At 39.8% G+C, this 68869-nt stretch overlaps 6 protein-coding genes across 7 annotated transcripts; 1 reads left to right on the forward strand and 5 right to left on the reverse strand.

Annotated features, from left to right (window-relative positions):
- Positions 1 to 5428: 5428 nt before the first annotated feature.
- Positions 5429 to 9167, reverse strand: tusc2a (tumor suppressor 2, mitochondrial calcium regulator a). Its single transcript, XM_084062605.1, has 4 exons — positions 9012 to 9167; positions 7405 to 7640; positions 6835 to 6955; positions 5429 to 6569 (listed from the first exon to the last, which is right to left on the reverse strand). The coding sequence occupies exons 2-4, from the start codon at positions 7551 to 7553 to the stop codon at positions 6504 to 6506; spliced, it is 336 nt and encodes a 111-aa protein (XP_083918731.1). The 5' UTR covers positions 7554 to 7640; positions 9012 to 9167; the 3' UTR covers positions 5429 to 6503.
- Positions 9168 to 9431: 264 nt separating this feature from the next.
- LOC311049635 (ras association domain-containing protein 1-like) lies at positions 9432 to 25174 on the reverse strand. The gene is made up of 8 exons (XM_084063368.1): positions 24843 to 25174; positions 24180 to 24307; positions 23285 to 23528; positions 19950 to 20074; positions 11928 to 12032; positions 11521 to 11812; positions 11003 to 11118; positions 9432 to 10852 (listed from the first exon to the last, which is right to left on the reverse strand). The coding sequence occupies exons 2-8, from the start codon at positions 24255 to 24257 to the stop codon at positions 10706 to 10708; spliced, it is 1107 nt and encodes a 368-aa protein (XP_083919494.1). The 5' UTR covers positions 24258 to 24307; positions 24843 to 25174; the 3' UTR covers positions 9432 to 10705.
- Positions 25175 to 27541: 2367 nt separating this feature from the next.
- zmynd10 (zinc finger, MYND-type containing 10) lies at positions 27542 to 36360 on the reverse strand (the record flags this gene model as incomplete). Its single annotated transcript, XM_084062254.1, has 12 exons — positions 27542 to 27715; positions 28335 to 28460; positions 28559 to 28680; positions 29149 to 29274; positions 31631 to 31803; positions 31926 to 32020; positions 32186 to 32274; positions 32413 to 32565; positions 33574 to 33627; positions 33729 to 33845; positions 35504 to 35612; positions 36272 to 36360. The coding sequence occupies 12 exons, from the start codon at positions 36358 to 36360 to the stop codon at positions 27616 to 27618; spliced, it is 1353 nt and encodes a 450-aa protein (XP_083918380.1). The 3' UTR covers positions 27542 to 27615.
- Positions 36361 to 36439: 79 nt separating this feature from the next.
- On the reverse strand, positions 36440 to 40866 carry nprl2 (NPR2 like, GATOR1 complex subunit). The gene is made up of 11 exons (XM_084063612.1): positions 40362 to 40866; positions 40015 to 40106; positions 39728 to 39896; positions 39321 to 39429; positions 39097 to 39233; positions 38782 to 38879; positions 38635 to 38671; positions 38412 to 38505; positions 37760 to 37877; positions 37518 to 37660; positions 36440 to 37217 (listed from the first exon to the last, which is right to left on the reverse strand). Exons 1-11 carry the CDS (start codon positions 40437 to 40439, stop codon positions 37150 to 37152), a joined length of 1143 nt encoding a protein of 380 aa, XP_083919738.1. The 5' UTR covers positions 40440 to 40866; the 3' UTR covers positions 36440 to 37149.
- A 681-nt stretch (positions 40867 to 41547) lies between these two features.
- On the forward strand, positions 41548 to 46628 carry hemk1 (HemK methyltransferase family member 1). Of its 2 annotated transcripts, XM_084062547.1 has the most exons (11): positions 41548 to 41847; positions 42956 to 43123; positions 43474 to 43565; positions 43664 to 43757; positions 44282 to 44419; positions 44869 to 44933; positions 45017 to 45066; positions 45293 to 45398; positions 45680 to 45775; positions 46010 to 46120; positions 46493 to 46628. In XM_084062547.1, exons 1-11 carry the CDS (start codon positions 41752 to 41754, stop codon positions 46524 to 46526), a joined length of 1050 nt encoding a protein of 349 aa, XP_083918673.1. In that variant the 5' UTR covers positions 41548 to 41751; the 3' UTR covers positions 46527 to 46628. The 2 variants fall into 2 exon arrangements, with proteins under 2 accessions (XP_083918673.1, XP_083918674.1); XM_084062548.1 differs by lacking the exon at positions 44282 to 44419.
- Positions 46629 to 47551: 923 nt separating this feature from the next.
- On the reverse strand, positions 47552 to 49808 carry cisha (cytokine inducible SH2-containing protein a; the record flags this gene model as incomplete). The annotated part of the gene is made up of 3 exons (XM_084062550.1): positions 49390 to 49808; positions 48439 to 48593; positions 47552 to 48045 (listed from the first exon to the last, which is right to left on the reverse strand). The coding sequence occupies exons 1-3, from the start codon at positions 49407 to 49409 to the stop codon at positions 47552 to 47554; spliced, it is 669 nt and encodes a 222-aa protein (XP_083918676.1). The 5' UTR covers positions 49410 to 49808.
- Positions 49809 to 68869: the final 19061 nt, after the last annotated feature.

Consider the following 68869-nt stretch of genomic DNA (forward strand, 5'->3'; position numbering starts at 1 on the left):
GATAAGATTAGATAAACCTTTACTGATCCCCGTGGGGAAATTCAGGGAAATTCAGCAGCAGTAGCAAGAGTGAAACACAGTATGGGTCAATATGTCCAATAAGTCAAATAATAATAAGCCACCTCACAACAGCTATCCTTGAAAGGAATCTGTCATGGTTCCACAGTAATCCAGTGGTTCTCTAAATGGGCTCCAAATGGATTCTTGCAGGTCTGTAAGTAACTATGAGAGCGTACAAATGTATTTGTATACTCTCAGAGTTATGGAAATTAAATATGTTTGAGAACCACTGCAGTCCATGTGCAAGTGTGCCAGAGTCAAGAACAAAGAACAGAAAAGAACATATGGGGGGTCAGGCTTAGTTGTGGAGCGGGAAGCCTGATTGCTACTGGCACAAAGGACTGTCCAAGTCACTTTGTGTTGTGCCAGAGGGGGGATGAGTCTGTGGCTGAATGTGCTCCTCATCCCAAATAGCACATCAAATAAAGAGGTAATGAGAGTCATGACATGAGCGTGACATGAGTCAAGAAGGTAATCAGGTAATCGCCATGCACTAGGGAGTTTCTCACAACGTTGTAAGAAAGTCTGCTCATACTTTGTAAATACACTCAAGTACGAGGATCAAACAAAACCCCATCTTTTGAATTATATTCCAAAGTGATGTGTTGTATTGGTCTATCACAGGTAAGGAAGCCTGGACTTGCATTTCTATCTAGATCATGGGTGAGTTTCGTAAATTTAAAAAAGTTGACCGGGGTCACGCAGGGCCCAAAACTCATAAGAAATTATCCAATCTACAAGCTCACAACACGTTACAAATTTTCTCTGAATGTTTGACCCAGAATAGAGACACTATAGGGTTCATGTGGTTTAGCAGTTTTTCTAAAACCTTAGAGGAACTTTTCCTTTTAATGAACGGATGTCAAGAGCATGCTGGGTGGTCAAGTCGAGGTCTGGAAGTGAACTGTCTTCCTGTGTCAATGGCTGTTCCCCTGTTTGTTCACCAAACTCTGCTGACTCACCTGCCAGTGTCATCAGTTTGCTGCCTCTGTGCGTTGCAGGAAAATATAATGTGTGTATGTGCTTGTGTGAATGAGATGGCGGCATGCAAACAAAGAAATGGACAGTTTCCTGTCGATTTTGCTTCCCTTTGACCTCCGATTCCAGAACATTACATCAGCAGCGGTCGGACGGTGGATGCCATCAGGAAGCGAAAACAATGGGAGGGAAACTGGAAACACGCCCTGTCACCTTCATTTTGCGAACAGCTTCTTCGAGGATATGTGGCACATTTTGGCTACCTGTAAATTGGCACCCTATGAATTTTCTATTTACTCTACCACAGTATAACCTATGGAAGTTTCAATACGAAATTAGCTAGAGTTATAGGATCCTATATATCCTAAAAAGAGAATGCAAGCACAACTCAAGTCTCAACAAGTAGCCTTTTTACCGGGTGCATGGCTCAGAAAAGTTCATATAAGCATGTCCTAAATAGGTACGTTTAATATAGATACAGTAGGTGGCCAGTGACTTTGACCAGTTTCACTTTCAAAACCTTTGCATCATGCTTGTCACACAAACAAAATGCGGCACACAACACCAATGGTTTTTGGGATAATGTGGATAGTAGAAGTTAAAGGGTCTACACCATGAATTTTAACTTTTTCTTAATTTTTGTGTGTTTTTGGTCTCCCCCACCTCTCTTCTGTTCCAAAAAATACCCGACTTCGAGCATGCAGGCTTTCATAGGCTATCTGTGTCAGATTTGTTCCCCCTGCCTACGTCACATCAGGGAACAATTCCTCCCGTTTTTCAGTTCCAACCAAAAAAAAATATATATATATAAAAAAGCTTTTTTCTTTCTTATTTTTTTTTTTTACTTTTTCCACACAGAACCAGGAGATAACATGCATACAAACTGGATCAATAGCGCCCTGTGCCAAACAGGACAATGTGGTATTGCAGGTGAAAGTGCTTTATAAGCCAGAGAGAAGTTAGTTGGTATGAGTATATCTGAGGCTTGATTTAGGCTCAAACCTTTTGAAAAACGTTTGAGGGACATAAACAATATGATATTAAATATTTTTTATTTTTTTTAAATTCATGGTGTAGACCCTTTAAATGGTGGATTTGTGGATAGGACTCTATATGAAAACAGCTTGTTATATCAACAAAATGCATCACATTCTGTTTGTGTGACATGGGCATTTAGGGTTTTACACTTTATTACTTTTTTACTTATTACTACTAGTACTACGTATAAGCCATGGGAAGTTGGGAACCAACGGTTCCAGAGCCATGAGGCCCATAGGTCAGAAGCCTATCTCCTGTTTCCATAGCGTGAGGCAGCTTGATGAACAAGTACACCAGCTGGACATGATGCTGTATGTCACAGGAACTTAACCTCAAGCCAACCCTTGACGCTGAGTGTCAGCAAGGGAGGCATTGGGTTCAATTTTTAGTCTTTGGTATGACTCCGCCGGGGATTGAACCCAAACCTCCCAGTCTCAGGGCGGACAATCTAACTAAGTCTCTGATGAAGTCTTTGGATCTTGAATCATTAGGCTACAGGCAGTTGTCAGAATAAGCAGTTTCTGCTGTCACCTTGAAGAATCAGATAGCATATTATTACATGTCTGATGTCTTAATGCTTAAACCTGGTTTCTCTGTACTCAATGTACAATATGTTGCTGACTATGCTAGTGCAATCTGAGAACCCATTATGTTAAAAAATAAATCATCTTGTCTTGAGAGATTAGTGCTAGTGCAACCATTGTACAAGGAAGAGAGCACAACACTCTGCTGTTCTGATGCAATGACGTTAACACACTGCTACTGTACAGTACAGTACGTAGAGTGATCTCAGTACTACTGAGTCAGTAGCGACTTCTGCTTACAGAGACATTGTAACATCATACTGCAATCACGTGATTATGTTCTCAGTCTCACTTATGATTGGTTATATCATGCACACTTGACGTGTGACAATTGTTACCTCAGATGGAAGCTCTGGTCAGTTTGATGTGGATTTCGTTTCCTCTGCAGAGGCTGAGTGACGTTTTAGTGCCTGGCCCCTGAGGCGACTGAAAACAGGTCTATAATCCAGTCGCAAAGTAAAGACTCAACAATGCTACTGTCTGCCCTGTGCACAAAGACTATTGATCAGTTAGACAGAACCGTAATCTGCCAGGAATTTGTGGCTTTTAATGACCATCATAAAATAGTATGATGGTCTATTATCTGATCTGACTCTAAAAAAGAGATATTTGTGCAGACTGCAGAGATAATAAAATGTTATTCATGTTTTTTACGTGTTAAAATGCAAGGTGTGATTAGAATCTGATGTTTGCTTAGCTCAGATAAGTATAATTAGTCATTTATTATTGAAGATGGTGCCTTGTAGGCTGTAGGACAATGCCATAATACATGTCTGATTTTAAATCAAATCAAGCAATACATGCATACTTTTTTTTTGCTGCAAGTTACAATTATTTGTTACAGTCAGACCATTATGTTCTATTAAGGTTTCTCAGATTAAAAAAATGTATTTATCTTTGGTTGTTGAACGTACATTAACGTATATCTAATTTCCCCCCAACTTTTTCTAAACCAAACAAGCATCCCCCCAAGAAAGATCCTCATGTTTACTATATAGTTGGTTCACATGATAATTCATCAAATGTACAAGGGACATTTTAATGTGATTCTACTGTACTGATAAACGCAGATAATGTATCTTGAAAGGTAAATACCCCTTTAACTGCAGCTTCTTGCATGTAAATCTCTCTCTCTCTCGTCTCAGGTATGGATCAGGTTCTGTGATTAAGCTGAAGTATGTTCTTCTCTGACACCATTAATTATTAGGCATATTTAAAGAATGGTGAGCTCTGGCAATTTTGCTTTTTACTTGTTAGTTAGCAGCTATTAGCTATTTTTCAATTCACAGCATTGTATCTGCATACCAGAGTATTAAAATAGCAGGGTCTCAATGAAGGGTATCGTGAACTGTGCCAACAGATTAACATAAATTGGTAATAAATTAGTAACTCATTACATCAAAAAGCTAAAGTTGGAATAGTTGCACAGGATATGTAACATTGTTAATCTACTGAAATTGTGAGGCCTTATAGCAAGAAGGAAAATTATTCGGAAGTTCACTCCTCCTGGAACCACCTTGACGTCATGCATACATTGTGTAGTTATTTGAGTAAATATTACACACTGCTAAAGGTATGAAGCAGAAGCTCATACATTTGTGTAACTAATGGCTCCCCATCTTTTTTTTTAAAACAGACATGGTCCTGCACTTAACATCAAAGAGCAATAGGGAGTAAATACATCAAAGTGACTGACCTCTGGACCCCAAACCTACCCAACCACATTCCACACCATACAGAGACCAGACAACGTCTGCAAACGAAAACCCAAAACCCATTCCTTATGTTGACTGATGTCAGCAACACATTGAAACACACTAATGTGGTCTAAACCATTATGCCTGTTTTATGCTCCGTCGTGCAACAGTGTTGTGTGCCTAATATAGCAGACCTACAAGCTTAAAGCGCATGGCGGGTGGCGGTGCAACGTGTTGTGAGGTTGTAGATCGGCTATTTCTGCCACACCACACCGTCGCACGATGTTGACAAAGTATAAATCAGACTTTTAGACCACCACAAACCACCACCCAAGAGACAATCACATTTATCACAACAAATGCCGCCTTTTCTTACAATTATCTTTGTCTTCTGGGATAATTTTCATTGTGTACTATTAATCATTATCATATACTGTATATTGTATGTTATGTTATATTGTATGTTTTCCTGACAATCCTGTACAGTGTTCAGGGTTGTCACACAGGAAAACACAACAGGCTCAAAAACGTGTATATAAGATGTCCAACCTTTAAGGGCTGTTCACACCAAGCACTATATCTATAACTATATATTGTTCACCATTGTCATTGTTGTAGACTGTACCATCCACTTGAGTTTTAGAACGATTTTTAAAACTATCTCAATGGTCCTTTGCTCCTGTCCACAATGTATTTAACAGAGCACTGCTGCCACCTAGTGGACAGGTGTTCAAACAGTGGGAGACATTGTCATTTGGATTCACTCAAAATAAAGCCTTATTCCTATAAAGACACCAAGAAATGTATGGGAAAATATTGCTCAAGTTGCTAATCCTCATATTAATCTCATAAGCATAACCCACAGGCTTTTATAAGTAATTTCATATCAATATTTGAGATTTCTTTTCATAATAGTTTGTCCAAATATCTTTAGAATCTTTACATGATGGCAACTTTAAATGTTGCTATTGTGTAAAGAGAAGTCTTTAAGCATTGTTCTTTAACCATTTCTTTAAAAGCAAAACAACGTTTTATAAATAAAAACAATATGTGTGCTGGGATGGTGAAGCGGACACCTTACCAAATTTAGCACAGTAAAGCATTTATTCAAGTATTTCCAACTCAGAGATCTGAAATTATGTACATCATATGTTCACTAGTGCAGGTCTGAGCTCCGAGGACAGAGACAGACTTAGACACGATAATATATTACAAGAAGGACTGTATATACAAGGAATTTCACAACCCTTCATAACTCTACCACTACATTCTCCATCTTTCTTACACACCTTTCAAACTTACATGCACGCATGTATACACAGACACAAATGCAAACACTCTTCTCTACATTTCACAGAAGGCAGAACTGTTAAAGCCTTTTCACATCAAGGATTTTTTTTCATGCGAAAAACTCGCACAATGAGGAAAAGACAATTAGCTTGAAGTATGCTCTAAGACTTCCTGTGAAAAACAAATCTTTCTCAATCTCTGTAAAATTCTAATTGCAGACTTTAGTCAACAGGACATCTTCTAATCTTAGTTTATATTCAAATATGTTCACATTTTTGCAAAATCACATTTCTTTAGCATCAAACGTTTTTTTTTACTCTTTAATCCTAATTGTCTCTCTCTGTCATTGGCATGAACTCCAGTCTTTAGCAGAACAGCACACCAAAGAATTTTAGCAAGTATTTTCGTGCCCCACACATATTTTGATGGTCAAAAGGAAAACGAGCCGTTCAATGCCAGACGGTCAGATCCAGTAGAACTCTTGCGAGAACATCTGATTGGTCTTTCAGTATTGGCTTCGGTAGTGTGCGCTACACACAATATAAGTTCAATGACTGAGAACTGTTGAAAGGATCCCAAAAACGTGCGATTCCTGTGATTACCCACCCTTGCTAAATCGTATAGTGTGTGCACTACTAGGATGGAAAATAAGCTGTTTTTGGACAATTTTCGCCTATAATAACATGGCCAAAATAGGGACACTAGGGTTAAAGTGAATAAATGTGTGATGCTACTTTGGTGTACGGCACTAGACTGGAGCATGTCTCCTTCTTCTCAGGCGTTCAGAGTGGAACCAAGATGACTCGCCGTACAGACCTGTATCTGTATTCATGGTCGTCGACCAAAGACCAATGTTTCACATCTCACAGAGGACAACAGGGAAATCTACATGGATACAAGGATGGTCCAGCCTCACGATTCCCTGAAAAGAACAATAGTCATATTAGTTGTAATTTTTCCTACATAACCGCCACACTGATTGGTGTCAGAACTGTTAAGCTGAATTCATACTCCACTAGCGAGGGTGTCGCTTGCCAAAAGGTACAGATCTACAAGCCAACAAACAACAGCTTAGCTTAGCTTGTAGATCTGTTATTTTTGGCAAGTGACACCGTCGCAGTACAGAGTATGAATTTGGATTTATCCTAATTAACTACATGATTAATGTTTTTTCTAAATAAGCTCACCTGAGGAATTAAATTCTTCTGAATCCTCTTAAGCTTGGACTTTTTCTTGCCATTTTTTGTCACCATGGTCTCTTCGTAGAATTCATGGGCAAGATCACCATCCTCATCATAGTACAAAGAGCTATGGAGAGAAAGTACACTATGGCAGGTTAGGCATAGTCTAGTCTCACAAGAGAGTCCGCCTACGTATATGTCTGGTGACATTTAAATTCAATGTAACAGCTAGAACGGCGGCGAGAGAACGCCCACTTACAAACCTACAGCCACTGCTTTTAAAACAAATCATATACTGTCCCAATATGAAGAACCACTCTAAAGTCTTTGCATTGATTCTGCAATGCAGGGTTTTTTTTTTAAATCTCTGAATTGTGTCCACACAGTTTTAGCCTGTGGTTTTACCCCCTACATTCACAATTTAGATGTCACCAGTCGTATCAGTAGGTGGAGATCTCTGATCGTCTGGCTACGTGAGACTATAAGCATAGGCAGAAATTTGATCAAAATGGGGGTTAACGCTGGATGAATTTGAAAGTGAAATTGGTCATTGATCATTCCATGTCCATTAGTCACCTTCTTCTAGTGAAAACAAATGGCGTTGCATTTCGGCAGCCTTTGGGTCGAGTCAAAGACTGCTCGTTCCCATCACCGGATGATTCGCCAGCAGCTCCAGAGCCTGAGAAAGGCCAGACACCTTTGGCTTTAGACCCACTTCCTCCCATCTTTACAGATGGGTCATAGTCACTGTTTACTCAAAGGTTTGGATGTGAAGTAGCCAGGCGGTCCTGCTGCTTCACAAATGTTTGGATCTGAAAAAATGAAATTGTACAAAATAAAGTTTTGTTGGTGGTTAGATTAGATTGTCACAAGGAGGTTAGCCAATGAAAAGTAACTGATGTTTAGATCACCACAGCCCAGGGCAGCACTCAATGCAAAGTAAGTAATGTTTAGATCTGTGGTTCTCAATGTGGGGTCCGGGAAACCCCAAGGGTCCTTGGGGTGGTTCCAGGGGGTCCCCAGCAAAATATATTTTTGAAACATTTTAACAACACAAATCTTGTATTGGGGTCCCTGGCACAAATTATCTTTAGATAGGGGTCCGCAGCCAAATGCATATTTATTTGGACGTCCTACATGAAAAGGTTGGAGAACCACTGGTTTAGATCACCATAGCACAGGGCAACAGTCAATGTAACCGGTGCAAAGGTACTGTTATGTTGCCATTGCTAATGCAAAGAAACTGTCATGTTTATATCACCACAGGGGAGTAGCCAAACTAAAGTAAATGTACTGCTCTGATCACCACAGGGAAGTAGCCACATTAGCAAAGCAAAAGGTAAAGTTGCATTGCATGCACCCTGCTGGACCCAATGAATGTCAATGTATCCTCACACTTCTCCAGACAGCAGACAGTAAACACAACAGCTCTAAATGAATATGTATTCACTGTTGCCGTCAACAATGCATTTGACTTAGCCTTGGATCTATAGCCCTAGAATGTCTGTGATCTTACATAAATGAAATACATGAAATGTATGTATAAGATCACAGACATTAATTTCTAGGGCTACCTTGGATCAAGACTATCATAGATGTATTTTATCGATTTTGACAGCATATCTATGAAAGTAAAGTCAGACTCGATAAAATACACCTATGATAGCATTTGACTTGTTATTACAACTGACAACTACAGACTAAAAACAATCAGCTAACCCAATGGGACACCATTATACGAGCTACTACTAACATTATTACTCATCAATGCTTTTATGTCAGAGAGATCCACACCGTTTGCTCAACACAATGTTCATATGAATAATACACAAATCTCGCAACAACAAAAAAAAGAAGAGTAAACGAAATCACCGTTTTTGAGCTAGTTGATGAGGTTGCCTACTGGGCTATTGATGACATTAGCATAAGTTGCGCTAGCTAAACGGTAAACAAGGCTGGACAGCTAAACGTCTGCTGGGGCTAAAGTGTAACTTTCGCTTGATTAAATAGAAATGATGCATTTCCATTTTAAAGTGTTTTGTTGTGTGTATCGTCGCACGTCACGACTAACGTCAGAGCACAAAATAGATGTTATGGAGGCATCATGCACTGACGTGTAGCTAACGTGGCTAACGCTAGAAGGAGAGAGAGAGTCAAGTTGTGTCAACAAAACAAAAACATACATGATCATGTCGGTCCTCCATCTATGGAAACATCGCTGTTTAATGAAGATTATTATTATAATCTGTTGTTATAACGTTACAACGCGTCCTTGATCATCAGCCTGACAGCTAAACATAACGGTACAAAACCATAAAAGCTGAATATATACACCGAGGTACGACGGTGTCGCCTACCAAAAAAAGAGCAGATCTATAAGCAAACGACGCGTCGCGATGCGACGCGTTGTTAGCTTGTAGATCTGTTCTTTTTTTCGGCGGATAACGTCACCAACGGATATTATGGCTTAAAGACACAGTGACACGATATATCTAAATGAAATATGCATATAATGTGGTATAATAAATAACTTCACATATTTTAAGTATGCCATAGCATAATTTATTATATACATTACACATATAAAATAAAACCAAATGCAATTATTTCATTTAGGCACTCTTTATTGAACACAGTGCACAACATACAACATTCTTCGTTTTTCAGAAAGAAATCAGAAAACTTGCACCCACATTTATATCAAAGAAGACAGTGAAATGAGACTCAATGATGAATCTCATGAAGAACAGAAAGACAAGGAGACAATACAACAAAACATAGAAAAAGGAATGACTAACAGCTTAAAGTTGTACATAGTATGTCATTCATAAAATATTCCAGTCAACCAAAGTGACTTTGAAATTGCTCTCTCGCTCTCCGACATTCATAATTCCATACAAATGTCCATACATCAGTCGTACTCACAAAGGGACAGTACAAGAAATTACTGGAGAACTTGGGCCTGGGTCAAACGAAAATCCTGGCAGCTAGAAATGGTTTCAACTTTCTCAAAGGATATCAGCGTGCTGCTGTGTGAAGCATCCATGCACAAGTTAAAAGTGCCAAATAGATTTATATCGTTTGCTTTAAGAGCTGGTTGCCTATCATGGCTACCTCCTGCATTTAATCTGATAACATAAAAACAACAATAGGACTGCAGGTGCCATAAACACGTTATAATTCTTTATCAATAAGTATTTGCAAATAATTTTTACACACCGGAATGGTAATTAAATAAAAAAGCTGTGCTGTGCACTCAATGCTGTGTGTGGTGCAAAAATCTAACTTTTTATTGCAAGCTGCGCGTGATAAGGATAAAAGGCATCAGCCTTAATAAGGTCTTATGACCAAAATCTTGCAATAAAAATTTAGATTTTTGCACAGCGTTGAGTGTTTCTTTCATTTGATACCCTTCGGCTAACGCACTTCACCTAATCTTTATTAACGGATGATCGGTGGTTTTCTTCAATGGAATGGTGAAAGCAATAACTGATATACTCTTTAAAGTTAAAGTGACCAAAGCTGGGGTATTCAAGATAGTCAAATGGGACCCAATAATGAAAGACACTCATGGACAAAGCCAGTGTCTATTCAGGCTCATATAGTCTCACATGGTTTCATCTCACATTCTCTCATCAGGCACATCAGGCTCTTCTAGGTGTAAGGCACTTCTCATGTCTCTCATTCTCTCACACGCACGTTCGCGCTAGCGCTCTCTCTCAGTCGTGCGCCTTTTCATTCTCTCGCTCACTCTCCTCCATATGGAGGGAGGTGTTTGAATTGTGTTCTCTGGGATCTTTGAATGCAAGACGACCAGTCCTCTTCAGATGAGTTTCCAGTCAAGTGTTGCATGTCATTCTCCGGGCGGAAAGTCCTCTCAGCCAGGGGTAGAACCAGCAAGAGCCTCCTGCATCTTGGTGCGGGCAAGAGCGTAGCGCTGCACTATCTGCCTGACATGCTCCTCCTCTTCACGCTGCAGGATACGATTGAAGTTCTTCAACTCAGGCATAGAGAAGGCGTGCCACTGCATAGGGTAAAAAAGGACATGTTGTGTATAAGTGCAAGTGTAGCGAATAAATTAAACATCCGAGTATAATCCAAAGCTGTGTTTTGGATCTTATGCAAAGAAAAAAGAGATAGATGAAACACATTGGTTCTCGGAAGTCATACTCACATTGACTTCTCCAGTTTCATTCTCCTTCAGAACCAGGCTGAGGACCTTCTCATTTGGGCCAGCACAAAGACGTCGGTAGAGTGGAAAGTCATCAGCAGATAGCTTACGGAGGTAAACTATGGGGAAATGGAGAGGAAAAAAAGCTCTGTAAACAAATTATGAATACTAAGGAGGTAAGGCTGGGAAATATATATTATAAATTGTGAGATGACTAGTTATCGGCTAGGATTTGAGATCAAAATATTGTTATATGGCATAAAGTGTTGTAATTTTCTGAACTTACCCGATTGTATTAACTGCTCTATTATTTGCCTTTACCCACTTAGTTATTATATTGGCATTACTGATCATAATTTCTCAAAAATCTCATTGAGCAAATATTTTGTGATAGCAACAATTGTGATCTCCACAATATCAATGTATTGGTCAAAGATATTTTGCTATTTGATTTTGAACAAGAATTCAAAATCTTTTACTCTTTTACTTACTTACTTCATAAATAAGTAAATTAGGCTTACCTTGGTCATGACGCTCGCTGCGCTCAAACAGAGCAAACTTGCCAGGATTGTCCACCACAGTAAACTTCTTCAGCAGTGCCTCAATGACCTCGCGGGCGGACGTTCGGGAGCTTATGTGTAGGTGTTTGGATGCGTCTTTAGGCAGGTAGAATGATGTGCGACGTTTCACTAAACCGGCCTTCTTGCCTCCAGCATCGTGCCCTGCAGCCCCTTTCTTAGGCGGCGGAACTGAGACAGGGCGTACCAGCTTGAACTGGACTTTTATGAATCCATGGTAGGAGCCATCTTTGTTCTGTCAAAGAAAATACGATCATTGTGGTAAATGCATATGCATGGCAATGCATTCTTATAATGTGATTATGTTTCATTCGAGGTAGGTAAGTATGGTCAGAGGGCAGGGGACTCACCATGTTCATGAACAGATTGCTGTTGACTTGAGCATTGTACTCCTTCACCTTCTGCTGAATCTCTGCAGTTGTCAGCTCCTTCTTTCCCGATTCAACATGTTCATCCTACAAAAATGAAAGAACAAACGTCTGAAGTTTAACAGTCATTCCCTCTGGAGAAAAGCGTCTGCTAAAAACGTGGTATTATTTTACCAGCAGGTGTCAGCATTGAGCTATCTTTGAACCATCTGCAGACCTTTTGCTAAACATACAGGCTACTTATGTCTTCATAGAAAACACTGTCATGCTGACTACATGTGGAAAATAATTTACTAGTATTTAGAGAGCCTAGTATTGATCCAATCACCAAAACTATTGATAGAAATGTAGCTGAGATGTCCATTGCAGAAAAGTGAGGTCAAGGTTACAGGGACAAGATGACATTAATGGTGTGTGGTGGAGTTCACAGGGGCCAACTTCCATATGAGAAATGAAGCCGTTTAATAGCATACTGCTGCTGGCAAATTAAAACCACAACATTTCTACGAGTTCACATAAATCCTGAGAGTAGATGTCAGCGCCTTAATTGAAACAGTATGTTGAGATAGTCACAACATACGTTCCAGCATTTGGTAGAAATAGATTATTTTAGAATGACTGAAATCTAAAAGAAGTGCTGAAGAAGGAGCTGAGACGATTGTCCTGAAACTGCAACAGCAAATCAAAACTTGTTTTTTGTTTCTTTTTATATATGCACACACACACACACAATTCTAACAGTTATATACCGGTATAACTTGTTTAGCAAAATAAATATCGATATATTACATTAGTATTGTAGTTGTTTTGTGTGTTTATGTTTATGTTTATGGCTCCATTCTCTCTTTCTCAAAGTTAGCACCAGTTGCATCAGACTCCTGACTTCCTGTCAACGTAGCAAAGAGGGACTGACACCATGATGTCAGCCCTCTGCCCACTGATTGGATCCAAATCCGGTTCCTCAACTCCTCCTATCTCTTCATGGGGGAGGGGGGGATCGGGTGGCCATGAGGAACTTGCAGGCAGCTGTTTGCCATGACTGTGTGCAGAGCCTCTACTCTGCATTCCTAAACACTGTATTCATGTAAAAATAGCACCCCACCCCCAGGCTTGCTCCCCTCCTTGCCGAGTGGGACAAAGCTTTCCTCTGTTAACACAGCATATCCTGTGGTCAGCTCAGCTGCCTCATCGGCCATACACTCCCAGTCATCTTTTTCTCATCGTGCACATTTGCCCTCTGGCATCTGCAGGCCGGTCAGACTTTAAGGCCTTTCGACACACAGAAACCACAGCTATGCTCTTCCTGTGTCTATTGGTGGGATTTCACTTCCTCTATGAAAATAACATTCTATGTTCTGCAAAACCTGTGCCTCGGGTTTTGCAGTAGTGTGGAGAACACACTACTGTGTGTTTTCCACAAGTTAAATAGCCCTAGTTTTATTTCTGAGTACCAGCAGAGCCAGCCTTTCCTGATGAGTATAGCCCATGGATCAATATCCATAAACCCCTCTTGATCGATGCTGCTAACATCAGCACTACCACTCACTGATACACATCTCATTATGTGGGAAAGAGTTAGTCTCATTTGAAATAATACATTTTTACATAAATATTACTCAATTCAAGCACTGTCCAGACCCATGACCACTTCAAATTATGATGTGGTTTATTGAATATTGGAGTCTCATTGGAAGCCCAACTGGTCACATCTGTTGAGACTTAATGGTGGACTGACACTGACAGCAGGCCATTGATCATTGTCAAGCTATAGTATACAGGATCAATAACAGGAATCCTCGGGCAGATTGAAGGGAAGGCTGAGTTTATGTCCAGTACGCAATCATGGGCCAGCTGTCTCTACTATGGCAGTCAAGAACACATGCATAATACATGCTACATGTTATCTGCCTTCCACAAAATAAGTTTGATGTCAAAATGAGAATGTTATTAAGTGTGTCTGTTCAGAAAGCAAACGTTTCAGTATGAGAAATAGCATGTTGTGTGTTCTTTTTACAGGAAGTACCATCCCATTGTGAAACTGTACTGGACTGGATTGAACAAAGATGAGTGCAAAATGATCCCCTCTGGAAAGACCGAACCCAAAACATTCCGTGAGTCATTTTGCTCAACCTGAAATGTGGAAGAATATGCTTGATGACTACGTTTAATCAGCTATACAATACTAAATGAACCATCATGACTGTTAAGAAACTTGAGTAGGTAGAGTACGTCACTAAAACAGTTGTGGTGGGTTGTGTTCAGCAAAGTTGTGTTCTGTGAGAGTGAGTGTATGTGTGTTACACTGTAATAACTGTAAGAGATTTGTTCCGTTTACATTAATCAAGAATAAACAATGCAAACGGATTTTCATACACGACAGTTTTCGTTAAGTTAAAGCAATAATATCACAACGCTGGGACAGAAAGACATCCGTCCATTAGTCAATCCCGGTAGTACATAAACAAACTGACTGAACAAAGTCTAGGCCACTGTTTCCCAAACAGTGGGTCGGGACCCAATTGTGGGTCACGGACCACTTTTTAATGGGTCGCGAGTATATACCCCTTAATTTCTTGTTTCCTACATTTAGTTTTTTATTATCATTATTTCAAAAGATTTTCGAAAAAAATCTCTTTTATATCCATTACTTACTTAGAAGAGTGAAAAAATACTTTTAAGAAATAGTGAAAATAGCAGACTATAGTGGCTATTTTCACTAGTTTGGGTCCCGGGGAGACGTCAACTTTCTCTTTTGGGTCTCGAGCTAAAAAAAAGTTTGGGAACCACTGGTCTAGGTAGGTTACTATAACTCTAGAGCACTTCTTCACTAAAACTGCTAAGTTACAAAAGTATGATCACAATCTGATAAGCTAGCCATATACAACCACATTGGGTCATCATGTGAAGATCGTAAAACAGAAAAAAAACAAAACAAACAAACGTCTATCTCACCTGTTGTTTCTCTTTAACGGGTTTACGAATGAATGATGTTCTGGCAGTAAAGTACTGTTCGAACTCTGAGGAGTCCGAGTCAGACTCACTGCAGTAGCCGCTGCTAGTGGAGCTTCCCCACGTCATCTCAAAGGACGGGGTCTTAGCTGAGCCGCTGTCCGCCTCTTTAGTGCTCATGGTCAGATTTATGGAACAATGTAATACTACGGAGTAAATTACTGATGTATAAGCGTATTCAGCTACAAATATACTCTTTTTTTCTTCAGCCTACAAAACACGACCACGAGTACGTTCTTCAAACTGTGTGTGTGAACAGGATGCGGTCCGGTCCCCGCCCTAGACCGTTTCCCTCCGCTGCGTGGCCCCCACCGCCCTGGCCCGCTGTGTGGCAGTGTTGCCAGAGTTTGAGAGAAATAAGCAGCCATGTGACATGTCTAGGAAAACAAGCCCAAAAGAAGCAACTATGAAAGAAGTTCATAGCTCAAGAACTATGTAAAGAAGCAAGGCACTACTAGGCCATTATGAGCACTTTAAACTTATACTGTATACAATGACAATAGCAGATCTACAAGCTCACAACGTTGTGAGCTTGTAGATCTGCTATTATCCAAAAAGAATCTTGAAGAAAATGTAAAACATTTCGAATAGTTTTGAAACATTTTAACAACATGAATCTTGTATGGGGGAGGCCCCTGTCATGAAATATTTTCAGATGGGGGTCTGCAGACAAATACATATTGGGGGGTCCTTGACATGAAAAGGTTTGAGAACCACTGGTTTAAACAAATTAGGAAACAAGCCTAAAATAAGCATCTACACTTTAGAAACAAGCCCAAAATAAGCAACTACACTTTAGAAACAAGACCAAAATAAGCAACTACACTTTAGAAACAAGCCAAAAAAAAAACGCAACCCGCAACTAACCAATATTTACACGCTAAGTCCCAAAGTCACTTATAATAAGCGGACATGGCAACACTGTGTGTGGCCCCACCCAGCAGCACCCAGCGGGACCCAAAAGGCCGTTGAGTTTGAGTTTAGAAAATACACAAACCGGCGCAACCGGCTTTGATTGGACGCCGATGGGAAACACGGAAATACCAACTCCCCGATGACATCACCCCTCTGACTTCCTGTCGGCCAACAATACACTGCCAACGTGAGAGTTAGCGGATCATGTGAGGCAACATGTGAACAGTTTTTTTTCTACTTCTGTTTCCTATGTACTTGTTTTTATGATTAAAACCATTTGATTAAAAAGAAATGGAAATCTGTCTGGAAATGCACATTTTGTTATTTTTATTGTTCCACTTCAGAAAGTCATTCCTCCTTTACTTCAAAGTCTGAAAGGCGTGGTTAGTGGTATCTGCTTGGTATTCAGCCAGTATCTGTGTTGACCGTGGCCCCCTACTTCCCTTGCTCTACCACACCCATCTTTGAACTAATTTGCCTTTGTTATGATCTGAACTACACACATGTAACATTTAGTGGCTGCATCTTGCACGGTTAGCAAGACACACAGACAGACTCACAAGGTGAAAACACCCTGTTGTGGCAGGTAACAATGAATAATATACCTTTTCCACAGTAGCCATTCAACATCTCACATCTCAAACTCTGTTGGTTACACAATTCTTAAATTATTTTAGTTTCTTTCTTAACTAATTTATTTCTTATGTATTTACCAGCCAGCAAGCCAACTGGAGACAAAATCGTATGCAAAACTGTCCTGATATGTAGCAATTGGCTGGTTGTGCACTGTGTCAAGCACCCAGAACAGATGGCGACCCAAGGCTCAGCTAGGAGGGGAAGAGGGCGCACCACCCAAGTAGACACACTGCAACAGCAGAGCTAGCAACACAGAAGAGTTCCAGTCCCGTCCCTGATGCTGGATAGGAGGGAGTGGAGGGCGGCAATGCAGGCGTCCCGAGTTGGAATCAGGCCGGCTAGTCCACAACTCCACACCCTTGCATTGCATCCCGTTATAATGAAACTAGCCTGAACCAATCAAATGAACTACAGCAAAGGGATTTCAATGTCCTAGGCAGGTGGCCTCCCTTGAGCCAATGGGTCAGACAGACACATTTTCACATGCAAGCCTTACAGATGAATGTCCACCAGAGCGCATGAATAGAAACCCAAAGTAAGTTTCACTATTTGTAAGCTAGATTTAGGCCAACTAATATAGAAAACGAAAGTAAGAAGTGCCCCGCATTCCACTATTTGTATGCTGGATCTAGGCAAACTAATAGGCTACAGATAATGCCAAATGCACAACCTTTGTTGTGAGTGAATCTTTGGGCATAACCACAGAGGGGTCAGTCAGCTTAGGCCCTATATGTTCCCTCAGCCCCTTTGGTGTCATGGTCTGCAAAAGGCTGCCCCCGGCATCATTTCAGTATGATGCTGGGGGCAGCCTTTTGCATACCATGACACCTACGGAATTCTGGATGAAAAAGAGAATGTGAGCACTCGTCAGTTGAATAGCTCACAGTTCACATTTATCGGGTGCACGGTTCTGGCAGAAACAGTATCTTTGAAAAGATCACCAGCACTCACTTGGTCCTTTTAGGAGCTCTCATTTATTGGAAAACCCAAGCAGCAGATCAAAGTCAAACACAACGGACGTTTCGGCCCCGGGCCTTCCTCAGCGTAAAACCTTCATATTCACATTCACACTGAGGAAGGCCATGGGCCAAAACGTCTGTCGTGTTTGACTTTGATCTGCTGCTGGGTTTTACCAATAAAAACACTCACTTGGTCCTAAAAGGTCTTGCTGCCCTCCCCACTTGGTGCTTTTAAGGACCAAGTGAGTGCTGGTGAACCTACAGAATTCTGATCAGAATCTGAGTCAACTTCGTTGTCACCACACGATTATACTGTAGGTGTAAAAGTGTGGGTAAAAAAATATTTTGTGAAAGTTCTCAAATTGCAGTTACAGGAAGAGTTTGAATATTGAAAGAAGAAAGGAACACCAAGCATAGAACAAGTCAAATAACAGGAAGGCACAGTCAAATCAAATAAGCAAAGACTCAATACCTTTTTCGTACCATGTCGATGTCGAAGGAATCTGGCCCCGCGGACCATGTCGACTTAATAGAAACGCCTGCGTTGAAAACAAGGCAGGCACGCCAACAGAAGCGGCCTTGAGCGCCATGAGGCGTGCCCGAGCAAGGCACTAGCAGAGCGAGTTAATCTGTCACACCTGGCCTGAGTCAAACTAAGGGTTCAGAGCGAGGTGTGACTATAACCTGTTGTGCATGTGCATTTTTAGTTAATTGATGCACACAGAATAAATCAGTCATCCTCCCCACACAGAGCCATCTGCCCTCCCCTGCAACTCTTTAGCTATACAGTTTTCTGAACATCCAGTACCAAAGCATGGCCAGCAGCTTATGTGATTCTGTATGGGAACTTGAGTGCCTGCGCCGAACAGTGTGATGGTAGCACTGTTGACTCCGAATTGCATACCGATACTCTGGGAATCAGTTATCTTTTTAGAAATTGCACATGGGTACGCATGGGTCGGCATTGGGATGTTGACGCCAAAGTTTCTGCCCAAGTCATGAAATAACACCTAAAGCATGAGGGAACATAGGGCTGAGGAACTAGACTGTTTAGGGAACATAGGGCTGATAGAACATAATAGATTAAAAAAAGAGTTCCTTTACCCCCAGTGTGGGATAAGTTGATCTTGCAAAAGAACTGATTGTTCCCATTCTATAATCTTCACAGAATAAGATTTAGTCCAAATTAACAAAAAACTAAACTACTATTATGTGTTAAATAAGAAAGCCATTTGGTGTACTTATATTTTAATAAGTATATTTTTCTTATTGATTAAATATAAGCTTAACTTACCCGAAACCCAGTTGTTCATTTTACCACATATAGTCAAATAAACATCAAGTGGTAACTAGCATAAACCAGGGGTTTTCAACCGATTGTGAACCAGGGTCCCATGTCTATGCGCGTCTATGCATCCCACTGTTGCTCAACCAATGGTCCACAGGACTACTAGTGGTCCATGGCATAATTAGGCCTGCATGTGGTCTATGCGAAAATGTTTTGAAATGTAAATACATAAATAAAACAAAAACTTTGTTAAATTTATTATAATATGTTGAAATAATGAAATAATATTTCCATCCATCAAATGTAAGAACAAATTTGAATTAATAGACGTGGTGTGGGAGGAAAAGCTTGACATTAAATAATGACTGTTAAGGGCTTGTTTTAATTTGTTGCACGATACTATGTGCAACAAATTATATCAAGCCCAGTCCAGAGCTCAAAAAAAGGTTGAGAACCACTAATCTATTCCTATCCCACGGTTACCCTTATTACATTCTCTTACTTTATCCAACCTTCCATTAAGCTCATGTTAACTGATATACTGATTTGTATGTGAGTGAGCAGACACATGCGATTATATGAGCACATTTCCTAATAATGATGACTCAACAAGGCAATCCGGTACACTTCCCCTTCTTGAGATTCTAACTCGAGATTCTAAACATTACTAAATGCATGGTCAGGGACCACATGCAATACCTTCACGGACCACCAGTGACCCCTGAACCCTATCTGATGTGTGATAAAATCCCCTCTGACACAGGAATCAATATATCAGGAGCTCAATAAAATCACTTCACATGGCAAAAAACACAATTGTGTCTTAATTCAATATGTACAGTATATGATTCAAACCATCACATGGCTACTGTAATGTTAAGATCAACCTATGATTGGTATTGCTGCATTATCCTGCATACTGCATATTGTTTTTGGATTCCTTGAAACATGGGGTGGCTCAGCTTACCCAGTTCTCCTATAGAGTGAGAAGAACCTAACTATTATTATGCACAGCAGAGGAAAGCTAACAGAAAGATATGATTCAGATATTGGGAACCTACTACTTCTGTATGCAAAGTGGCAATGATTAACAAATGTCAACTAAAAGAGGAACAACCCCATCTGATTGTATCCAAAGTTATATGAGCCATGGCAAACAGCCAAGTTAATTAAATACTTTCCTACTGAGGTCCTTACCACATTCGTGTCCGTTTCTATGGTGTGCTCTACAACACATGTTTGGTCAGCTGTAGAGCCTCTGTCCCAACTGCAGTCTAACTGGATGAGGGCACGGCATCTGTGGTGGCATGTGAATCTACAATCTGTAAATTGGTGAAAGTAATATTAAAAGAAGGTATCATAATTGCCAGTTATTTGAACAGAACAAAGGTGAAACAGATACATGTGTATAAGTGTATACGTTTGTGTTATATTAAGACTTTTCCAAAACATGTATAAAAACTATATAAAACCTCCCAAGCCTGAATTGTTTCAGGACTGTTTGGAATTCTAAATGGATAATGTCGTCCCCCACTGGCCATTTAGTGTCATTACAGTTTGGTTCCTTCACATGTAATTGTCATGTTCTCAAATATATATATATATATATATATTAAATGTGTATTTAAGAATGACAGTAAAACATATACACAAGCAATACTTCTTTAATGCAGCCATTAGATAAAATTGTATTATGACATCTAATATTAAATATACATGTATATGCTCTATAAGAAGTCTCCATAATATATAAAGATTTATTACAAATCTCTATCCTCATTGCCTGTCATCCAAGCTTGGAATACTGATTTTGCCATAAAACAATGTATCAAGTGGATAAAAGTTTGGGGAAATATTAAAATGGCATCCTGAAATCTAAATCATTAGCTAATCCTTTTTAATTTTCCTCACAGAACTAACTCCCCAGAAATGCTATAGAATGAAACTAACAATCTTCACACAAATTCTTTAATGTTGTATTTATATTTCTCAGGGACAGTGCATCTTAACAAACATTACTGTAAAATAGTTTTCATCTATAGTCCCTGGCCAGGCATGAAGCTGGCAACCTAATTTTTTCTAAAATCAATACACACATTTTAAGAACAAAACTAAAACAAACTATAATAATAATCATCATCATGATGTAAGGCGTGTCCATTACAGAAAAGATGAGCAAAGACACATAAACAGAACAGACATGGGCTGCAATAAAAGTAGAGCAAGTTAAAATTCAACATTAAAAAACGTTTAACAAAAAAAAACACAATCAACATTAGCACTAGCGTAAATCAAGCAACAGGGCAGTTTAATCACATGAATCCTAGTGTCCATATTCTGTGGCGAACATTTGGCAAATCTATAGCCGATCTACAAGCTTGTGAGCTTGTAGATCGGCTAATTTCGACAAAGAGATTTTGTGTAGAGGGAAAAGAGTAGTGGCGCTGCGGACCAAGTATAGAGCCCTGACGGGCCCCGGTCACATAGGTATAGGAAGTGGTTAACAACACACACATGAAGACATCCATCTGTTAATACAAGAACAAGATGGCGCTGGGTTACTTATTCTGGGCTCCTCGCAGACCTTGAACCTTGAATATTTGGTGGCTTATAAACCATATTTTTTAACTAAAGGACATGTAAGTGGTGAGTTCCTTGATGTGGGCTGGTACAGCATCCCATTCATGTGCTCCTTTAATGGCAAGTCAGATTGACTGAAAGAAGATTTTCTTAACAGAATGATGCAGACTCCTTGTGACTCCTCTTATAATCTGATTTACACTTACTTGTGCCTAACAAGTAGGCTAAGTAAGCCTTGCAGAGCCATGGATTCCATGGGGCAGGTGCTGTTTTGGTAGGCCAAAAATGTCCCCGTCTACCAAAACAAACTTACAAAATATACAACGAGGGCAATGTGTTTTCTCCAGGTAAACACCACACTACTCCAGTGGCTATACTGCAGGTATAGAGGGAAATGATTGGTAAAAAATGTTTATTGTTTTGTTATGTTAACAGGGCAAAATGTCATACTATGCCTTTAACTTTCCTTATGAATCCTTAAAGGTAACTGATATTTTCATTCACATGATGTGTGATATTAACAATACTATATATATATATATATATATATATATATATATATATATATATATATACATACACATATATAGTATTGGAATGTGTTACTTTAAATGTTTCTACTCTACATCATGCTCAGTATAGTGGCAGCCAGCAGTTACATATTAATCTTGTTTCTTTTCTTTTTTTAAACGTTTTGGGCTTATGCTCTAGTGAGTCTATAGTATATAGTCTATATATAACTTATACATGTGGAATGAATATGTTAATGTTCTACACAGGGCTATATTTGTTTGGGGTGGCTGCATGATCAGTAGTGCAAAGAGACTATGTTGGTGACTCTTTTGCATGATCAGTTGTGGAACTTGTGGTGTCTAGTTCAGGGAACCGTTACTAATTATTTCTATGCATATGTAATGCACAAGCCTTATCTTAAAGCCAGCTAGGCTTAGGTACATGTATGTTCATGTGCTAAAAAAGGAAGATAAAATATGTTGCATCTCTTACTGAAGCATGAACAAATTAACATAGATGATTAGATAATCTGGACAATTTGGACATGACCACACAACTTCTTAAAAAACACTTAAATCTTTGTTGAACAGGGTCCCCCAGGGGTCTATTCATGCTTATCTACGCCACATTTTTAGCTGAAAAGAGCCAATCTACAAGTTCACAGCTCATTGCAAGGTCATGCTTTGTGGGCTTGTAGATTTGCTATTTTCTCTGAATGTTCGCCTATGATGACATGCCCAGAATAGTGACGCCAGGGTTCATGTGTTTACTGCATGCAGCTCAGCTGCTGACATGCTGCTGGGAATCATAATGTTCCCCTCATAGAAACTCTTCATTAAAGCCCACTGAGCCACAGTGAGTAATGTTGTCTTCAAACAGAGCCACTCTCACAGACAGCCCTGTTTATTTCTGCTCAAACACAAGACCTTAAGCTACATGGCTTGGCACAGACCACTGAAACGCACCCATGAATGCAGAAGTCATTGAGTCTATGACCGCCTTAATCGTTTCCTGTAGTTATCATCATTGTCAATCTTCTCTCATCCCAGCATATTCATGCACACAGGAGCATGCACGTGCACATGCATATACCTAGCTGCAACTATTGAATATTTTCCTAACTTTTATTCTATTGATTAATTTTTTGATTAATCAAATAATAACCGAGAAGTGTATTTTTTAAAATATATTTTTAATATATCAACGAATCAAGTAACCACTTATAGCGTTGCTGCACAATGGTACCAGTGAAAAATAGTGAAAATAGCCAATCGGCTATTTTCAAAATGTTTGCCCTAAATATTAATAGATTATTAATCGATTATCTTATTAAATAATTGATTATTGATCATTGTTTAATAATCTATTACATTGATTAGTGATTACCTGTTACACCCCTACACATACAACATAAAAACGATGCAAAACAATCAACTTACTGGCACAGCGCAGACTTTGCCTGTAAAAGCCCCATATGAAGTCTCCACACTGGTCACACCAGGTGGGCTGAGCGTGGCTACAGGGTTGGAAGTTATGCCCCTCTCCCTTCTCCTCTAGGAGCCGTGGATCCTTGCAATCACTGAGGAGTCTGATGATGCCCACTCTGCTCAGCAGCTCTGGGACCTTGGCTGGGCTGATTCTCAGGGCATTGGTCCTCTCCAGGCGAGGAGGTGAGCGAGGTACCTGCGGTGATGGAAAGCAACTAAGTACATACACTCAAGTACTGTGCTTAAGTACAATTTTGATGTACTTTTACTGCACTTGAGTATGTCTGTTTTTCAATACTTAATACTTCTGCTCCCACTATACATCTCAGAGGCAAATATTGTACTTTATTTTTATATCCCACTACAAAACTTGAGTTACTAGTTACGTTGTAGATTTTGATTATTATTACAAAACATAGGCTACATTAACCAATTAAACTCTATTTTATACTTCCGTCTATTCGAAAATAGCCGATTAAAAGTGAAACGCCCGGGATTCGGACCCCGGTCTCCCACGTGGAAAGCCAACACCTTAAACAATAGGCCAAGGGAATTCCCCATAGCTTGGGGGAGATATAAGACTTTCAGGCCATCAGGCTGAGGTTGTGAACCACTCTGTTACACAAGCTCACAACTAGATTGTCTCGAAAAAGGTTTAACGCATTTTTTTGGGGGAAAAAATAAAGTACTTTTGTACTTGTACTTCATGCCAATACTTTCGTACTTTTACGTAACATTTTGAATACTTTTACTAGTAACACAGTCTTTTTATATTCAAGTATTTCTAGTACTTTAACTTGAATAAATACAAAAATGTATAGCTATATATTCTTCCACCACTGGGTACCTGTGGTGGGCTGGTCAGCTCTATCTGGTCTCTGTCCAGTCTCAGGTCATGGAGCTCAATGAACTCCCCCCAAGACATGTTGTCATTCAGACCCTGGGTTGTGCCATCATCATACTGGGACAGGCCACCTGCAACAACAAAGTCATCCATTTGTTTACTTTGGAAAGTCCAAGTTATTAGGCCCTACAGGCTACATGTGACATTGCATAATAGTTTTTTAGGACAACAGTTTTTTAGGACAACTATGTTGGATCAGTGGATTATGTTGTTATCTAATCTACTGTTTTATTTTTTAGCTTATTCTTATTTGCTATTCTATTAACTCTTTCCTACATGTTTTAATTGTTTTCAATATGTAATAGGTACCTTAATCAATGTGTCATGCTTTTGGTGCTTTGTGCAAAGCACTGTTACCTGTAAAAATGTGCTATAAAACTTGATTTGTGAATACTTTCCCACTAGGGCTAATCACATAGGACGACTATTTTCAGGCTACATTTCAATCTCAGTTTGGTGTCAAGGCTAAGCTTTATTGTCGTCATGAAATCGTTCTCAGTGTTTAAAAATACAATAAGTGTCTCAAGGTCTCAAGACGTTTCTGCATGGTTTGCAACTTGCTATGAGAATGCAGTATAGTTACACACAATATTTAGGTCTACTTACCAAAAACAATGAAGCACCAACTAGGATCGTCTCAAGAAGTCTTCCAAGTTCTAACCGACAACAAAATCTTCCGGAGGAACCGCTAGGTTACAAGTAACGGTCGGAGATGAACTGCCTCTGATGTAGCAGAGCCTACAGTAGGATGTACATTATCTCTGGAAATAAAGCATCAGTCATCTATATAACGGAACCCCCGCTTTTCCAAGTAGCACCATGATCAGAAGCAATGCGGTCGTCCTCTTTTCTCACCTTGATAATTTGTTAAAGCAAGATAACAACCAAAGGAAAAGAAAAGAAAAGTGTGATGCCCCAGATTGAGTTGACATCCGGAATGTTTTCACATAGGGGGTGCTGCTTCTGAGCACAGATCTATGCTTCTGAGCACAGACATGAACGTGGGCGTGTAATTCCCCCGCCCTACGGTGAATGATCCAAAATATTAATGTGTTTTTAAGTGGTGGAAGAAGTACTTTTACTTTAGTAAAAGTACCACAATATAAAAATACTCTGTTACAACTAAAATGCCTGTGTTCAAAATGTTACTTAAAAGTACAAAAGTATTGGCATCAAAATATAGCCTACTTAAAGTACCAAAAGTAAAAGTACTAAAATGTTTGAAAATAATAGCTCACAACGCCTGGTTGTAGATCTGCTATTTTCATATAGCCTATGTATAAAATAGGTCTAAAGTGGTATGTATGTTCTATAATATAATATTTTTTATCTGCAAAGTAACTACTAGTATTAAGTTTTCAAATAATTGTAGGGGAGTAAAAGTACAATATCTTCCTCTGAGATGTAATGGATTAGAAGTAAAAGTATTGAAAATTGGAAATACTCCACTAAAGTAAAAAAAATACCTCAATACTTAAGAGTAAATGTACTTTGTTACTTTACATCACTGAATATGAATGTGTTTTTGATTCAGCACTCACAAGTGAAGTGAACATCTGAAACTGATAACCCCATTACCCCAATAGAATGGCCTTTAATTTGACTAGATTTAATACCAAGTAGGCCTACCAACTAACAATCAAGGCAAAGCATATTTTGAGAGGCAGTGAGTAGGCCCCTGTACAAATTAAAAAGAAACACATGAACTCAGAATCAGAAATTCAATATGTTCCGTTTTCATGAAATGTATATCTGCAACCACAGATAGAAATGTTGCTCATTCTGGGACATTTTGGAAATGTAATATTGGTCTTTGAATCAGCATCAGCAATGACCACTGTTTGATCAAATTTCAAGGATAGAAGGACTAAAAAGGACTTCATTGTAGATTCCCCATCTCATGCATCTATGGCAGTGGTTCTAAAACATTAATGTCAAGGACCTCAATCTGAAAATATTTTTATGCCAGGGACCCCCATACATGATTTGTTGTTTCAAAAACATTTATATATATTTTCTAAATATTTCTCAAGATTTGTTTGAAAACTGCAGATCTACAACCTCACAACACTTTGTGATGCGATGCTCTGTGAGCTTGTAGATCGACTATTTTCAAATAGCTGATAGAGTTTAAGTGTTTAAACTGATTTTGATGCTATAGTAACACATTTGGCTTGGGAACCCCTGGAACCACCCCAAGGACCTGAGGGGACCCCACTATAAGAACCCCTGATCTATGTTCTAATGATAATAATACATTTTTAATTCATTTTAATTAGGGTGAACTATCCCTTTAATCGTAATTATTTAGTAAGGTAAGACGAAAGTAATTTGCCACCATATTAACTAAAGTTGATATTTGTGATTACCACAAAATTGCAGATTCTGTGATGGGGTGTGATCATTTAACAGAATGCACTGTAATTTACATCACTTATAGCATATCAATGAATAGCCTATTAAATGTCAGCCTATTTATTTTGCCCTTCAATAGAAAGTGCAACTTTGTTTGATTTATTTACACTAAATTATTGAAATTAGTGTATTGATCAACATCAAATACAATTTCAATCTTTAGAAATACAGCAATCATTTTTGTCAGCCCACAGACTACACTTTAAACTTTCATTTATTTATTTACGTTTTTGTTATTTTTTTTTTAAAGTCTGACACTGATTTGCTAGGGGAACATAATGTTTCTGTTTTTTGTCTCTATAATTATTGCTTACCGTGATTTTGATTATCCATTTGATAAGAACACGAACAGCAGGAGTTAAGTTTGCGCCGGACCCGTTGAAAGAGATGGCTCTGGTTTGCTTACTTCTCTATGTGGTAAAATGTCCATACACCTGATGCTAGTTGACCTACTTTCTAATGTTACGTAGCATTGAAGCAATACTATGCTGCTTTTTTTCGGGAAAATATGATAACGTTAGTGTGTACTTATTTATTACAGTACGTGATAATGGGGGAACAATGCTCTATCGCTAATAATTCTAGTGGTTTGAGTGCTATTGCTCAGGTGCCAGTGCTCACAGTATAAACATGCAAACATTTTAATTCAAAGCAAAGGCATTCACACATTATACTATAAAGCCTTTGTATTTATTTTAAATCACAGTTATGGATGATATAAACAAAATGTGTACATTCAGAAATGAAAGGATTTTAGAACTTAAAAATATTCCAGATCCAAAATATATTTCAGCCACTTCCAGTTAAAGCAATGTCAACTTAACAGGGTTACAACAAAATACTTGCAGGCATGCACCAGTTCCAACATTCACATTACAATGTACAGGAATCCCACTCTACTGTAACTGGTGTATAGAATCACGTGGTTGCTTGGTTTACTCTCTCATTTGCCAGTCAGTCTATCTTAGACCTTGATATTCAAATCCTTTTGAATCTTCTCTGTAGCCTCAGTAATCAGCTGGCATGCAGTCTTGTGCTTGGGCCAGTGCTTCACCTGGCATTCTCTGAAAAACACAGTGGGACAAAGACTTTAGTCTCATCTACAGATAAATTATGTGGATTTCGGGATGCATACAGAAACAGTGTGGATCCAATGTGGATCTCAGACTTCATATGACCAGCGTGTGTGACATCAGTCATCTGGGACTACAGTTGTCTATGACGTATCTATGATGACGCGTGACACCAAATTTGGGCAAGGTTTCAGCGTGATCACAAACTCTTTGACTTGCATTATAACATTTAAGTTAAATCTTTCAAAAAATATTAAACATGTGAAAACAATTAGGAGGTACTTTGGAGGTACTTCTGGGGCCTACTGTCAGTATGCATGCAAAGTTTGGTGCTGATGGGTTCAGCGGTTTGTGCTCTGAACAGACAGACATACAGACCCCCCAATACACACACGTGCACACGCCTCTTGCAGAGCTATATGATATATATACATACATACATACATACGTACGTACGTACATATATATATATATATATATATATATATATATATATATATTTTATTTTTTTTGTGTTAAGTTTTTTAAACTTAACACAAATTATGCCCTAACCCAATCTTAGATCTTTCATCTTTGTTTCAGCAGGTATTTATAAACATTGAACTCCTACCTGTTACAGTACCATTCCCCCTGGCAGCGAGAGCATCTCTTTGTGGCCTCCTGACCACAGGATCCACACTTGGGTTTGTCTGGTAGTAAACTTTCCATCACATCCAGGTTATATGTCTGGGCCAACCTTGTTAATGGCAGTTATCAAAATAATTAGCTCACAAACACATGCATATGAATATACTGTACATTCTGAACCAGTTAGGGACACGTTTTGAGTATTACCTGTGTGCTTGTTGTCTCAGGTCTTCCTCAGAGGGATTGAATGTTTCTTTGACTTGATATTTAGCGATGGCCTTCCACTTACCACCATTCTCATGCATAATGTGGTTCCACATTTCTGGAATCTATAAGAATAGGTATATACAGGGTGTGTAAGTGATATTTCTGTTCAAATATGTGTTAAATGGGGTCTATATTCTGATAGTAATAATTGTTGTTTGTTCAGTAACAGGGTTCTCCAACTCTTTAGTAAACCGAAAATACATTTTCAGATCAGGATACCAATTTGATCCAATCATGAGAGAGAACTCATACAGGATACAGGATCAGGTGTAATTGGAAGTGATAAAACAAAAACACGAGCAGAAGTCAACGAATTGTCTTTGAGGGGATCATTCTCCTGATTGGATAAGATTGGTACCCTGAACTTAACATGTATTTTCTGTTTATCAAAAAGCTGGAGAGATGGGGAGACCAATGATTACTATCAGAATATAAAGCCTTAACATTTTAACAGAAACATATCCCTCACACTCCATTTAAAGCAGATAATACTGTAATTGGGATAGATTGGGTTCCTGGTGTGTGTTTACCTGTTCCAGAACAAGTTCCTTCTTTGGCGGGGCGGGGTCTGTCATAGCGAGCTGAGCCAGAAAGCGCTGTAGTGTTACCAGGATCGGCAGCTGGTCGACTAAAACCTCTGTTAAGAACCCCCTGAGCTACAGAACATGGATATAAAGCATAGTTTTAGACCAACATTATCATTATCATCATTATGCCCCCTAAGATAGTTTAGTAAAATCCTCAGTGTTAATTTATCCATTTGTAACTCAGAGTGTGTACAAATGTACACTCTCTGAGTTATATTAACACTGAGGATTTCACTGTGTCTCTGCCTGGCGTCATGTCGGAGTGTCCATTTGTTGCAGGGTTGGATTTGCTTTGGAGGATGAGGGTGAATCCATGCTTCTACTTTTGATATCCCACTGCTGGTGCTTCATTTTTATGGCCCGTTTGCCTATATCAGGGGTGGGCAGATTTATTTCCAGAGGGCCATACTGACTTCGATAAAGTGAGTGAAGGGCCACACATTGTGCAATTGAATTGAAACTTGAAACACATAGTGCTGAATTATGTTAAAACTGCATGAATTTGGTAGACATGCCAGACTACTTTACAATAAGGCCCTTGCTTTCACAACAAGAAGTCTACAGCTGCACTGTACTGTATCACTCTGGTGTACTCTGGCGGTACAATGAAAAGATTATTACATAATAACAATCCACGTCAAAGCCGAAACAATTTTTAAATTAGCCTATAAATTTATACAGTATCTTATCTTATCTGATATGCACCACTCCATAGGTCACTGATAAAACACATTGCATTATGTTATAAATATGTTGACTATTTCATCGTTATATCCAAAACATTTGAGTATACAGATGGAGGAATGCAGGTATAGTACTCAAATGGTAAATATAAATTACCATTAATTGGAGTCAAGTTATATAATTCTTTTTGGGGGGGTCATTAGTTTTTTCGGGATTGAGATGAATATGTTGCCCATGTGTGTGCTAGATGTACAATCTTACAACACGTCGTATTGTAAAGTATTGTGAGCTTGTAGATCGTCTATTTTTGCCATTTGCCATTTTTGACAGTAGCCTTGCATTGCCAGACTGATCACGTGGAATCACTCACAAGTTCCTCCACGGTATGAACTTGTGAGTGATCCCACGTGATCAGTCTAGCAATGCCAGGCTGGTACAACAGTACTACAGGGCTTAAGTAGTTCAGCAATTGCCCCCCCTTGTTTTTACAAATGGTCAATGTTTAGCAGGACACTTAACCCCTATCTGCTCCAGACAAGCAGGAGTCTTGCATTTGTTTGCCTCTGCCATCGGTTAATAAGTGTGTGTGTGTGTGTGTGTGTGTGTGTGTGTGTGTGTGTGTGTGTGTGTGTGTGTGTGTGTGTGTGTGTGTGTGTGTGTGTGTGTGTGTGTGTGTGTGTGTGTGTGTGTGTGTGTGTGTATGAATGAATGAATGTGAGGGACACATTGTAAAGCATGTTGAGAGGTCGGAAAAACATCAAAGTGCTATATGAATGTTAGGTAATGAATGTGCCAGGAAGTCTGAGACAAAAACTAATAATAGGAGGAAACACTCTCAGCCAAAACAGACCATGGAAACTTGACCTGTCCTCTAAGGAGTGAAGAGATCTTCATGTTGTGTTTTTGGAGGACAATGGTTGTGCACGGGACATACTTCCTGTACTTCTGTGCATATTATAGTTAATCTTCAGCCAGTGTCTCTAGATTATACTGTCTCTGGTTCAGCAGCTGCAGGGATAGATTGTTTTATTTATCATAACACGTGCACTATACTCAATATCATCGCTGTCCGGTGGAAACCATATGTCCGAAGGCGTTACTTCTAAGGAAATGGAAAAAAAGAACCTGTGTTCTAATGGATCCAATGTAGTTATTATATTGTCACAAGCTCTTCTTATACCTTTCATTGATTCAATATTTATAAAAACCCATAGATATACTTAACCACTTTCACTTTTTTATTTTTTTATTCGCAAATAGAAAAGATTGCAGCTCTATTGCGGAATGCATTGTGCTTGCTCAAGGCACCCATTGTGCTTGCTCAAGGCACCCATATAAATATTTATTTCATCCAAGCCACCCCTAAATGTTTGACAACATTTTTTAACGTTGCCTTGCAGTTCAGGCATATTGGTGTGAGACAGGTAGCAGCAACACTCCAGCTAAAACCATACAATAACAGAACAATCAATATAAAGCCTTGCATTTGGCTATTTTGCTGCTCCTGACTCATCAGACCTCCAATGTCAGTTGCTGAATGGGTGTAACATTATTTGTTCTCTTATGAAAGCTCCATATTACCCTTTCATCTAGCCTCCAATATCTGCTGACAGGTAATGTTAGGAAGAGATATGCCACAAGGAAAACCTGAGAAATATTATCAAAGTATACCGCGGCACCCCTGGACTGGTCTCACGGCACCCACTTTGAGAAACCCTGATCTATGTTATTCACTACATACCTTCAGAATCTGGTTCTTGTTGAAATTGTTGAAGTCATATTTCCTTTGACATTCTTCCCTTAGCAGCAAGTTGAACAGGGCGATCCAGACCTGACCGTCCAGCTTTGTCATCTTCAGATGGTCCTCTGACGGAATCTTCTGCCATCTGTTGTTCATGTACTTTTCTACCTCACCTATAGAGGACGGGCAAATGGGGACGTGGGAGAGAAAAATATATACATTAAATTTTAATTATTAATAGACTATTCTGATGTGAAAATATATTTGAATAAAGTCATGTCGTGTGATACTGTACCTGCACTGTAACGACTCCAAGGGCAACAGCCCATCAGCTGTACCAATACACAAGGTAAATTATGGGTGCACAGCATGCGATTGATCACACTGATACTGTAAAAAAAAAAAAAAAGAAACAGTTACCACCAGCAGCATTGTGATTTTTTAATAATCATATTCTTCTTTCTGTTCTGATTCTGGAGGATAAATTCCATGTTTATTTTGTCATATAGACTTCCAAAACTTGATCTTCGCTTGAGTTTGAAGATATTGACAAACCTGTCAGCATGATCGGTGATATAGCGCAGCACAGACAGGGCCTTGAGGGAGATATCGAACTCCAGTGCAGCACTCTGGACCTTCAACTCCTACACCGGGTTAGAAGAAACTATGATTTTCGGGCCATGCTGAATTGTAAGTGTTCTACTGTAGTGTTTGTAAACACTACTACGTTGTTTGTGAATGTAATTCACAGTGAATTACATCTGATATGTAACAATATGAACCTGTAGTGTGGATGCATCAGCTTGCAGTGCTAGATGATGTCGGTCCTGGGATGGGGCTCCCTCCCTGGAGGTCTTGCTGGCCAGTAGGGTGAGCTTGCGGTGGCAGTAATCCACCAAGTCCAGCACGGCATCATCAGCTGCTTCACATGAATCCTGCACCACACCAATTGGTTTTTAATCTACAAGCTCACAAACCAACTCTGTGGCTTTTTGTTTATTAGTGTCCGCCCTGAGTTTGGGAGGTCTGGGTTAAATCCCTGACGGGTCATACCAAAGACTATCAAATGCCTCCCTGCTTGGCAGTCAGCATCAAGGGTTGGCTTGGGGGATCATACTTTGACATACTAACTAGAGTCATGTCCAGAGGGTGTACTACACCATGGCTGGGGAATGTACTTGTATATCAAGCCGCCTCAACTATAGAAACAGGAGATACAGTAGGCTCCTCCTGACCTATGCGCCACATGGCTTGGGAACATTGGTTCCCACGGCTCCTTACTTACAAGCTCACAATGCGTCGTATTGTGATGCTTTGTGAGCTTTTACATTGGCTATTTTCACTATTTGCCAAGCGAAACAGACATCTTTATTGGAGATATAAACATCTGCGTGATGGTACATGCAGGCACACAATATAGCCTACATTTCGGCTCTTACAACTTATGTAAGAACCAGTGAGAGCTGAGCTCCCATAAGGAGGGGTCTGAGTTCCCATGAAATCATGAGTGGGGGTCACTTAAACATTTACCAACAACCATTATTTGAATCACAAATAAAGCATTTTTCAATATACCTGTTTTCATGAGTATTATGCATGTTAACAAGATAAATATGCTAAAAGAAAAATGTTTTCCAAAACAACTAAACACACCAAAGCTCTGTTTGTTGTGTGTAGTCATCCAATGGGTTGGTTTACTTCATGCTATTGACACTGGCTTTTGGCTTGTTGTTGCAGTCTACTTGGGGAAGTTGGGCTGCACAAACACGCACAGAAAATGCACCCCTAAGGCAATTATTTATTTATCTCCATTCTCCGCCCCTGACGTTGTTTATTTTAAAGACCCCCCGCAAAGCTCACATTACAACTCAAATCCTGTCTACAGTAAATGCACATAGCCCATAAGTACTATGTAGGCATGTATTTATTGCATAAACACTCACCTTATGAAACATGATCGTTTCCAGCAGATTTATGATTGTGGCCTCATGATGAATCTAAGTGGGTAACAGAAAAGCGGATGAGATGGTATCTTTCCATTATGACCTCTGCAAACTGGGTGTCATTTCACATCTACATACAGTAGTCCTGTACTCACCACCATGTAAAGAGGAAACGTGGTCTTGGGATTGAAGTCCTGCAGTTGACAGAGAATAGGGAACACTTTGTGCTTCCACACTTCCACTAGAATCATGTTGTGGACTAGTGTAGGAATCTAGGGAAAGGGAAGTAAATAGATTGACTGTTACCTATTCCATTTTGACAGTCTTAACCCATTTAGACCTGAGGCCTTCTAAAAACGCCTTCTAAATACTGACTTAAGTTTTCAGAAAAACTTCAAATATTTATTAAAATTACAACAAATGTATGTTGCTATATACTGTACATAGCAACAAGAACCCCAAAGTGGTTCCCGTCCTGAAAGGCAAAGTTACAAACAGGGGTTCCCGCTCAAAATGGGTTAAGTCAGTGGTTCTCAAAGTGTAATCCGGGGAAACCCAAGGGTCCTTGAGGGAGTTCCACCTCTTAAGCCCTTATACTTATAAAATAAATAAATAAATGTTCAGAAATTGTGAATATATTGTAGATCTGCTACTTTTGCTAAATTGTTTGAAAAATGTCCCCAATAATGATAACATGCCCAAAACATGGACACATTGTTGCTTAATTTCACAATTATTTAACTGGCTAGAAATGAGCTCAATGGAGAATGACTATTCAGATCATAGGTTTCACTCACTACCTCTGATCTCCCAGTCCCCACCTACAGCACAGTATAATAGTATACTGTACTGTTGTTGTACTATATTTAGGACATAATTCTACAACTTTCTACTGTAGGCAGTTGTATAATTCTGTACTAAATCTAATATAACAACAAAAAATCACACCTGTGTGAAGGTAGCGGCGCCTTTGATATATTTTGTCATAGATATGTGTTTCTAGAGAAACAATATTAAATCTCTGTAAATTTATTTCAAGGCTTCCAGTGGCACTAAATAGTGCCATTGGAAGCGAATCACCAAATGCATTCCAAGGTAAGTGGCAAAAACTGATCTGTCATAGCTGATAGAGTGGGTACCTAAAAAATAAACTTTGTGTGTGCGTGTGTATAAATGTGGTACCAGAAAGATATGTATGTGTTATGAAATAATCTATACAATTTATAAGCCGTACCCAGAGTGTTTATGTTCCGGACTTTTACAGTTTATATAAACCATCTAATTTTGTATTCATGATATAATATTGATGTCATGAATAGTTCCCTTGCCTGACCAATCAGAACGTTGACGGGCCTGACCAATCAGAACGTTGACGGACCTGACCAATCAGAACCTTGGCGAGCCTGACCAATCAGAACGTTGACGGACCTGACCAATCAGAACCTTGGCGAGCCTGACCAATCAGAACGTTGACGCAAAAGCCAGGTATAGAGGGCTAATATCCGCTCTATACCTAAAGGTATAGAGCGGCTAGCGCCGCTAAAAAAACATCTATTCTTATGGGTGTTCCTGCATGGCAGAAAAACCTTTTCAAATGGGGGTCAGTGGCCTAATACATATCAATTTTGGGGTACTTGACAGGAATATATTTGAGAATCATTGGTTTAAGTGCTAAAACAAGTATGCTCATCAACCCAGCAAGGTGGGCCATAAGTTTCATTAGTCACTATAGTTTGCTTAGGTCTAAAGGCCGTCATCATCTACAGCAGTGGTTCTGAAAATGGGATCCAGGGACCCCAGGGGTCCTTAACAGAAAAGAGGCCCCTGACAGAGAAGGGGGTCCATGGCCAAACACATATCAATTTGGGGCATTAAAATGTTTGAGAACCACTAGTCTACAGTATTCCAGGGCTGTGAGTGTAGCATTTACCTTTTTGTGTAACACAAGTAGGTCCTTGACGAAGTCATCATGTGTGGCAGACACGTTCAGAATTGCCTGCATGTTTAGTTTCTCTATATATTCATGCTGTATGAACCATCTGGAAACACAGAATGAACAAAATGACCAAAAACACAAGATAACTAACTTAGCCTATCTGTATTGGCCATAGCAAAACTAGCCACTATAATAATACTAACAAATAACTAATAAACCAGCCACTTCTCTATATCAGTGGTTCTCAACCTTTTCAGGCTGTGACCCCCCCAAAATAATCATTTGAACTGGGGACCCCCACCCTGACAAACACTTGGGAGTTGAGGCATTACATTATATTTGACTCGTTCCACAGATACATATTGTGAAAATAGCAGATCTACAAGCTCACAACGCCTCGCAACAGCATTATGAGCTTGTACATCAACTATTATCAAAAATGTTGCCTTTTTTAGTTAAAAATGTCCTTAAATTGTCACTTCACTGTCGTCTGTGGATCCCCCAAAAATCATTGACCCACAGGTTGAGAACCACTGCTCTATAACACAGCAGGAGGATGCTTGTTTTGTAGCTAACATCTAACTTCTTCCTGTATTTGATTCCTGTTCTTGTATGGTTTGCATATAACATAGTATTTGTGGAGCATTTAATGCTACATAAATACTGTTTCTGTTACTAAAATCACAAACTTGCTATATAACATTAGTGCATCTCGTTTACTGATACTATTTTGCTAACGGTCGGTTATCTTGTCTTCCTCACCTTGGGGAGCCTATTTCCTTGAGGGAGAAAGTTTCCAGACCTCGCACATATCCCTCTGCTTCATCAGGAAAAATGACTGACGTATCCATTCAGGAGATTCAATAAGTTAGCTAAAGTATATCTTATAACAATCAAATAAAGGACATGAAAGCGGGACTCAAGTCGAGATGTTTTGACAATGCTTTTAGCCGGTGCTATGCTTTATTTACCGTGGTTGTCATAGTTACTGTAAACCAAGCGCACATGAGCTACATGCGCACATGCTCTTTGTCGCCAGTGGGGGGCGGTAGAACCCCACATGACGATCACTCACTCAAACACACAGGCCACTTAAGAACACTATTTCAGTCATAATATTGTAATATAAATATCACTTTCATCATTATTACTGTAAGAGCCATAGCATTGTTAAAAGATAAAATAACAAACCATAACTTTACACAAACAATTATACGCTTCATTCACCTTTACACTAAGCAAACTTTATTCTAATTGAAGGCTTCAGGGTCAGGGGTATAGGCGTCTTTGGTTGAGGCAGCTTGATGTCTTATTATTTATAGACAGGCAACTGTGGACAATCGACCATAAGGCTCAAAATCGGGTCACTTTCTAAGTTTCTTGTGGCTCGTTTTGACTACGAAGGCCAAGTAACCCAGAACGTCCCATAACCTCAAACGTTCAAGAACCCATGAAGTTCCAAACCCACAGGTTCCCAGAACTCACAGTTAATACTACCTCCTAAGCGGGGCCCGTATTAGGTTCTGAGAACGTTATCTGAAACCAAGCTGTAGCATATGGAAACAAATTCTGAAGCTGTGAAGTACATTACACTTCATGGCATGGTACGCATAGTTCTTGTAGTCGAAAAGAGCCACACATCACTTCCAGCAAACAATGATGTTTGGGTCATTCTCCAGTCGTTCATCCAGTTCTTTGTAGCTCATTCCTGCAAAAACAAGGCAATGCCAGTCAGATAAGAGTGCTGTTACAATCATACATTTACTTTTGACCAAAGGTTTCTATTTGAGAGACTTTAACTTGTAAGCAAACAAATAAATACAAATAAACAAATTATTTTTAGATATACCATTTTAAATTAATTATATTAAAAGAACATTTAACTCCACCGTATATAATTAGCAAGCAAAAAAGTAAATACACATATACTGATCTTTATTTTATTTATGCACTTAAGCAGGTAACAATGTTGTTCATTTCAACCACCAGCACGACCTTCTAATCTTGCCTGTTTTGCAGCAGATTTCGTCGTAACTATGACAGCCAGTGTACAGACGAGGGGGGCGGCTCCTCTCGTCGCGGATTACCTTCACTGGATACTTCTGCAGCCGTCGAATCAGACACTTCATTAAACCAAACTGTATGAGCCTCCTGAAAGAGTCGACACCCTAAAATTAGATACCACAAGAGTCCTCCTGACCTTATCCTTCAAATGCCATAAACTCTTTTCAGGAACTAGTAGTGACTGACCTCTCATCAACCCTTTGAAGTTGCTGCGAATATCGAGAGCAAAGGTCCCGTACGGTGGTTCCTGGAGTCAGACCACAGTAGAGCTGGAACACGTCTCTCAGACCGGCCCTCTTCTGACCTGACACACAATCAGAAACACAATGACATGGAGAAAAAGGCAATACACTAGTAGGGCGGCAACTATCGACTATTTTTCTTAACCATTTAAAAAAAATCTATAATACATCAACAAATTGACACAAAGACATTAAATTACTGTCATTAACGCCTAAGCTCTACATTACACTGTCCTACAACGGTATCGCAAAAATACAGACATTACCCCACCTTTAAGCTCACGCTGAAGTTTATAATTTGTGAGCTTGTAGAGCTGCTCTTCTTGCCATTTCAGAATGTTTTTGACAATTTTTGCCTTTAACGACATGCCGAAAAGAAGGATGCCAGGTTGAAAGTAAACTTTTGCAGCCCACTGTCTATTTATGCTACTAAATTTATATTAACTTTTTTTAAATAAATATATAATATATATTATTAATTATATATATATAATAATATAATGACATATATAAAAAATAAAATAAAATAATAGATTTATTTTTTTGGGACGAAAACAGAAAAGTCATTATAATGAATTCAAACTCAGTGTATTTACCTTGCTTAGTGACATAGTTAAGACATTCCTCTTGAATGGACTTGTCATCCATGAGGCTTTGGACTTTAGGCGTGGTGCAGTACACATTGGAATACTGGGGGAGGATTAAAAATGCATAAAACAATGATCAAAATGCAACGAAACATAATCTTGATTGACCATACATTAGGTGCAGATTTTCAAACAGAGTAGCAAAAATATACTTTAGGGTCTTGATACATACCTGAAATATTGACACCAGAGTTACAATGCCGTAATACCTATGGGGTAAAAAATAAAATTAATTAAAAATAATAAAGGAAATCTGTTCCTTGGCTTTATTATTTAGGAAATGAATCATTAGTATATTTGTATAGTATAATCAACTCACAGGAGGTTTTGCACAGCTATGCGGACAAGATTCAGTTCTACGTCAGCCTCAGCAGAGATTTTCTGTATATGTCTAAACCCATCGATATAGGCCAGGATCTGCAATTGAATAAATAACATTGTTTATATCAGACGTATATAATCAGTTAGACAAAGGAACCCATTGAGAACTCATTTCAGTTTTTAACCCTTAAAGGAGTAGTTCACCCAAAATGTATTAACATTAATTTAAAACTGCTGCTTGTGTCATGAGAACATCCACACAGAACACGAATAAATAAAGTGATGTAATAAGCTGCTGGAGAAGGAAAAACACCTGCTGAGTGGTGAGATCCCATTGGGATTTGATGAAGTGGTCTTTGCATTGAGTGAAGACAGGCACATCATACTCCTGCACAATTAGGGGGTCCTTGCGCTGCTCGATGAGTTTTAGGTGGATAGTGTTAGATTCGTCTAAAAGACAGACAAAGGGACGTGAGGACTGGTAAAAGATTTTAAAACACTGTCATAGTCACAGAGGCATAAATATTATACAAATACCTATGGGTAAGGTACAAGCTCCCGTTGCATTTAGTTCCTCTAACAGGGTTGACATTATGGGTAGAAGTTTCTGCTTGCTCTCCTCGTTGGATATGAAGCCACTCTCCAGCTGCATTGTAGAGAAAACAGGCAGACTTGGGTCCCCAAAATGTGCATACAAATAATTTTAACCTCTTTAACCCCATTTTATACTTAGACTATTCAAAAATAGCCAATTTACAAGCTCACAACGCCATTGCAATGTGAGCTTGTAGATGGGCTATTCATTTTATTTATCTTTTGACAAATCTTGACAAACCGAGAGCCACTGCTCAAAACGATATAAATATTGCAATGATAACAAACGTTGTGATGGTGTGATCATGGCCACATCTCTACACTAGGTGGTACTCTCCAGCCTCCAGTACCTCCAGTGTTGTGAGGTACCCTGACAGCTTCTTGACGATGGGTTCCAGGGCACAGGTCTTGGTTTGTGCATCGCACACAAGGCCGAGGTTGAAGAGGAGAGCATTACGACTGTACTTCTTGTGCTCAATGCACACCGGGCAGCCGATGAGTTTCTTCCCCATGGCAGTTCTACAACAGTCAGAGAATATGTGACTGTAAGACTTATTACACTACGATCAGCTAAAAAAACTATTCATGTAATGCAGTGTATCAAATGGAAAACACCCTCTCAGTGCCCAGTACATACACAGTGATGAGTTTGTTCTGCAGCTCTGGCTTGGTGATAATGTAAACTTGCACTGTGTCAAACAGCTCCCGTGAAATGTACTCTTCTGGGACCTGTTGAGCAAGGACAGTTCAGACAGGGTGATGACACAATCTATCAAAACAGTCTGTATCCCAAAAAGCAATTTTTGCATATTACTGAATATTATTGTTTGTCTTTAAATGTCTCGATGAATTGAATACACAGAACCTTAATGGAAACAAGGCCCAGGCTTATTTTCGCATTCTTTTGTATAAATCTGTGCCATCGTGCCTTTTTTTGCAAACTGTTATAAAGTATTCAATCAAATGCGTTCATGTTGGACTTACCTGATAGGTAATTTTGGGGCCTAAAGTAGGGTGGAACTCACTGAAGAATATACACTCAATTCTGCTGCTCATGGCCATTGTGACTCTTTGGACAAGATAGCTTCCCTATTTTAACATGTTTTCAGCCATTTTAGCTATTTTGAGAACAATGCCATTTCTGTATGCATCATCACAGCAAGAAAGCTCCACCACCTATGCATGTAATTTAGTGAAATCCCTTCTTGTCACTCTTAAAAACAACACCTCAGACCTGTCATTATAAATCACTGATATATCGTCTATCATCCACACGAGCTAACAGCGGCTAGCTTGAACTGAATGAAATCTAGGCAAGGAACAACGTTAGCGGCTAACAGCAAATAGGACTCATCATGTGACTAACGCCATGAGGAGCTTCTCTGCTGTGGAGTTCAAAGAACTGCGTCTCATTTACATGTCACCTCATCATCATGAACCAAAACAACAACAACAACAGCCCTGACACCGGCTCACCGTGACTTATTTACTGAAGTCCTACAGCGCATGCGTTCCGGTGTTGCCATGTCCGCTCATTATTAGCTACTTTGGGCTTGTTTTTCTTGCTTGGCTTATTTTCCTTCAAAACTGCCCCTGTAAAAAGTCAAAGCCTACCCCCCACTAAAGCGTTGTCCTAAATGTTGTTTAAACCAGTGGTTCTCAAACATTTTCATGTCAAGGACCCCCCAAATGAATATATATTTGTAGACCCAACCTTCTGAAAAATATTTAGTGCCAGAGACCCCCATACAATATTTTGTGGATTTGAAAATATTGCTACATTTTTCCAAGATTTGTCTTTGAAAATAGCAGATCTACAAGCGTTGTTGTAGATCGGCTATTTTCAAATAGCCCAATGTTCGAGAGTGGTCGCTTCTTTTGGGCTCGTCTTTGTAGACCTGGTTGCTTATTTTTGTCGCACAATCTGGCAACATTGGTGCGTAAATGTTGTTATGCTGCTGCGCATGTGGGAACGTTTCGATTCACATGAACTGAATGACCTGACTTGGTTGTTTGGGATCAATTCACTTTTTGCAGATCCGAGCTAAAACGGATACGGAAACGCTCTGTGTGCGTGCATGGATGCCATTGTACAAATTACCGGATACCGTAGTCTGGCTCTAAAGCGGAACTGAGTATAGCAGTGAAAAGCCTGATGACGCCAAAGGTTAGACTGTTTTGAGTCGACTCGTGGTGGCTATTGATTCACCACGTAACATCAGAGTCAGTCAACTTTATTTAGATTAGTGAGCACGGAAATAAAATTCTCGGGATCAATGTCGGTCAGATACGTAGCAGCAGTGCTTTGTGGACTTGGTTGTGGTGTTTTGTGACACACTGTGACAGTACAGTTCACATACTGTAGCATCTTCTGATGCTCAACACAACACGTGTGATCATGTGGAGAAGACCTCTGACTGTGTTGCGTAAACACCACGGCTTTCTAAAAGGCAGCTGTGACGGAGTAAAGGTATGCTCTATCTAATGGGATTCTTGCTTTTAGCCTTTTCTTGTTGAGTCAGACATAGTTGAGCAGTCAGTGGTTCTCAAACGTTTTAATTTCAAGGACGCCCCAGACTCGTTTGGTATACATTAGAGGCCATGGACCCCCTAGCCTTGGATCAAGACTGTCTATCATAGATGCATTTTATGGATTTTGACATTTTTATATCTAATCTTGGGCTGCACCCCCCCCCCCTCACCAGTAAAGCCGGTACTTCTCCGTACATATACAATAAATATATATAAGGTGCTTACCCGGTTGCCCCAAATGTTAACTCGCGTTTCGGAGTCTTTGTACAATGTATTAGTCCGCATTTTTCAATAAAGAAGTGTTTTAATCCCATCTGTGTCCGAACGCCATTTTTTCCGCCTCGTTTACTTCCTGTTTATAGTGTAATAATTCCGGCCTTCACCGGATGCGCCCCGTCACTACCGCCCATTAAGGAATACAGGGAACTTCCGACAGAATCAGACACAGACGGGATTAAAACACTTCTTTATTGAAAGATATGGACTAATACATTTCACAAAGACTCCGAAGGGCGAGTTAACATTTGTGGCAACCGGGTAAGCACCTTATATATTTTATTTTATACATGTACGGAGAAGTACGGGCTTTACTGGTGAATGTGCAGGACGCACCGGTAGGTGCTAGCCAAGACTATCGTAGATACGAAAGTAAAAGTCAGACTATCAAATACATGATGTCTTGATCCAAGCCAAGGCTATGGACCCCCATAACTCTGAGAGGGTCCACCACACTCAGAGTCTCTGAGTGTAGTTATAGACTCTGTGTCCATTTGGTTCCTAAACTATCAATAATTTCACTGGGGTGGGGACGCCCTTGAATCCCTTCAATGACCCCTGGGTCACCCCATTTCAAGGACTAAGTTGTCTAGATTTGAAGAATAATGTTTTTAAGTTACTTAATGTACTTAACTGGTGGATTTGCGATCTGTCGGATCAACTCAGCCAAGATATATCATTTGTCATATATCGCTTCTTATGGCAAAGTACTGTATATCAATATATGATTGTAAAAAAAAATCTGTTCTACTGCTTATGGTTCTCTTTAGGGAATGTGTGGTCCCCAGGTAGCATACAGTGTCCCAGCCTTACCCACAGCCAGCATCACGGCACTGCAAGCCATCGCCTTATGGGAGAGGTGCTTTGAGGACAGAGGCATATCTGAGCCGGGATGCTCCAGCCAGTACATTATTGCACACCTGCTTGGGGCTAAAACTGTGAGTAAACAAAGCTGTCGAGAGCACCATATAGGGCTCTCGACAGCCCTTTTTGTCTGCCAAAAATACAATTAAATTGTCAATCGCAATGATTTGTGTGACAATGAATTTCATGATCTGACTGTTCTAGCTGTTCTATTATTTGCCTTTACCCACTTAGTTATTACATATGCATTACTGATGATCATTTATCCAAAATGTCATTGTGCATTGTGCAGATATTTGGTCAAACATAGAGATATTTTTGTCCATATCGCCCAGCCCTACACCATATTATTAAGAAATGTGTCAACAATGCCTCTACTTTTCAAAGTATCCCTTCCACTTGCATGGGTCATTTGTTTCCTCAGATAGAAAGCCTTGAAAGGGAAAAGCTGACCGCGTGTCTTAGCCGTGACAAAACAGAGAAGATGTGGGAGCTGTGTACTCAACGTCTTTCCAGGTATGGAACACCACCACTCGTGTGAAGTTAACATATTTATATCCGTTGGTAATCAATCAGCCTGATCACGGTCAGGATGTCATGCGTTTACTTTTTAGAATGCCAGTGCAATATGTCATTGAAGAGTGGGACTTCAGAGATCTAACATTGAAGATGAGACCTCCAGTTTTCATACCAAGACCTGAAACAGAGGTTAGAGGGGGGAATAGACACATACATGTAATGTTAATCTTTAACTGGGAGTATGTTTTATTGTTTATTAAAATAAGTGTTAAATAGCTCTATATTCTAATAGTAATCATTGCTCTCTAGAGTGTTCAGTAGCAGGGGTCCCACTGTCTCTCCAGCTCTTTAGTAAACAGAAAATAATATTATCCAATCAGGAGAGAGAACTCATACAAGACACAGGATAAACAAGTGAAAGTGATGTAGCAAAGAAATGACTAGACAAAATTTAAACACTATTAAATCAAAGCTAATAAATGTTGTAAAAAATGTTTCTCCTGATTTCAGGTTTCAACCTGAAATGTATTTTCTGTTTACGTTATACTGTAGCTGCCACTGCCAGTCTCTCCAGTTGAGAGACTGGGGATCCCCTGTTACTGAACACACATTGTTTACAGATACATATGACTTACACCACCTTTTAATAACCTAATCTAGTTTAATTACAGTGAGCAGTGAGCACATGTTTGTTTTGGGGGTGCTTCATGCAGGATTTGGTAGGGATCATGCTAGCAGACATGCAGGTGAAGCAGGGTGCTGGAGTTTACATGGAGGGTCAATATACATGTTTGGAAGTGGGCTGTGGATCTGGTGCCATCTCCCTGAGTCTGCTGAAGAACCTTCCACAGGTCAGCTTGTACTGTAAATATAAACATCAGTTTTTGGTATTTACAGGTACTTATCTGTTCTCCAGTAGTACACTGAAATACAAGAGAACTGTGCACTTTTGTAAAGTGGACCCAGGTGAGAACTGGGCAGTATCCTTAATTATAAGTTTATCTTTGACTGGGTGACTAGACTGTTGTACAACAAATGCTAGCAATTGACCTCATTGTTCATGAGTGATTAAGAATGGGTTTTAGGATGTAAAACAGCGAATGGGCCCAGTTCTCCCACAAATAGTGCCCATTTTCCCCTCAAAACACAGGAACAGTTCCTTCAAGTGCCCAATGCTCCCCAATACGGGCCCAGTTGGCCAGTTATCTCAAGTGCCCAGTTCTAAGGTTACCATACACAGTATCGATTACAGATGCCTGCCAAACAGCAACACAGCTGTGTTTGTCTGACTCTGTTTTAGCTCAAAATAATTGCCTTGGACCAGAGCCAGGATGCAGTGGAATTAACCAGGGAGAATGCACTGAGGTAATCATAACATGAGAAAAGGTTGATTGTTGACTGCATTATTCATTTACTCTTATTAAGTCATTATCGATGGTGTTCTGCAGGTTAGGGCTTCAAGACAGATTACAAGTCCATCATGTGGACATATTAAAAGGTAAGGTGAACACAGTGTTAATGTATTGGGAGACGTTTATTCTTTAACCACTTTCAATCTGGCGTCACAATTTTTTAGTCATGTCATGGTGAAACCTTTCGAAAATAGAGAAGAATAGGCTATTTTCGGTGTGCGACACCATTGTATACAATGAAGTATAAAATAGGGCCTAACTGTTTCATTAATAGTTTCACAAGCGTAACTACCAAGAGTTTGTGATTCATAGATGGCGATGCGGTTGTGAGCCTCTGCGGCCCAGTCTCAATGCTGGTCAGCAACCCTCCGTACCTGTTTTCAGAGGATATGACATCATTGCAACCCGAGATCCTCAGGTGAAAGGCTGTCCAATAAATACATGTCGATCTACTACTGTAGAGATTTTATTTAAGTTGTTGACAGTGTTCTGCATCACTATGGCAATAGCTGAAGTAAAAAAAATATTTTCCGTAACCAAACCGAACCCAGAAAAACGCTAATTGCTCAGTGCTAGTTTTCCTCCACATGGGGAATAGTTTATTTCTTGGGACTTAGTCAAACCTCTAAAAAAACAACATTTCCTCTTTTGAGATTGCCTTTCTGTGAGATTGAACGTGCAAACCCTGCCGTCACGCAGATTTGAGGACCATGCTGCACTCGACGGAGGCCACGATGGCCTGAAAGTGATCACACAGATTCTCACTCTGGCTCCGAAGATTTTAATAAACCAAGGGTAATGGACTGCACCACCTCCCTCCCCCCGTTTAATTCCTAAAAGCTGCCGCTTGTCACAAGAAAGGCATTTGCTGAAAACACAAGTATCATGTTTCCTTCTTAAATGAGTAAAGCTTTTAAAAGCACTTCCAGTTATAATAATTCTGGGCATGTGCTACTAATTCCATTTAAAGGGACTCTTGTTCAAGTGTTGATTGAGTTAAATGTGAATGTTTTTCATTTGCTGACACAGCCCTGTCTACCTGGAAGTTGATCCACGCCACCCCCCACTCATCCAGCGCTGGGTGGAGGACCATGTAGAAGGTCTACAATATGTAGACACACGACACGACATCACTGACAGGTTGTTATGAAGAAAATGTCATGTTTGTCTTTGCTGCCCAATCGGTTAAAAACCTTTAAACCTAATTTCCTTTTTTTTTTGCCTTTTTTCATTTGTTGACCTAGTATCATTTCACGTGTTTATTTATTTACTCTTATGCCTAATTTATACTTGGTTGCGAATCATGTTGCTCACTGAAAATAGAAATACAAGCTCACAACGTGTTGGATTGCAAGTCATTGTGAGCTTGTAGATCAGCTATTTTGGTGCGCAACACTGTCGTTATCATACAGTGTGATGCCATGCAACTCAATTTAATGTCTTTTTGCTTTATTTCAAGCTGGAGTGTGATTGATGATGAATCTGAATGTGCTCTTCTCTCCCTGTCTTTAGGCCACGATTCTGCATCCTTCAGAAAGCAAAGTGAAATGCATGATCTAGATTGAGAAACATCGAGATATGGATTGGGTTTCACAGCCTTCAGGCCAGGTGGTCACAACCTCAGTTCCCCCTCGAAGCAAGCTGCTGAACACGCGCTCGCCCCCCAAAACACTATTCAAAATGTCCTATTCACAAAAGCTTACATCGTATTCATGTTGTGTTGGGATTTTAAAGAGGCAACATACTGTGACAATGTCAATTGTATAGCAGCGAGAGACGGCAAAAAACCAAAAAGGTCCGCATAGGGCTGAAGGTAATTACTGAAGCCTTTTCTTAGAAGCCACCCTCTCAGAATCTCACCCTCCCGGAAAGCATGCAGTAGTTCTACGAATCCACTGATGAATGGCCCTCCCCTTCGCTGAGTCAGACGTAAGCCGCACACATTGTTAAGCTAGAAAACGAACTGAATGAACTTTGCTTACTCAGAAAAAAGAAAACTACCCCTCACATACTGTACTTCCATCTCAGAGGAGGACACAAAGACTTTGTGTCCTATGTTAATTTGAATGATTCAAAACAAGTGTCACAAGAAAAGTGGTTATAGAGTTTTAATCCAGTGGGTAATAATGGGATTTCAACCACTACAACACAAAATGATGTGAAAAGACGTCTACATTCAATTATTTTTCATAGAAAAAATGTACATACTTGCTTATTTAGGTAGAAAAAAAGTAAAATGTTTACTGTGATAAAAAACAAAATGTCTCACTGAAAACAAGTAATTGCTCAGGAACATTACAATTTCCACGTGTTGTAGAATAATACATTACAGTACCGAGCATTGTTTGTGATTAATCTCTTGCCGGGTTGTGCGACAACCCTGCCTTTGACAAATCAAGTCTTTGAAACCTTACACAGGCACCCCATGACGCATTTAACCAAAAAACACGGTCATGAGTACAGTCAGTGTGGCTTTGCCCGACTGGCCTCTCACTGCCGTTACAGCGATTGTGTGGGCAGTTTAACAGTTTTTTCCTTGGAAGTCGTTTGAAATGTCCCAGGAAGGATCAGTCATACTTTGAAGGGATAGCCTTGTAAGTAGCGCAGCAGAGGCCTAGGGAGTGGCAGCTCGTCGGGACTATCAGAATGCTTGTTTATGGTGACGCGTGTGAGGTGCTGTAGAGAAGGAAAGGCCTGCGTCTTGTACACGCCCTTCTTGAGTTTTAACACCACCGAGGTGTCTTGGATTGTCTGCTGGGAGGGCTTGGAAGGCTTCTCCTCCGCTTTCCGCTCCTCCACTCTCCTCCCTGGTCCCATGTAGTGCTGCACCAGGCTGGGCACATCTGGGAAAGACATAAGGCTCGGTCGGGCCGGGGAACTAGAGTCCAGTAAAAACTGGGCCCCGCTGTATTGGATCCGTATGCTGGTGGGACCCCGTACAGTCCTTACAGAGAGGGTCAGCATATACTGAGGGTGGCTACTGTCCCGTACCAAGAAAGACCCTTCTGAGGCCTCCTGTAGAGCAGCATGGGCCTGGGCTGCTGTCACTGCTCCCCAGTACCATCCTGTACACACAAGATATAATGTATTTTAATACTTTACTCTGATCAACGCAATCATGCTCTTTAAATAACACATTGATTACATATATTGTAGTCTACTACACAGTGTAAAGTTAACAGTTGGGTCAAGAACTGTTATGGGCCATCAAATCTGGAGTGTTCATTTAGCTATGTAATAGTATTATAATTTAAAGTAATAATTAATTCACAAATAATACTTTTTACACAATCAGAGGTAAATTAACACTCCGGATTTGGTACAAAAATAAAAATAAAACTTTTTAAGAAAAAAAAATCCAGATTTTGAATTAATATTATTATTTTAACAATATGCTTATAGGATTTGTCAACTATCCAGCTAAACTGTCAGGCAGAAAAAGCAATTGAGTACTGTACCTGAGTTTTCTAGATAGCAGAAATTGCTGGCAATTGCTCGCAGGTCCTTTGTGGGGTCCCAGACTGGAGTCTGGCTGCTTTGGAGACAGTGTTGTGCAGAGCCGGTGCCGGTTCGCCTCTCAGCAGATGGACCAGTGGGCAGAAGAGATCTGGGACTGGATGGAAACACAGTTTGATGAGGATCAGTGGAAGAGACATGACGCCACCTTTGACTATATGTACCAGTGGTTCTCAAACTTTTTAATTTCAAGGACCAACTCTTGAGTATTCAAATGAAACCAAATGGACCCGTTAACAGACCTGTAAGTGTAATAACGGTCCATTTGGAACCCCCTGACCCACTTTAAGAACCACTGATCATTATGGATTTGATGAATGTTATTTTTTCAAGTGATACAATTTGTCATGTGTTTATTTTACATGGTCATTATCATCAAACACCCACAGAGAGGCTCAATAAAAGTAGGATATCAGAGAGGTATGACACTTAAATACATTGGATATTTGTAAAAAAAAAAAAAAAAAAAAAAAGCTGATCTACAAGCTCACATGCTACCCTCTGTGAGCTTGTAGATCTATAGTTTTTATTTTAAACTTGAAGAAAATTTGAAAACATTTTAACAACACAAAATCTTGTAGGGGTACAACCGGGTCGGTTCAATAGTCCGGATTTTGCTCAACAATCTAAAACGGGTTTGTATTAAGAAATTCGCATTTCATGTAGCCTACTAATCAACTATAATTCATGGCTCTTTGTTTTATTTCTCAGCATAGCCTAGTCTAAACATATTTCAACGGATCTGGGTCGAGGCTCTTCATCCCAGCAAACATTTACTATTGGGCATGCAGCAATACAAATGACTGACGTCAATAGATATTTTATTAGATAATAGATTATGTTTTAAACGATTTGATCCTTAAGAGACTAGACGGGACACAATGTCAACTTACCCTTGAACACAAAGAATCATGGTGTCTTGAATCCGGAATCCGACTATAATATCCGATTACTTCTTCCACACAAAAATACACATTCGCGACAAAAAGGAAAAGACTGAGGAAAAATAATTCCCCACTATTATATTTTTTTTTTTTAGCCTAAAACGACACAAAGACAAAGAGTGTCGTGAGTCGTGCGTATCCAGACTCCAGTTGTAGTAGGCAAGTTTCTTACTGAATTTCCTACAGATATAGCAATAAATGTATTAAACAAATACAGTATAAATAAAATTAAAAAAAGAAGAGTAGCAGAGTGGGAGTGTGTTGTCTCCTCTTCAAGAATTACATCCAAATGTGTGAAGGACAGAGTGTATGTAGGCTTGGCTTTTAAAAAATCACCAATTCCTAGAATTCTATTCTGAGAACTCTTCAGTTACACCAGCGGCTCTGACGTCACTGGAGGAGCCGCACTGACTGACTCATGTTGAACCGTTGTGGTTGTAGTCTGTCTTTATTAACCAACAGACACAACACACAGTGGGGGAACTCTAAAGCTTTAATCTATGAAATACAAATGAGTCAATACAGTCTAGTGGTTTTCATTCAGACTGTATGACATACACTGCGTGTCGTCGTGTTTTGCTCCAGTCTAGTCTCTGCGTCTTACTCGGTGTTGCCAGGTTTGGCGTGAGAAACAAGCAACCAGGTCTATGAAAACAGGCCCAAAAGAAGCTTTGATTGATTGAATACTTTATTAGAAGTTTGCAAAAAAAAAGCACATGAAAGTACAGGGGGTTGTCCTTGACATGAAAATGCTTTAAACAACATAGGAAACAAGCCCAAATAGGCAACTACTACACTTATAGAAACAAGCCAGTATTTAAAAGCAACTTTACAGGAAAACAAGCCCAAGCCCGCTTATAATAAGCAGACATGGCAACACTGGCCTTGCTCCCATGCTTCCAGTGAAGCGGCGCTAGCCTCCCAGGAACACCGCGGTACCTTCCTCTTATCCACTTTCCAAGAACCGCCCCGCCCACCGTGCGCTGGCCTTGCCTACATTCTGAGAATCCACCGCCTCGCCATTAAGATAATAGGAATGCACACTCACAGGCCTATTTCCACTAATATAGGTTTCTCCCTTGGGTGGAAAAATACAAGATTTCTTGGATATGTTTTTTCTTGTACTAATTAAATTGGACAAATAAGGCAAATAGGCAGTTGTTATAAAACAGGGGGGGGGGGGGGGGGTTACATTTCCTGAGAGGTAAAAGGATACAACATTTCTTTAAAAAAAAACTGCAGATCTACAAACTCACAACCTACGTCAGCTATTTCCAGTAAGTTCGTTTCTCTCTTGGATGGAAACATTTCTTGGATATGATTTTTCTTGTACTAATTAACAACAAATGGGCAGCTGTTATATAAAACTAGGGGGACAAAAGAAAAGTTCGTTTTTGGGTCATTTTATGCATTTGATTGTTTCCAGTCTTTATCCCATCATTTATCTTTGTACCCAATCTACTTGGACACATAATCCTAAAACAACTTATTTATATTTTAGCATCCTAATATATGACCCTGGGCTATAAAGCTAATAGGAATGGACACTATTTCCAGTATATTTCTGATAAAGTGCAAAAATACAATTCTTGGCTATTTTTCTTTAACTAATTAAATTAGGCAAAGCTGTTATCAAATTTAAAAAAGTTACAATTTTGAACAGTAACCACTTCAACTCCATCATCCCTATATTCCCCAAAATAACAGATCTACAAGCTCACAACAAGTCATCATGTGTGAACTTGCAGAATGAACATGTTTAGTATAAAGTACTACATGTTTAGTATAAAAATGTTGTGCTCAGTGATTTTCTTTGCGAAATTTCTGGAAAAAACATCTTGTTCTGTTTAACTGTCATTCCAGGAAGTGGTTAACCTGCTATTTTCTTAGGAGTCAACAAAAAATAATATCTCAATGGATTTGCCTCATTATTATTCTGTGCCAGCTAGCAGAGACCCCAACAGAGTCCATGTATGTTACATCTGGACTATGAATTGGCCTTTAGGCTTTAAATACTGTAACATCTCGTTTGCAGGACCGTGTTAAAGGAGGAGTTCACCCAAAAAATTACTTATTTTCTATCAATTACACACCACATGAAGCCTCGAGTTGAATTCATGGATTTGTTTTTGTTTTTGTGGCATTCCTAAGACAATTATTTGATGACTGGGTGTATTTCCGGTAGGAGACACAAATGATCTACTTTGTGTCTCCTACCGGATACATTAGCCGGTAGGAGACAGGAATCAAATTATTAGCTTAGGAATGCCACAAAAACTTTTAAAAAATCATGAATTCAAGGCATCATGTGGTGTGCAATTGATAGAAAATAAGTAATTTTTTGGGTGAACTACTCCTTTAAACTCAGATTGTGACATAAGTAAGTTAGTAGCCTAAGCCATGCGGCCCATAGGGCAGGAGCCTATCTCACATAACCCCTGTTTTAGCCAGTTGCCTTCAGGATTGATTTTAAGATTTTACTGCTAACTTTTAAAGCTATTAATGGTCTAGCTCCTAGCTATTTATGTGATATGGTAGAACACTATGTGCCAGTGTGTACTGTACCCTTAGATCATCTGGTTGGGGTCTACTGGAGATTCATACAGCTAGTTTGGTGACCAAAGGAGATCAGGCCTATTAAGGCCCCCAGACTCTGGAACAGCCTAGCAGAGGAACTCCGGTTAACCAGATCCTTAATGAGTTTTAAATCTCTCTTAAAAACCTATTCTACAGAATGGCCTTTTTAACTCCTATAAACTTAAGATAAATCTTGTTTGTTATTGCTCTGTTCTATTGTAAATGTAATATATTACTGTTATTGCATTATTGCATTGTTGTTGTTGATTGCTGTTTTGATTGTTCAAGCACTTTCTAACATTGTTTAAAAAAGTGCTATACAAATAAAGTTTTATTATTATTAGTATCTCCCGTTTCTGTAGATTGAGGCCTGATGCGGCTTGATGTACAAGTACATTCCCCAGCCACGATGTACAAGTACCGTACACCCTCTGGACATGACACTAGTATGTCACAGGGATTTACTCCCAATCCAAACCTTATGCTGAATGGCAAGCAGGGAGGCATCGGGTCCCATTTCTATAATCTTTGGTATGACTCGGCCGGGGGATTGCCACTGAGCTGGTCAGACAGTGACATAGGCAAGGATGATTTCTGCCTGGGCCTGCCTCCCCAAAATAAATGCGCGCGCGCACGCGCGCACACACGCACACACTTAACATTGCGTGCGTAATACCGGGCTCTCTAGTCACTACAGGAGATGTGGCTGCATTACACACTACAGGATAATCTTATAAGATCCTCTTATAAAATTCTCTTACACATGCACACACACTATAAGATTTTAAAATAAAATAATGGCACATCATCACAATACGATTATCGAGCTTGCCGGAGCAACGCAGCACCTTGATGTGCTGTGAACACATGCAGAGCAGATGTAAACAATGGAGCCTATTAAACTTGTGGTGGCAACAGATGAACGGTTCTGGTATGTCTGGGAAGACAGTTAGATAGTCATGTTCTTGCCACATATAGACAAGCCTCAGCTGTCTCATGCGCCACAGAGAGTTTTGACTGGTCGCTGTGTCAAACGTCCTCTTTTTCACTGAACGTCTGTCTCCTTGTTTATCTCAGTCACACCCCACCACTCCATGACAGCACATTTTTATTTGCTCTGGCTTGTACCATCATGCCCTCTCAACAATAAACATGTTTGTACCATCTACCTGACTGTGTCGGAGGAAGCCCTAGCTCTTTACAGTACATACATCACATGCGCCGAGGAACTCCCGGGGTGGCATGTGGCAAACAAACTGCAACAACTAGGTTTTGATAATGCATTGTTAGATGAGCCATTGTAATATGGACCGTTAAGGAAACCCAAGGCTAATGGAAAATAGTCATATTTAATGGCACAAATTCATACATCAAACAGTCTTGCACACAGTCTGAGTCCTATACTCCCCTTCAATGCCACCAACACGGGCCGATAACAGGTGTATGGCCACTAGCCAAGTAGCCAATCTAGACCCACCCCACACAGAAATTACAACACCTTAGGGCACTGCAATTTAACACTGCTACACACTCCAGAATTATGTCCTCGAGGCACAACACACAATATTGCACCACAAGTAAAATCCCTCTCCACCACTGATGTACATACATGTGCCATCAGGGCAACTACAAAGGAATGTATTTTAAAACCACCATCTCTCCCGGGGTTCAAGACCATCCCCTGGGGTCTGAGCTTTGCCGCTGGTCAAGTCAATTGGGGTGGGGGGGGGGGGGGAGCTGGGGGTTAATTATTGCTGTTTTAAGAGGTAGGCATAACTTATAAGTCTGCAGGGGTGGGTGTGACTTAAAAGTCTTCAGTCTGCAAAAACAGATATTTGCTGGTCTAGTTTCACTCACAATTTGCTCCAGGGGCGACCGCCCGTCCATTAAGGAGTCTATGTGCAACACGAGACTCCTCTCATCATGTTGGAGAGCAGATAAAGGCCTCTCTATCACTAATTCAGCCCTACCTCTAACAGGAACCTCACCTTATGACCTGCTACCTATCTTCACTGCTGGCAACTTAAAGTGGCACGTGAATGATACCCACCCCAGATGATGAGCGCAAAAGACAAATAGCTTTGCAGAGCTGTTGTCCAATAACATTCAGCAAGCTCTGCTCCCCTCCCCTGACACACACTGCAGCTCAAGTGCCAGCAATCAAGTGCAGTTGAGACTGATCAGCTCTGACAGTGGCCACAGCCTAGGTCAGATCAGGTGAAACCTATTAGTCTTTGATTAGAGTCATCGCCTTCGTAGAAAAGTTCCATTCCCTTCTGACAAACATCAAATATGACAAGCTTCTTATAATGAAATGGCAGATGCAGTTATGACGGGTCAGTCGTGGAGCGAATCCATAGGCTGAGATGAGAATATGGCATGATGATATATGATATGACAGTTTATCTTGGACAAACAGCGTCCAAATGTCCTGGACAACAACACATTGTCCTTCGCTAGAATGTCATCGCCAGGTCACAATCATAAGATGTTGTTCCAGTCAGAATTAATCTGAGGGCCTTGGAGTGATAGCAATGTCTGTTTGTTCGGACGCAGTCCAGGCTCTAGAGGAAATGAGAGAACTGATACTAGAATTAGTTGCGTACAACCTCGAACTTAATAAAATCATAGGATTAGAGTGATTTGACATCGACAACAAAATGTTACCCAAAGGTAACTGATCAATCGAAAACTATCGGTTAAGTAGATCTATCACAGACAGACAGACAGACAGAGACCGACAGAGATAGACAAAAGGGTCGCTGGAGATGAGGTGCTGAAATAAGTCCCCAATGACAACCTTGGGCTTGACCTTATTAACAACCAGTAACGGAGTAAATGTACTTGAGTACTGTACTTCAGTACAGATTCTGAGGATCTGTACTTTACTTGAGTATTAGATTTGTTTGATACTTATTACTCTTACTCGAGTACATTTCCAAGACAAATATTTTACTTTTACTCAAGTACATTTCTAGGAAGGCTGTAAAGTACTGATTACTTTTAGGTTGGCTGTTTCTTTTTTCTTCCCTAAAATGCAATTGGCCACACTTTTGCTCTCACACTAGCAGTGTTTCTGGCTTTCCCCTCCGCTTGCCTCTTTGTTACATCTTGTATGGGTGTATAGGAGTAAAAGTATTTAGTTCTGGTTCCTCAGTCATTTCTATTTCCGTTTTTATAGGTGTTTCTGCAGGCTTTGTATAACGTAGTGGTTCTACAAGCAAGCACATCAGTGCACGCAATGCAGGTGGTTTCAGAGAGTTACTTCGCTGAAACAAGAGTTACAAGGTCCTATCAATTCATTGCCAAAACATTACAGCAATTCATTGCTATAAAAATTAAGAAATGGACTTCTACTTTTAATTTTACTTGTACTTTAAGTATTTTTAAAAGCATGTACTGTAAAAATAATGAAATCTACTTAAAGAGGCACTATGTAACGCTCTTCTATTGAGACATTTCGATCGTGTCAAAGGTCATGTCTCACCTAAACACAGGATCTGACATGAATTTTGACCAGATGTGTTAGTATAGGAAATCAAAGGTTGTGTATGGAGACCAAGCAAGCAAGCAAGACAAGGCGAAGTTAACAGTTGTGCGTGTGGGTACATATGAAAATGCAGATAACAGCTTCTTCTTTGTGACCACCACAGGATGTACCACATGCCTTGCAAACAACACCTGCCTCTCTGCAACCACCATTTACATTACAGTAAAGCAGACTTACAATAAGTGCATTCAACATAGGTAGGGAACGAAAACTACTAATCACCAGAAGTCTTAAGTGCATTTTCTGCAAAAACAAGAAACCAAGAGTATACCTAGCGCTAAGATAAAAGTGCGGTAAAATAAGTGCATCTCTGCAGTCATGGATGCCGATTTATGTTGGGTGGGTAGGGTACTCAACAAGTCACACACACATCAACCAAGTTTTAACCCCTTAATCAGAAATACCTGATGAATGAGTTGGAAACATTGTACTTGCAATAAAAATATGTTTTTTTTGCTGCAAGTGAAGATGGTGCGCAATCACCATTCTTTCCTGTCTCATGCACTGGCTGCCTGCTCCTACGCACCTGTCCCAGTAGGTGTGCAAAAGGACTTTTTTTTACTACATTTCAAGTCATACAATTTGATTATTGGCTGATGATGAAACCATAACTGGCATAAGGCCTTTGCAGATTTCAGGGAGAGAGTTTGAATGACAGAAATCTATTCACAATAACACACGGTATCAGAGCGGATACATCATGCATCCTGTGTGTGCACGTTACAAAGCATCTCACAATAGTCATCCGACCGACACATTCCCTGTGGGTGCTCGGCTTTCTCCTTGGGTGCTCGGGCTTCCCGGCACCCACAGGATTGCCGTCAATGTCTGCAGGTCTCTGCACAAACATACACTGAACAGAGAGAATGTTCTGTTTTCTATGTCAACTGTATGCATGCAGAATGAGCATGTAAGATATTGTGTCATATCACCAGATGTTACTTATAATCTGGTGAAACAATATGTGTAATAATGGTAATCAAAACACCCTTTATGACAGTTACCCTATGCATTTAATTTATTTATTTATTTTTTAGAACAGATGGCCTCAGTTTAAAGTTATCTCCATGTCCTAATCTTTGCTGAATATTATTGTATCTTGACAAAAAGTTCACAGTTGATGGCCCTGGATCTGAGAATTTGTATCAAATAGATTTTCTTTATCACCAAAGTACATTAAGAACTGGAATATAATTAATGTGATCTGAGTGCAGCTTTGTCAGCGATGTGTCACTCATGTGTGACTCCTCTTATTTCCTCATGAGAAAATAATAATCTTTTGATGCACAATGTTCCTATTTTAACTCCTATCTAACGTTTCCTACCTTCTGTGTACATAGGTGTAAATGTACAATCTCGCTCTGTGTCTCCTATATGCATACATGTTATGTGTTTTATACATGTTATGTGTTTTTGTTCTTTGATTTGATGTATTACTTTGCTTTTACCTGTCCAGCACTTTGGTCAACTAAGGGTGTGTGAAGATGTGCTCTGTACATAAAGTTTGATTGATTGATTGATTGATTGATAAGCTAGTAACTCCCATCATGATTACTGACATCAACTATGCAGATGACATTGCCCGAGTCTTGGACATAGCAGAGAATGTAAGGGAACTACCACTGGCAGTAGAAATGGAGTGCAGGAAGATCTGCCTCAAGCTCTATACCAAGAAAACAAAAGTATCCTACTATAATTCTAGTAACCTCTGTGCGTTTGTAGTGGTGGTGGTTTAGCTACCCGGTTCTCCCCACTGGCTGGACCAATTGCTCTGATTTTGCACACAGCCATTGACCATTACCATCTGAACTTAACTGTGAAGCCCGTTTTTCAATTTAATCAAATCTCAGCTTCTTATTAGCGTTTTTGTGTCAAAGAATGTCGTCCTATAGCTGCGGCTGCCCAGCTATGGGACGAACTGCCTCCCGGGTTGCCAGATCATGTGCGTATATCCCCCCACGGATGCGTCGACCGGGTATGGTCTAGTCTGTATTAATTAACACAGAGGACATCATTGCCACTGCCGATAGGACAGTGTTCGAGGTAGTCGAGGACTTCAAAGGACTTTTACTGCTAACCTTAAGTATTTTTAAAAGCATGTACTTTTGAGGGGAAATGCCAAATGTAAATACCCTGCTACGGAGAAAGTCACCTTGGTTACAAGGTTGGTCTAGTTTCTCATCAGAATCTCTGTCTGAGTCAGACACTTCCTCAACTTTAGCACCACCATGAAGACTGCTAGCCCACAATAAAAGTTGAGGAAGTTTGGCATAGAACTGGACCTGGTGCAAAAGTTTATTTTCCCGAATGGGAAGGCTGATGGAAAAATAATTACAAATACAGGAGGCGCTGGCAGCAGTTTCTTTCTTTTTTTTGTGTTTTTTTACAATGGCAGAGAGACCAGGCACCAGCAATGGAACAGAAGAAAAGGAAAGCTGATGAGATCACAGCCCAAACAAGTGGATCATTCAGATGAGAAAGAAAGCAAAGTACTGGTAGGATTGCCAACTACCTGAGATTCAAATAAGGCCGGACGTCCCTTATTTCCAAGAACTTACAGTCCCATGAGAAGAGGGGTGTGAACAGGCATTTGAAAGAAAGAGCGCCAAATACCAGGATCTCTTACATGATTGCCGGGAGAAAGGATAGCAGGCATGGCTGTTCCCAGCCAAGGTCATCTGTAGAGGATTCCCTGCCCAGTCAGTGTGGAGAATGCTCACAGCCATTGGGATGACAGGGATGGAGAGAAAGACAGCAGTTCGCAGGATGGGGGAGGTAGCAGCAAGAGCCACTTGATGGTTAGTGGTTATAGAGCAGGAGAGAGGAGCTAAGCTGGAAGCCAGGAGGAAGAGATGGACAGTGAATTGGTCACCACTGCTGACCCACCACCGGGAGGGTAAAAACACCCGATGACCGATGGATACCATCTGACGACATCAACGCCTCCTGGTCAAGGCTACATTCACCAAAAGTGAATGAAGGTGAAGCCTCTTTAGATGTAATTGTAATCGAAAGAAATAAGGGATACCCAGAAGAAAGAAAAATCTCGCTTATGTGAATTCAAATTCTGTCACTCTGTCTGAAGATGATGTGGATGAGAGGAGTGGAGATCCAGAACCAAGTTGGTACCCTTTCACAGCAGCAAAGGACAGCGATGCATCGTGGAACAAACTGAAGTCAGACAAAGATGCTTGAGTTCAATCTATTATGATCTATTGAAGGAGTATTTATAGGCTACAGGTATACATGTTCATACAAGAGTTGCACAATATAACAGTCCCATGTGGCAGTGACATGGACTGACAATAGGTACATGAAATATAGCAGAGGGAGGCAGAAAGGCTACCAGATGTTTTCTTTGCAATGAAGCGTATGGTCTTAAGTGCACGACACTTCTTCCTGTCACTCGAGTGATAAGAGAGACACAATGTTAGATGGTACACAGGAAAGAAGAATATGTCACAGTTGAGTATGCCGCACTATTCAGCACGCACACACTTTTTGATGACATAAGGGCAAAAGGTTAAGTACAAAATGTGCTAGATCTGCAGAAAGGTGTTAATACCCTTAAGCTACTGTCAGCCACACTGAGGCCTCCTGCTATAAGGAACCTTAAGAGTGAACATTATGTTCTGTTACAAGAGGAGACATCGCCGCAGGTTACAACACTCCTGTATGTATATGTTTTGTATATTATATTAACCCACTCTGAGGGGAACATTAGCTAAAAATAGCAGATCTACAAGTCCCAACACGTTGCGTTATAAGCTTTTAGATCTGCTATTTTTGGCAAAGAGATTTGGTGTAGACAGAAAAAAGTGGTCCAAGTACAGAGACAACGCAGGTCCAGTTTACTAAGTCTAGAGGTCATTGATTGTGTGTCATTGATTGATTCCAAAAAATAAGGAACACAAGTGTGTCCCCTGTATGCAAAATTTGACTTGAAAGTATAAAAGTATTGGCATCAAAATATACTTACAGTACCAAAGTAAAAGTACTATCTACAAGCTCACAACCTAGGTTTCACCACAACCGTTCTGGTGAAAATCCCAGTAGATCATCATTGATGGTGATCTGAAAATGTAGGATGGTGTTCTGGAAATGTAGGATGGTGATCTGGAAATGTAGGATGGGGCAAGTCCGTTCAAGGCTTTATAGGTCAGGAGTAGTACCTTAAAGTCGGTTCTGGCCTGTATCGGCAGCCAGTATAGTGCAATGAGTGTTGGTGTGATGTGATCATATTTCCCTTTTCTGGTTAGTAATATAGCTGCTGCATTTTGGACTAGTCTAGGGCCATTTGTTGCTGTTGATGGTAAACCGGAGAAGAGGGCATTACAGTAGTCTATTCTTGAAGTGATGAAAGCATGAACCAGGGTTTCGACATCGGGAATTGAGAGTATTGGACGTAGATACGTATCAACAAATAATGCAAATAGAGACCAGAGTTAAAAAATGTAGGTACAAATTAAATGTACAATAAATAGCTGCATAGCATTTCATATCAGCAAAGCAATAAAAAACAGCTTAAAATCAGTTTAATATTTAAAGGTTCAATATCAATGTCTTAAATAATCTGTTTCCACTGTAAAAAGGAAAACATTTCACCACAATTACAAATAAAACAACCTTTTACTTGTTTTGGACAGTAGCTTGTTAGTAAACTCCTTGCACCTGTTGCTATCCTTAGATACACAGTATGTATTCGCTAGTAAATAATTCCTTGCACCTGTGGCCAGAAATGCTTGTTAGCCATGTGCCATTTATAATGTATTACGGTAGTTCAGAAAAAAGAAAAGCAGCAAATGCTCTGCTCTGCCTTGAAAAGGCTTAGTTTTACTTTAGGGGACCGTACCTATGTTCCCCGGGTCCTATGTTTCCTAGGGAGAGCGGGGAACCTAACCTAAACCTAACCCTAACCCTAACCTTAGTGGGGGAACATAGAACCCGGGGAACATAGGGATGACCCCGAAAAGAAATGGGGAGAGGGCTAAGTTCATAAAGCCTGCACAGAGGACATCACCATCGAAGGAACAACCAGGTACAAGTACTAATTTAATTTAACTTTCTTGGCACCTTGGAAGTGTAAAAGCTGTGATGTGGCACTGCCTGGATCTAGACAGTTAATGCTTTGTTGGTTCGCCTCATTTTGTTAAATTGTTTGCGTTTTATAATTTGTAGAATAAAAAAGGTTTTCTCATTTGTGTTTTGCATCTACAGTATGCTTGACAAAATAAGCAGGGCTTATGGTCTTTATGGAAAAGACAACCACTTTTCATAGGCACTGGCAACAGCCATAACAGCCAGGAGGGAGAGAGGTGACTGCCAACAAGGAGAAGTGTTCATCTGATCGGACAACTTGGCTATAAAAAGGTCAATACATTTTAGGTGAGAAATATACCATGCAGTTGCCCAATCTTTCATTCATCTACTTGAACAATTTGAGAGGGGAATATTCAATTACATTTTATTTCAGACGAAAGGGAGAACAAAGGAATTAACCTTCAGGAGGCTGCAATTCCTAACTGGCCCCTGTCAAAGTCTTAACCTAGTATTCAATCAATCAATCAATCAATCAATCAAAAATTACCATCGGCCCCTCTGACTTAATTTGGTCTAGTCCTAATTTTTGCTGAGATCTAATTGGCTCGCGGGCTCAGTTTCACTTTACTTTTGTCTTGAAATTAGCATAGCTTGAGACTGTTTGACCATACTATGATCAAACTTGTCAAATAAGTATAGGGCATCACAGTTGCGGCCACTTCCGGGTTCCACTGCAAAATACTCAATGCATTTTTCCCATTGACTTTTCCAAAAATATTTATATCAATTAATTTAAGCCTAGAATCAAGCTATCCAGGCTCCTGGTGAATCATGACCATTAAACATTTTTTTCTGTGATTTTTTTTTATTTTATATTTAATTATATGATATACTATATTTAATAAATACCCTTTGTTTTGCCGTTTTCAAAAAGTTTTTTTCACAGAATCAAACGTTTTATAGTCATGATTCACCAGGAGCCTGGATAGCTTGATTCTAGGCTTAAATGAATTGATATAAATATTCTTGGAAAAGTCAATGGGAAAAATGCATTGAGTATTTTGCAGTGGCACCAGGAAGTGGGCGGGAACTGCGATGCCCTATTCAATCAAACAATCAATCACTATGGCGGTCTTGTCTATCATGTTGATACATCTGTAAACTTGTGACGCCCGGTGGCAGAGAACGGAACTGTCTAATCTAAACTAATAACATCTTTTCACAGGTGGCACAAATCACACCTCTGAATTGGTCCTGACTTGGTTCCGAGTTGGTGGCAGACAACATGGCAATTTCCCAAGTCTATGGGAAACATTTATTCACTAATAAATTAATATAAATTAAACTATACAACATATCGCTTGGAAATGGATGCACACGATTCCAGATGAAGCCGGTCGATTTGACATAATGGCTCGAGTGTGTGCCGCCAAAACTGTGGGAGGAGTAGCATGCCTTCCAAGAAAGTCGTCAAGGTTGACCTAACTGCCAAGGCTCCAAAAATTTGACAACTGTCCAAGGACACATTTTGTTTTTTTAATTTACCAAAAACACTCCAAACACCAACCTGTCGGTGCAATCATATTTACAGTGAAGGACTGTCCAAAAATAGGCATATCAAAATTGTACTTGTAAGAAAAACACAGGCAAAAGGCTGAACGAACAGCAACCTAGGTAACTATTTTATGGGCTACACCCTTCCATGAAGGGCCCCAGCAGCTTTTTCCTCTGGCTGTTCTTTAACCTGCCCAAACTGAACTGAAAATTTAAAGCAGGTGGGTCATACCAAGAACACAGAGTCATTTGTATTAATTAACTTAAACAAGGAAAACTATGTCCCCACAATTACATCATTACCTCAAACCATTTCCATTTCATATTTCAGGCGCCACTTTACTCACATTTAGGCCTACAACAGTGTTGTGTTCTAGTTTTTTTCGGAAGGTATACGCTACGATACGATGCGCGTGGTCGTGGGTATACGCTCTCGCGTTTTCAATGGATGAAACAGTTTTTGAAGGTATACGGTAGCGACGGAAAAAAATCTCAAGGTATACGCCGTACACAGCATCTGACGGTAGAACACACCACTGGCCTACAATTAGAAAAGATAAAACGGGAACAAACACCCCTTTACAGTACTTGGCACCTCCCAATTTCTGCTTCTGCTTTTCTTTTTTGCTTTATTGTCAAAGTTGTGACATTGTAATGTGATTCAAATGTTTGTTATCAGGACGTCCTTGAAAAAGAGAGCTTGCTCTCAATGGGTTTCCCTGAATAAATAAAGGAAAAAGAAAGAAAGAAAGAAATCAACAGGAGGATTGCCAGCACTGTAGAGGATTGCCAGCACTCCACTCCACTGTAGATTGGAGACAGGCGCCAACAATCAATTTACTTTAACCCACCCTTTCAAACACGTTTTTAAAACCATTGCAATGTCCATGAATTCTGGTATACAAATATGAAACACACAACACTCCCAAACAGTCACATCCAAGCTGGCCAGCGATGATTAATTTAGAAGCAGTTGTGTAGTTTGATGACAGGTACATTGGCCCTGTCAAGTCGCTATAGGGCACGGGCTGGGCCGGGCAGACGCCATTGACACGCATGGGAGCCAAAACTGGAACCGGAAGTTTGGTGAAATACATTGAAGTTTATGGCAGCCGGCTAGACAAGCTTATGAACAATTGTCTGAACGATTGTGTCCTTTGTCAGTTAATCGGTTCAGGAATATACTGTAAAAGAAGACAGTTTTTTTCCAATCTTTTTTTTCAGCACACTATATCAGGGTATTGAGGCATCTAAACAGCGGCATGTATCATTTCTGGCAGTGTTGCCAGATTTTGTGAGAGAAATGAGCAGCCATGTCTAGGAAGGAAAACAAGCCCAAGAGAAGCAACTATAGGGCAATATAGGCCATTATGAGCACTAGCCTGTATACATTTAAAATAGCTGATCTACAAGCCCACAACGTGTCGCATCGCGACACTAGATCTGCTATTTTCAAAGAAATCTTGAAATAACATGTGAAATATTTGAAGATTTTAACAACACAAATCTGGTACGGGGCTCCCTGGCACAAAACATTTTCAGATGGGGGTTAGGGACAAATACATATTAATGTGGGGGTCCATGACATAAAAATGATTGAGAACCACTGGTTTAAATTGTGAAGCAAGCCCAAATAATCAACTACACTTTAGAAAAAAGCCCCAAAAACCGCAGCCACCAATATTTACAAGCAACTTCACAGAAACATAAGCCCAAAGTCGCTTATAATAAGCGGACATGGCAACACTGGTTTCTGTCTCTGCAGTATTGTGTACTTTGTGCTCTTTAGATAGCTCAATAAACATACACAGTGTACACATCGAAAAGCAACACAGCAGAAATCAATGTGTGATATGTCTTCTATTATTTTCCAGAAGCAATTACTTTACAAAAAGCCTCAGTCATTCAGAAATATATTTTGCTCACTGGTCCACTGGGCTCTCATTAACTCCAATGCATTCCACCGAACTCAAGGCTGCAGTCTGGCTCCCATGGTTCAACGAATCTGCCGGCTGGAATTGCATGATAGCGAAAATTACATAGATGACTGTACCTTCTTTTCTATATACCTTGTCTCAGTGGAGGAAATTCTATCTTTTAGGCCATCGTTTCTCAGACATGATCATGTCAAGGACCCCAAGTTGCTATGTTTTTGGCCACGGTTCCCCATCTGAAAATATGTAACAGATCACCCCATAACTTAGAGATTTGTGTCAAATTATTTTTTCCCCCAGAATTGTTCATGATTTAATAAAAAAGCTAACAACACATTGCGAATCAATGTGTGCTTGTAGATAGTAATAGGCTATTTTGGAATTGGTATAAATTACGGTTAATGTGGTTTAACAAATTTTGATGCAACACCCTCAAGGACCCCTAGATGTCCACAGACCCCACAGTTGAGAACCACTGTTTTTACATAGCATTTATCAATTGTTACCCTAATCCATTGATTGGACGCTGCCTGCTTGCTTCCACGGAAACTAATCTAACATTAGTACTTGAGTAATTGATAGAAAATAGAGAAGGTACGAGGAACTGAAAGAGGGCAGTAACTGATCATACCGAAGAAGAATGCAGACAGGCATATGCAGACTGTCTGTTCTGTTGGACCTGCCATCACCGTTGGTATTAGATAACATCCTATATGTCATCAATTACAGTATATTACTTATGAGTAACTTATGATTTATTGTTGTTTCAATAATAAAAATCTGAGCGCCAGTGCTTGTTGCAGATATGCCACAAATCTAAGCATATATTAGTGTGATTGTGTGTGCATGGTTTACTATTACCTTTTTACAGTGAGTTGGTCTGGATGTTTTTGAATGTATCTTCTTGTAATTGTAATTAAAATAGGCTTCATGTCCTCTAAATCACGGTTTTTAAATGTCACATCTATCTGCTTCCTAGAGTAATTGATAGAAAATAGAGAAGTACGAGGAGCTGAAAGAGGGCTTATTTTGTGCCTGTATATGAGTGACCTTTTTTGACATAGACACAGATGGGCCTGTAACTGTAGTTTTTATTGTATTGATTATTTGTTTTGTTTTTGATAACAATATTTGATAAAAAATGTCTTTGCAAATACAATATACTAGCACAACATTAATGGCCACTCTTGTTTTTTTTTATTATAGCTGCACAGCTACAGTATATGGATACGTCAAGTATACATCCCAGGAGTTCTTCTAACAGACCCCCTCCATATCTCCTCCTCTCAAACCGTCTCCATCCCTCTCTCCTCCGTTCCCTCCCCCGCTGCTTCTTCTTCTGTCCATACGTCTGCAGAACCAGGCTCAGATCTGTGTGTAATTGGCCAGTCTGGGCCGAAGAGCGGCTGCATTGTCCACGAACGGACCTGACACCTCAATGGGGCCCGAACCTGTACGCTGCCTAATTGCAGCGTACAGGTTGAACAGGTACAGTATGTTCAACATGCATCCTCCAAGGAGCAGACAGGTTGTTGTGCTTGTCAGGACATTATATTGGAAAATATTTAACTTGTAAAACTACAGACAACAATACAAAAAGCCATTTACACAAACCACTGTTCAAATCACATAGCAGTGCAAGTGCAGTTATTTGAAAGAACCACTAGGCAGCACCAAAACGCACACTCAAATTGTTAATTTGGACAAGGTGTTGTGCACTTGACTCCATAAGTAGGTTCTGTGAATGTAATCACCATCATTAAAAATGCAGTGGAGATGTAATTGTCTTCAAAAAAAGGGGTTTTACAGTCATCACACTGCAGTGTAGCCTGTGGTTCTATAAATTATAGAAATAAGAATACAAATGGAATACAGTGTAGAGTAGACCACATGTGAATTACCACAGAAAATAATGTAGCTCCACCCTACTGAGCACAACAGTAACATGTACTCAATTTACACCAACATAAAAGACAAAACATATCTTACAGAGAAATTGCCATTGCAGGGTAAACAATAACCAATAGAGTTAGATTGGTGAATGTAAAAACATCTCCTCCTGGGCAGGCAGCCTCTGTGTCACTCTACGCCAGTGGTATAAAGAACATTTACTCAAGTGCTGTACTTAAGTACACTTTTGAGATATTTTTACTTTACTGGAGTATTTCCAGTTTTCAGTACTTTTACTTCTACTCCACTCCATCCCAGAGGCAAATATTGTATTTTTACTCCACTACAATTATTTGAAAACCTTAGTTACATTTTAGACAGATAACTTGTGAACCAGGACATTCTGCATAATGAGTACTTTTACTTTTGGTACTTCAAGTATATTTTAATGCCAATACCTTTGTACTTTTACTCAAGTACATTTTGATTACCCGGACTTTTACTTGTAATTTCTACATTGCAGAATTGATACTTTTACTTAGGTAAAAACTATGAGTAGGCTACTTCACTGTTCTACACACAGCAAAGCAGAGCTAACTCTGCTAATTAGCATGAGCCTACAGGTGGCAACCAAACACATAAAATGACAAAAGAAAAACAATGACTTACTTCTCAGTGAACACACACAGGCTCTCACAGTCCAACTCTTGGTGTTTCTACCCATAGAGTCATAATATATTGTTTCTACCGCATGCAACTCTTAAATGCAGTATTAGAACAGCTTCTAAAACATAACTCTCCTCTCTCCCATAGCCAGATTCTGTCTACAAAATGAACTGACAATGACCAATTAGTGTTGCCAGATTTTGGAAGAAAAACAAGCAGCCAGGTCTACGAAAACAAGCCCAAAAGAAGCAACCATAATCTTCACTGTAATCTGGGGACCCACCCAAAATCATGTGGGGATCCCCCTGGGGGTCCCGACCCACAGGTTGAGAACCACTGTAGGTATTAGGACAACAACAGATGCATCTCGTATCAAGTAGCCTACATAGACGTCATTAGATGGCCATGGGCTACTCATAACAACTAGATACACACCCAATGAATGTTTACCTCTTAGAAAACATTGCACACTAAACTAATGGGACTGTGGATTGATTTTGTTTTTACAAGGTATCTGACCATATCAGACAATCCAGACATGCACAAGCAGACTGTCTATTCTTCTCGATCTGCCAGTCAGGCAGCCACCCTTGGAAATTCTCTTTTTTAATGTTTTTTTTAAAATATAAAAATGATCTCCTAGCAACTAGCCTACATCTACAATACAAGGCAAGGCCAGTTGATTTCGTATAGCACATTTCAACAAGGCAATTCAATGTGCTTTACACAAAACATTAAGAAAAGGAAACACAGTGACATTATAACAGGACATTAAAATACAATAAAAATAAAAGAAGCAAACCGATTTAAAAGAACTAAGAGTGGCAGCAAACCTGGAGTTTTCTGGGAGTGTGCTCCAGATATGTGGTGTATAAAAACTAAATGCTGCTTCTCCATGTCTAATTTTCCATGTCTGATTCTAGGGATAGAAAGCAGACCTTTCCCAAATGATCTGAGAGATCTAGATGTTTATTTTGGCCCTAAACAATTCAAAGCCAACAGTAGTATTTTTAAATTGATTATTTGACATACAGCCAGTGTGGATTTAAGCACTGGAGTGATATGCTCCACTTTCTTGGTGTTATTGAGGACTCGGGCAGCAGCGTTCTGATCGATTATTTTTAGGGACACCTGTAAAGACACTGTTACAGTAGTCAAGTGTGCTGAAGATGAATTCATGGACACGTTCATCTAAATCCTGTTGGGACATTTCAATGATCACAACACTACAAGCACAACATTAATGGCCTCTCTGTGTTTAGTTATGTAGATATATGGATATGTGGATGGGGGCCCAAACCTGGATGCTGCCTGCTTACGTCCATGGAAGCTAATGGAACATTATACAGCGTGAACCTGGCATTGGTCATGGCTCTGCTCTACTGCCTGAACATCAGCTCCCTAGAGTAATTGATACAAAATAGAGAAGGTACGAGTAACTTAAAGATATCTTATTTTGTAGTGGTACAGTATATGCAGGACCTTTTTGACATAGACACTCAGATAGGCCTTTGACTATGGTATTGGTTATTTTCTTAACGATTATTGTATCAATTGTTTTTTCGATGTTCGTTGATAATGTTTGATCAAAATGTTCTCTTTTCAAGTACAATACAAGCAATCTAAATAGAAATTGAGAATTCCACAAAAATGCATAGTGACAGCTGTTAGCATGATAGTAGCAAAGTTTTATTTGTTCATTATATGGTTTTCCAACTTGTAATTTGTGCTCTCTGATCTATTTGGAACCTTATTTCCACTTATTGTGTCCGTCTATGTGTACCGTAAGTCGGTGAGAGAGACTTATTGTTGGTATCACCGTTACAGTTATACCAAAGTATCATTCAACCCATCCTTCTGTACTGTTCTACATGTTTCTTCACTATGCTTTCTGTCACAAACCTGGCCAAACTCACACGCATCACAAAAACAGCTGCTAAAATCATCGGTCTCCCTACACCCAACCTCACAGAACTGAACAATAGATCCATCACACGCATAGCCAACTCCATAGTTCAAGACACCACCCACCCACTCAACAAATTGATCAATCTCCTACCCTCAGGGCGCAGGTACAGAACACTCCCATTTAACAGGGCCCGCTTTAGAAAAAGCCTGGTTCCTGCAGCCATCGAGGTCCTGAATAAAAGGCCCCGCTGAGAAAAATATGTCCTATTAACACCAGTTGTCTTGTTGCTTGTTGTCTGTCTTGTGTGAT

This window comes from Gymnoscopelus microlampas, assembly GCF_963454915.1.
Source record: "Gymnoscopelus microlampas genome assembly, chromosome: 7".
NCBI classification, from domain to species: Eukaryota; Metazoa; Chordata; class Actinopteri; order Myctophiformes; family Myctophidae; genus Gymnoscopelus; species Gymnoscopelus microlampas.

Bases quoted from the DNA above. Each gene is read 5' to 3' on its own strand.
- tusc2a (XM_084062605.1), bottom strand. From the start codon at position 7,553: ATGGGAGGAAGTGGGTCTAAAGCCAAAGGTGTCTGGCCTTTCTCAGGC. The intron at 6,956-7,404 runs GTGACTAATGGA...TTCTCTCCATAG, and splicing joins TTTGTTTTCACTAGAAGAAG to CTCTTTGTACTATGATGAGG. The intron at 6,570-6,834 runs GTGAGCTTATTT...TGTTCTTTTCAG, and splicing joins AGAAGAATTTAATTCCTCAG to GGAATCGTGAGGCTGGACCA.
- LOC311049635 (XM_084063368.1), bottom strand. From the start codon at position 24,257: ATGTCTTGGGGGGAGTTCATTGAGCTCCATGACCTGAGACTGGACAGA. The intron at 11,813-11,927 runs GTGAGTCCCCTG...TTTCTTTGACAG, and splicing joins GCAATCTGTTCATGAACATG to AACAAAGATGGCTCCTACCA. The intron at 10,853-11,002 runs GTGAGTATGACT...TACCCTATGCAG, and splicing joins ATGAAACTGGAGAAGTCAAT to TGGCACGCCTTCTCTATGCC.
- nprl2 (XM_084063612.1), bottom strand. From the start codon at position 40,439: ATGGCCATGAGCAGCAGAATTGAGTGTATATTCTTCAGTGAGTTCCAC. The intron at 38,672-38,781 runs GTGAGTTGATTA...TTTACCCCATAG, and splicing joins ATAGCTGTGCAAAACCTCCT to GTATTACGGCATTGTAACTC. The intron at 37,661-37,759 runs GTCAGTCACTAC...CGACTCTTTCAG, and splicing joins CTTCAAAGGGTTGATGAGAG to GAGGCTCATACAGTTTGGTT.
- hemk1 (XM_084062547.1), top strand. From the start codon at position 41,752: ATGCTCAACACAACACGTGTGATCATGTGGAGAAGACCTCTGACTGTG. The intron at 44,420-44,868 runs GTCAGCTTGTAC...ACTCTGTTTTAG, and splicing joins TGCTGAAGAACCTTCCACAG to CTCAAAATAATTGCCTTGGA. The intron at 45,399-45,679 runs GTGAAAGGCTGT...GCCGTCACGCAG, and splicing joins TTGCAACCCGAGATCCTCAG to ATTTGAGGACCATGCTGCAC.